Genomic DNA, 72089 nt, shown 5'->3' on the forward strand with positions numbered 1-72089 from the left:
TTAAAACAGGACCACAACCACTCTGGGAAAGAGATTTATTTACTCACATCCACGGGAAAACAGCTACACCGAGCCATCCATGAAAGCATACCGGTTGTGTCCTAGTTGGATAAATCCCACTCTGCCTCTTTTAAATCATGGAAACAGTGGGCAGCTATAAAACTTGGTGTAAATACAAATGTTGGTCCTCTGAGTTCTTCGTAGTTCAGCAAGCATAGAGCAGGAAAAGGAGTTCTCCTTTTTTAAGTGGTAGAACCAATACTGGATAGAGAACATCAAAACCCACTGAAGAGATTACCCGAGACCAAGATATTTTTAATCAGTGGCCTCCCTGCCTTTTTTTTTTTTTGTTTGTTTTGGATATCCAGCCTGAGACACCATAAGTGGAGTAAATTTTCAGAAAGCCTCGAGCACCTGCTCTCTGAAAAACTGGTTGCATTAAGGTATCTGAAGATGAGCACCAAGAACTGCTGCATCCAAAGTGAGTTTTGCATTGGAAATCCCAAATTCCCTCAACCTGGTACTTAGGGAGGACCCAGTGCTTTAGGCAGCTCTGAAAATCCTAGGCACCATGCACAGTGCGTGTTTTTCTCTGACACTGGCAGATTTAGGTAAACATCTTCTGCCTGGACCACTGCAGATTTAGTGAAAAGAAGTATTTCAATAGCTTTATTTCCTGTTAACTCTAAGGAGGACTAGCTAAGTAAATCAGGGCTAATGATGCTACGTTATTCCATTGGCAGTTTAAAAAACAGGTGCACTTTTTAGATACAAATAAGATGTAAGGAAATGAAGTGTTTTGTTTTTGTTTTTGTTTTCTTTTTCTCTTCTAAAACTTAATGGCTGGTTTCAGATTTTGTCTAATAGTCTTTGTTTAAGACTTCACCATTTTAAATATTTTTTTTTCTAATTTTTATTTCTTGTGATGTGTAAATAGCTAAGAAATATTAAATATTGTAATGTTCTTTAATTAAGACAATAACATTTCAAAGGCTAATGTAAAATCAAGCTGCTAAAGTTTACAATTTCTCTGTCCAGCAGTTCATTTATACAACTGCCCTGAGTAGATGCTATTATGCTGCTTAGCAAATGGCCTTTAAGAGTTTAAAAATAGCTCAGTAAAGCTACTCAAAGGTAATACAACACTTCTTAGGCATCTTTAATTGGAGATAAGAAGAAAACGAGAGTTTTCTCGTTAGTTAATTATTCACTCAATGATTTATACACAACAAAAACACAATTGAAATGTTCAGGAGAACTAACTGTGATTCTTCCTATGCATGGGACCATGAGCTTATTTTTTCAGAAAGGCAAGGTTTGAAATTGTAAAACTAGTCCTATTTTTGTGGACCGTTTAGCTGCTTTTGTTAAACTCTCTGTTGTTCCCATGTGAACCAGCGAAAACAGTTATTTGCTAACATATATTGTGAGATTTCTTTGCGAAACCTCACTGATCCCCTTTAACAAAAAAGATTGTTATATTTTAAAATTCCTGTCATAATCAATTTGCAGTGTTTCTCAATCTGGTACAAATATGTAAAATCTGTGCTTTTAAAAGCTTCTGCTTTGAGTAGCCTTACACTCCATAATTGTGCCCTAGCAATTGTCAAGCTCTATTGCATGCCCCATTCATGAAAATTATAGTTTTGGGATGACATAGCTTAAAGAATTTGAATCTAAAAGTTCCTTACCTAGAGCTCCCATTAAATTATATTAATTTAAAATATCTATGGAATGATATTTTCACAAAAAAAATAAAACAAAAAAACCAAAAACACTAAAATGAAACAAAACCAAAAATAAACCAATGGGTTATGGGGAGGGAGTGCCTATGAAAATGACTCTTTACAGTAAGTAAAAGAGGTTTATCACAGTTTTGGTAGCTTGCATGAGTTCATACCGAAAAGGAAAAAAAAAAAAAAGAAACCTTTCACACATTTTATCAAAAAAAACGAAACAAAAAACCAAAACAACTGTCATGCTCTAGGTAGGCTCTCTCAGTTGTAGGCCCTGAAGCAGTAGACACCGTACAGCTTGTGCTTCTTGTCGGGGAAGCCCACGAAGCGCACGGCAGCCTCGCTGGGGCTGCAGCGCTTCCGCGGCCGGGAGATGGGATAACGCACGCTGCCGTCCGCCAGCCAGCCTGCGTCGCAGCGGTCGTAGCCCAGCAGCTTCCAGGCCGCGAAGATCTGCCCCACCTTGGCAATCTGGGAACCGTCCTTCAGGCAGGCCTGGACGGCCTCCTCGTAGGTCAGCTTGGTGGGGTGGATCAGGTAGTAGAAGCGACCTGGGAGGAAAGGAGGGAAGGTGGAGTGGTTAGCAGTGTGGAGGTTGGAGGTCAGCGGTCCTGGAGGTCCTTCCCAACCTTAAATCCTGTGATTACGGAGTCACAGATTCACTGGGTTGGGAGAGGCCTTCAGGATCATCCATCCAACCCAGCCCTAACACCTCAGGCAGACCACGGCACCGAGTGCAACGTCCAGTCTTTTTTTAAACACATCCAGGGATGGCGACTCCGCCACCTCTCTGGGCAGACCATCCCAGTACTTTATCACCCTTCCCATAAAAAACTTCTTAAATTCCAACCTAAATTCCCCTCAGTGCAGCTTGGGATTGTGTCCTCTCATTCTGCCTGGAGAAAGAGACTGACCCCCAGCTGGCTACAACCACCTTTCAGGGGATTCTGTGAACCTGAATGGTGTTGCCTAAAGATTTTTACTTTTTGTGTGCTTTTCATAAATCCACGGCTCTCTATACCAGCTGTGTAGCTCATAGTAATTTTCCTACTCTTTCTCTCAGATTTTGGAGTAATTAGCTGACCTTCTAACATTTTTCTGAAATACTGTTTGGTCTTATTTTCAAGTAGAGGACCTACAAGAAGACGTAACAGGAATTGGGGCATGAGAGACCTTGTGCCAACCCAAGGGCAACTGAATCTCCTACTGGATGTACCTCTAAGATATCCTAATTAATTAACCCTATAAAAACTGTAGAAATTCAATTCCAGAGTACCCACAGCCCATGACTATGGATGCACCTGGAAGATTCCAATAGGGAACTGCTTTTTTATCTTTCCACTTTAATACTGTGGGAAGGGTTTTTCTCTGTTTTGATTTCAGGCAACAGTACTGTAACACTGACTTTCGAGGAGAAATGGAGGTGTTCCTTAAGGAGCATGTCAAACAGTGGTTAATTTAGGTCTGTGCTAGTTGGGGGTAGTGTTGTTAAAAAAATTGTGCTCTTTAATTTTTTTTTGTATTGTGAGTTGATAAGTATCAGGAGGAAAAAAGAACTTACCCAAAAAACAACCTAGGTACAGAAAACAGATGATTTGAACTAAAAAACCCCAAACCAACCCCACAAAAAACAAACCCAAAACAAACAAACAAAAAAACCTAAAACAAAAAGCAATGCAATATTTATTTCTCCTAATACCAAAGTATTTCATCTCCACCTGAACTTTTACTCAGTGATAGCATAACACATGCTCTTTAGCTCTCTGACAGGATGGTGACCTTGTTTCTCATCAAAAACAAGAAGAAATAATTTTTTTTCCTTTTTTTTTTTCTGTGAGAAAGCCAAGGTATCAAACAGCTTTTCAGGAGGAGAGTTTGAGCCTGTGGTAGAGCAAAATTATGTCTGCTTTAAGTCTTCACCAGCAGTTCTGCAGCTCTGTTTCTTTTTAGGCATCAAAGGGTATACCCTCACCACAACACGAGACTGAACTGATAGTGCTGCTAAGAAAAATGTTCCCTGTCTCAAGATAATGAAAATATATGCCAGAAAACAAAGCCCAAAAAGGTGAAGTCTCCCCTACTAATCCATACACAGCAATAATATTAATATTGATTCCATTTATCAAGGCAATAAACATTCACTGTAAGCATTTCATTCATTATTCTTGGGGCTATTTATCATCACTGATTTGACAGCCAAGTGGACTGCAGAGGAATTGTGTTTCTTTGAAGGCATTCAATAATTTCCAAATAAATTCACAACTTTTCAATCTGCCTATTCCTGAAGAGGAGATTTAGCTGAAAAAAAATAAAGGAATTTATTCTTGTGGGCACCTCCTAATTCCAGAGCTCACTCTTTACTGCTTAATGTACTCCAGGACAATATCCATTTTCTGCCTTGCAAAAATCAGGTGAGTACACAGAACTCTGCTTAGTATGAGATGACTTTCTTGGTGAAGAAAAAGGGGTGAGCAAGTTAAGAGTTATGTCAGCTTCAGATTCCTGTGAAAATCAAACAGGATTTTTTTTTCCAAATGAAGGAAAGCCAGGTCAGATGACAATATAAAGGTAATTGAATTAACCCTGTCTAAAGGTCAGAAATTGTATTTCAAGACAGAAACAGTTTAAAAAATGGCATTTACATTGCAGCTGTGGTGGAGAAGAAACTTTTCTAAAATTTCATTGCTGTCAGTGACAGTATCTACAGAATTTCCACAGAAAACTACTGAGAACAGGTAATCATCCCTCCGTAAAACACTTTTTAAAATTCCATTTCGGCAAGTTGAGAGCATTTACAACGTGCTGCTAAAGAGAAGGTTTACTAAATGGAATCCTGTTACTGATACACTATTAAGAGGTCTCCCCAAAGCAAACAGGATTTCTGATTTAAGGGAACAGGGGTTTAGGCTGATAGTGTGTAAACTTCATCTAGTTTATGAGTTCCTCTTCAAACCATATGTCAGTGGAATGTAATTTCCTAGGGATTTGCAGTAAGGTCAGGCTTTTGACATATGACATCAATAATAAAAGCTCCTATACTCTGCTGCCTCCTCAAACAAGAGAAATTGAATAGTAAAGCCCACAGGGATGCAGTGTGTATCCAGATTTTCTGATTGCATAAAATTCCATTAATAAGCTCTATACAGATTTGCAGTTTTTTTTTCCCCCTGATAATAGTTGGGAAGGGTTCCTAACTATTCAGCCTCAGAATTTGTTAATTGATGTGGAAAGAGAGGGAGGAATTGATTCTCTCTCCCTCATGTCTGGTGGTTGGGTCATTTCTACAGAGGATCCTGCCTGATTTGGCTCCTCACACCCAAACCATGGGGCAGAGGGTTTGTGCAAACCTGCTCAAACCCCATCTATAACAGCTATTTTAAGATTTTGTGTGCAACAGAACAGCTTAAAGAGGCAAACTCCAGCCACTGACCCAAATACCCCACACCCTTGTGACTGTGGGAGTTTGAGGGATGAATCACGCTTGGAAATTTCTTCAAGCTCAGTGCTAAATTGGGAGGTTTATAAGTGAGTTTCCCTTACGTAAAAAAAAAGGGGAAAAAAAAAAAAAGGAGAGAGATATTTAAGACCTGGTAAATATTTTGACATCCAGTGAGCCTCTCAAATAGGTGATTTTGAATTAAATATGTGAGAAAAAAAACCACTTTTAAACACACCAATATCAGTAATGGCTCTGGTGATTCAGAAGCAACCACTCCTAATAAAGGGTGTGTAATTTTAGTTTGGGTTCCATTTCTCTTTTTGGAACAGTTGCTACATGTTCCCAGTGATAAAATATTCTGAAATGGTCAAATGAACAGTCAGCATTATTGAGACAGGACTTTCCACAGCTTTCTCCCCTTTAAATGGCAGAGATGGTTGGCTTGTCACATGGACTGCTGTAAAAAACAGGTGGCTCAGAGCTGTGCTTTTAACATGCTCTCTGAGATTTATTATTTTTGTTCTTAACTTCGTTAAAACGAGATTTTCATTTGATTCTCCTACAGGTGATGAAAGACCAATTATGCACTATGGCTCTGTGGACAGGCTATATAACAAAATGCATGTTAATGAGGAGAAAGTGTGATTCAAGCTATACTTGTACCTTGTTTCATTTTCTCTGAAATTGCTTAATTATAGAGGACCTGATAAATAAATTTACATTTAGCTCTTTTAGCACTTTTCAGTGCGAAAGTTTCTCATGGGTTTTCCTTCAAAAAAAGAAAAAAAAGTACTGTTGTCCTTCAGAAGACCTTTGAAAATAAACAAAGAACAACCACTCAGCTCTCCCATTATACATTCCTTGGTTTATGGCTATTAGGCTCAGTGGGGAAGATTGTAACAAAATGATTCATCTGAATTTATTTCCTCAAATTGATCATCTGGAGTGATTGCATGGGAGAGGAGCATCCTCATTCCTTGGTTCAAGGCAAGGAGAGAAATTGGGGTGATTTTCAGCCCTGGAAAATGCTTTGGATCACTTCAGGTTGTGCCACCACACAGGGCAGGAGCCTTCAGCTTTTCTAAAGATGACCTGGACTAAAGAGGCTTCCTCTGGGCAGGGCAAGTGAAGGAGAAATTGGCTGTGAGAGAGCAAAGCTGAGCCCTCAGACACCAGAAAGTTCCAGTGTGGAATTCCCAAATTTAAGTCAGACACTCCCCACTCCTGTGAATTAATTTTCAATAGTCCTTATCAGCACAAGGAATGTAAAATCTGATTGGGAAACATATTGCCATCCACTGCAGGCAGAACATATTCTGTTATTTCACAATATTTTGATGGATTTCACAGATAGCATCAGGCTGGTGTTATTCTTTGCTTTGTTTTATGAAACACACCACTATATATTCTAATAAACTGGTAGCTTGCTGGTGCTATTAGATATAAAAGGTGTGAAATTATTTCATGTTCTTGGATACAAAACATGAACAAGTCTTGTATGAACCAACAGAATGGTTTGAGTATAAATCAGCTACACAGGCAGAATACAATGTTTGAGTATTGTATTTGCCTTAGTCTATGAAAAGGTATCATAGAGGGTAATTTCACAAAGTAACAAGATTATTTGATATTGCAGTTTTGCTCAAACCACTTCCCTGTGCAGGTAACAGAAAAGCATGTAGAATTTTTTTACTGATGGCATAATACCTTCATTTTTAACCATTATTTTTTGTGTATCCAGGTAATCACAGCTGAGATCCAACAATTCCACAGGGAAAACACTGAACCTGGATTTGAATTCACTGTGTTGATGATTACAGTTTCATTTTTTTACCCTAATAGCTAAATACCATGGCTTTTACCTTTCTTCTCCAGGTAAAAAACAAGCTTTACATGTATTTCAGACCAAGATTTCTTGCTTTTACAGCTGAATTATTTGAAATAGGACCTTTCTTTTTAATGATCTTGGAGATCACAATGTATTTGGGAAATGTTTTCCCTATAGAGAAACCATTTAGAAGGTATCTAAACTTAACCTCTTTTTTTATAGAAACTCCCAAGAGACACTATTTTTTTTTTTAAACTCTCCTTATCCTTCCCTGCTCCTGTGGCCCTTGTCATTTTCCCATCTCCATTATGTAAAGCTAAAGCCTCCTCTGTTTCCTATTTTCAGGAGACTCCAGAATCCACTGGGAATGCACTGTGTCTGTCCTAACCACCTCTCATTTTCCTTGGCTGTTCCTGAGCTGAGAGAATCAATATTGGGTCTTGCAGAAAGAGTGCTTTTTTGGGGTTTTTTTTTTTTTTTTTTCTTTTCCTACACATATGCCATTAAATACACTTATCCAAAATGCTGTGCTGAAAACAGGGAGCTGGCAGAGTGTCTGGGTTAATTGTGGGTGTGAAGGTGAGCTTGGGACGAGGAATAGTGGGAAAAACAGCAGGGATGTGTGAGGGAAAGGTGATTTGGTGAGTTAAGGGAATGGAAGCTGAGAGAAGGAGAAATCTAGATTTTCAGATGATGCCATGAGAGACATTGACATTGAGTTGTGGGGATTATCTATCTATCTATCTATCTATCTATCTATCTATCTATCTATCTATCTATCTATCTATCTATCTATCTATCATCTATCTATCTATTATCTATCTATCTATCTATCTATCTATCTATCTATCTATCTATCTATCTATCTATTATCTATCTATCTATCTATCTATCTATCTATCTATCTATCTATCTGTCATCTATCTCTATATATGCATATAATCTATATATCTATATATCTGTCTAAATATCTATATCTACAAATCTATATATAGACACACTTCTCTCTCTTTCTCTCCCTCTCTCTTTTTCTCTCTCTCTCTTTCTCTCCCTCCATCTCTCTCTCTCCCCACATTGCTGTGTAATGTTCTGTCTCCAGGTCAGTTTCAAGACTCCTCAAGGCTGAGATTTGTGTCTGTGTCTTGTCTTTGCTCTCCTACCTTATCCTCACCTTACCTTTCTCCTTCCCCCTCTTTCTTTCTCCTTGTATCAATGCACAGACAATATTTATCTTAGTCAGTACTTATTATTCTTTCTTTTCCCCAGAAATTTTGCTTCTCCTTCCTTAAGGGATGCTGCTCAGCTCCTGGGTGGTAGACACAAGGTTTTACTCTGAAAACATTAGAAAAAAAAATTAAAAAGTGCAGCTATCCCATTTTAATTATTTTTGTTTGATTATTTAATACCTTGATGATATTTCTATAGCACAGGGTTAAATCTGTATTGAAGAGATGAGTCCTTGCAGGATTCCACCTTGGATAAATGAAGCAAGAAAAACTGAGCCAGCACTTAATGGGATGAAGCAGTATGATAAAAAAGAAATCAGCCAAACTTTTGTTTCAGATCACTTTGAACCTAATGCAAAACTGTTGGCTTCAGGATTTGTTTGGGTTTTTCTGCTGAGGTTTTTTTTATAGGGGTTTTATTCTTGTGTGTATTTTTTTTATTTCGTGGTGGGATTTTTCTGGGTTTTTTGGTGGTTTTTTGGGAGTTTTTTTTTTTGCTTGGTTTGCTTCATTTTTTTTTGCTTGGATGGGCCTTTTTCTGAGGAGGATGTTGCAGACTTAGGGCTGGAGCACATCTTCTGAAATCAAGGCTTATGTTTATTTTTTGCTGCGCTGTAGGATGGAGCTGCTTCACTGTGGATAAGCAATCTGTGCATAAATAAAAAAAGGCCATGCTCCATGGTCTGAGTGGGCTGCAAGCCAAACATGTGCAAAGTTGTGCAGGAATTATCCATAAGTAGGATGCTGTAGAGAGGATGGGACATTCACAGCAATGCTCTCTTAAATTTATTTTAAATGTTTTTTTTCTGACACTAGGTAAACCCTGAAATGACAGCAAGCTGAGATTGGGTCATTTAATTTTGTTTCCTACCTAAAAAAACAATCAAGTAATAGCAAAAAACAGGTTTACAGCAGTCCAACCTCAGAGCAAAAGTGGTCAGAGGCTTGGCAGTGTACTAAGATTAGAAATCTGAATTATTAAGAAATAAAGCTAGAAATAGGTCTGTTGATAAGGAACTATTAGTTATATTCGACCTGCTACATGAGCAGGAACTGCTTGACACTGCAGAGTAGGTGATGATCAGAGTTTTGTTTTGGTGGCATATTTAAGCAATATGGACAGGATTATTATTGACTTCAACAGGAAACCTCAGTCAATGAACTGCAGGTTCCTTTAACTGAATTAAACTGGTTACACACCGGCATTAAAAGGGTATGTGTAAATTTCAGTGGGATGAAAGGGGAAATATTAGAAAATCCTGCCATTACAAGCCCTGAGTTGTAAAAACTACCTGCGTGACCACGTGGCAAAGACAACTTTACTCTCTGCATGCACCCTTGCAAATTCCACAACATTTTTAACCCATTGGTTATTTCATCCCTAGCATTCCCCAGGTTTTACATGAGCTTTGACAAACCACACGCCCCTTCCTGCCCTGGCTGCCTAAGCCCGGCCGTTTTGCCAGGGAAGGGCGAAGGAGACGCTCTCACCGTTGAAGTTGGACGTGAAGCAGAAGACGTCGTAGCGGCTCTTCTCCTTGTCCCAGAACCCGTAATTCCTGACTCCAGGCACGGTGTTCCTGCCCCCGCAGGGCTCCCTGGGCTTGGTGATGGGGTACTGCACGGAGCCGTCGCTGAGCCAGCCGGCGTTGCACCAGTCCAGCCCCGACCTCCAGGCGTCGTAGAGCTGGTCAAACGAGGCCATCACCGAGTCCTGCTCCGCGCACGCCCGCTGCGCCTCGTGGAAGTTCAGGTTGTACCGCCCCAGCCGCGGGGAGTAGGGGAACACCACACCTGGAGCGGGGGAAGAGGAGGGTTACCAGGTGCTGAAAGAGCAGAGAAAAGTGAAACAGCTTTGGCAGCCACCAGGAGGAGGAATAAAGGGGAAGGTTGGCTCCATGGCGTGTGGCTTACTTCTGGGGAAGAACGCCCACGGCAGAACTGGTTTTGGGGCTTCTTGGTTTTGGGTTAGGGCTGCTAGCCTCTTCCCAAAAGCAAAAAAAAAAAAAAATTAGGTTAGATGTTAGAGAAAAATTCATCACTGAAAGAGGGATTGGACACTGGCATGGGCTGCCCAGGGAGGTGGTGGAATCACCATCCCTGGAGGGGTTTAGAAAAAGGCTGGATGTGGCACTGAGCACCATGGTCTGGTTAATGAGGGGGTTTTGGGTTGTAGGTTGGGCTTGATGATCTCAAAGGTCTTTTCCAGCCTGGAAACCTCATTCTGTCAGCCTGTGATTCTGTGCTGCCTTAGCTAGCTGGCTCATCTCCCCGTGGCCTCATCCCCTTCCCAATGGGAATCCTGATAGGTCTGCAGGTCCCACCTACACCTTGCTGTCACCATGGTGGTCTCACTCCCCTGCTCCCATGGGGCTTAAAGAGGAGCAGAGCTAGATGGAATTTTGCAACTACACGTTTTTCGTAGAAAATTTCCATTTATCCATTGTAAGGTCAATTCCTCACTTTAAAAAGGGTCGATTAAACCCTAGCTCCACTTTTTGTCTTTGTTTATTTTTTTACTTATTTTAATTTTGTTTTTTTGGGTGACTTTTCTTTTGTGTGTGTGTTTTTGTTTGTTGGTTGGTTTGGTGGGGTTTTTGATGCATGGAAAGGGAGTAGGTGAGCTCCTGGCAGTTATTTAGAAAGAAGAAATTGTTCAGTTAATCACTACATTTCTATGGATTTCTTCTTTTTACAGATAGACCTTAAGACAAAATGTTCAGATCGACATAAAAGAGCTTTGTGTTCTTTGCATGAGCACTTACCAAGATTTCTTGAGAGGTTCAAGACGGTTGCTTTTTATTTGCTTTTTGGGGATTTTTGTGGGTTTTTTTTGTTCATTTGTTTTTTGGTTTTGTTTTTTGTTTGTTCTTGGTTTTGTTTTGGGTGTTCTTGTTTTTGGTTTGGGTTTTTTTTTTTCCATTTTTTTTTTTAATTTAGTATTATTCCAGGAATGGGAATGTCTGCCTTAACAACAGCGTTTCAATCTGGTAGGAAGCACAATTTCAGGTTTTAAAGCAGGAAGAGCTATGGGGAAATTAAATCAGTGGAGCTGTGTGGGAGACTTTCCTGCTGCTTTCCACCTGGTTTTGGGCCACTTGCCACCTCTCAGGGCAGGTGAGCCCCTCACAGAGGGCAGATGGTGGCACAGCCCTGGTCTCAAGCCATGTGTGACACCAGCATCCCTCTCTGCCCCTGCAGCACTGAGGGCTCAGCCTGAGGGAGGGTGGCTGTGCAAGGAGCATGGCCCTGCCAAATGCTGTCTTCCACCCCAGGGGACAAGGACACAGCCTGAACCCAAGCCCTGTCTGGTGCTCCTGGCTGCCCAGCCCTTGCAGACAGCTACAGCAGACAGAGGACATCCAAGAGGGGCTGGGAAACTTGGGGACAGCTCCAGAGTGGTTTAAAAAGTGACATCTAATCACAGTCACTGCCTTTACCCCACAGCTTTTGGTTTTTTTTTTCCTTCTTCTGCTTGTTTTATGAAAAAGAAGTTAAGCATTGTTCCTTGGAACATGAAAGACGTCTCAGAAAGCACTGAAGGACCACCTCCCCATGTGGGTTTGATAAAAGGGAAAAGAGAGACTTGAAACAAAATTTGGATCAGACCACCCTAATCTTTGGCAGGGCTTAGAAACTTAACCCAGACCTAAATTTTACAGCTGGCTTTAGCCCAGCCTCATAATAAGATGAAATAAAATGGTATTAGAGAAGATCCAGCTCAGAATGTTTATCCTTAGACATCTCTGTAGATCTAAGTGCTGTAGGACTCAGAGGGACTGAAGACAAGATAACACATCAGCCAAAAATTTAGCACTGGCATAAATATCCACCTTTCTTTTTACTTTTTTCCTGCTATTGGATCCTTTTGACTATAACAATTTCATTGTCCTCAGGGCAGCACAGCACAGGATAGAGAAATTACCCAGTGGTCAAGCAAGGCAGTCACCATGTGATGAAGCCACTCTTCTTTCAGAACATTCTAACCCATTTCTGTATCTATTCCACCAGTTTCCTAAAGTCCCTTTGCTTCCTCTACTCTCCCTCACCCTTCTGTCATCCAAGTGTTATTTTTGTTAAACAAAGTCTTTGCTATTACTAAATCTCAGTGACTTGGTCCAAGAAAATAAAGCATGCAAATGTAAACTTGGCAGGGTAATAATAAACAATATTTTGCTCTCCTTCCTCAATTAGTTAAAGAGTCTGCTTCAGTTCTTCCCTTTTGTAAATCCTTTGTTAAAGGGCTTTTCTGTTTTGTGATGTTCTGAACTGCAGCGTATGAATGTAATGAAACACAACCTGTGTTAAATTTAGCTTCATAAACAAGACACTGAAGATGTTTCCTATTTTTCTGGATCTCTGTTTTTCCTTCATCATATGTTTGTTAAGAAAATATCCATTCTTCGTCAGTGCTAATGGACAGAAATATCACTGGGTATAATAAAAATTTAGCAAATGTAATAGGAATCCAAGCCTTTTTACCTTATTCGAAATCTAATACTTATTATTTTTTCAGAACTACATTTCCCCAGACAACAGACTCCTTTTCCAGTACATGTGTTTGATTTGCATATACATTAAAAAAACACCCTACAATTAGGAAAGATCAAGATATAAACTTACATACTTCTAAAAGCTGGGCAACAACTAATTGACAGCTATTTAAACAGACTTGACTCCTTAAGGTTTCCAAAATCACTTTTCAAAAGGGGCTAGCTGTGTATGTAAATGTGTTACAAATCTGAGTTTGACAGCTTGGGACATAATGTTTTTATAACATAAATGTGCACTAAACTGTAATATTAGCTTTGGGCTATATTTGAGCAGACTGCATAGAAGCTGATTTTTTGTTGGAGTTCATCTGCAGTACAAGCCTGCAACTGATTAGCATGAATTTCACCCTGCAGCTGGGGGTGGCCAGGGGAGAATTTTGCTGAGGAAAATGGACTGGGTATGTGCTTTGTGCAGCTTTGCATTACCTTGCAGTTTTGTTAATTTTTTTTTTTTTGTCCTCCTTAATTTCCCCACCAAACCTTGATAAAATTCATAGTGAGAGCTCGATTTTCATCTCCCCTTTCTTTTACACTTTAGCAGTGCTGAGCTTTAATTAATGGCAGGGCGTCTTCCTCAGCCCTGGACCTTACAAACCCGTCAAAGTGTAATCCATCCCATCTGTTCCTGAATGGACAAAAGCTGTCCTGAGGCTCCTTGCTGTTCCCAAAGCACTGAGCCTCAATTTCTGACTCCAGCCCCGTGCTCTGCTGCTAGACAAAACACCCGCTCCCAAACATTAACAAATTCAGCTTAAAAAACGCAGGGAGACAAAAACCTCCAGCCTCACAAGGTTAAAATCTGGTGACTTTGTGGGAAGGCAGAGCTGAGGAGCCTTGGCTTGACCCTGGTGATCCCATTCCCTACCCCAGGGAAGCCCTGTGTGGAGCCCGAGAGGGGATATTAATTTCCATTATAAGGAATCATGGCGTGGCTGCTCTCCCAAACCCAGGATTCTCTGGAATAGGTTCTGCCTCCAGGGAAGGACCTCCTTGCCCCTAAAGAGACAGGAAGAACCTGAGACACACCAGCTCAGCAGAGAATGGATCTGATGCTGAGAGAGGAGGGGATGCATGCACCTGTGACCAAGCAACTGCAGTTTAGGAAATGAATCCTGTAATGGAAATTGGGATTTCTACCAAATCAAGACATGAGAACTGTATTACATATCCTCCCCACAGGAACACCAGCACTTCTATGGATTTCTCATCCAAGTGAGGAAATGTACAGCTCTTCTCCACTTGCCGTGGGTTTTTTTTTTTGGGAATGTATTTATCTTATTTATATTTCAGAGTCTTATACGTAGGTAACCCTTAAAATTTAGTGCAAGTAGTCACTTCAAACACACTGTCAGCACAAGGAACTCCAGCATTTACTCAAAACAACAATGTGAGGAAAAAACCTCAGAAAGCTCAACTCCTCTATTGTTTTATGAGTGTTAATTAAGCCAGCACCACACATAATTAGCACTAGGACTATTGACACATGGAAACAGAATAACACAAATTTCTGTTGATCCATACGGGGGGAAAAAAAAATAAAAAAAATCTTTTCACAGCTGGAGTAAAGAAAGGCTTACTTGAGTTTTAGCCAAAACTGGAAAGTAAGTTTTCCTGCAGCCACTGTAAACACGGGGCAGCAGTAGGGTTTGCTATTTACTGTACTGTAGGGTACAGTTTTATCTTGGCAGGTTCATACACTTGATGGCTAAGTTTTCCACACTGGATTCCTGAAATTCCATAAAAACTGGTGACCCCCTCATTTTCACAGAGTCTCCATCATTTTCCTGCCTGTCAGAACTGTCAGATGTGTGATCATCCAGCCACTGGCTGTCAGCAGGTATCAATCTCCCTAAAAATGAAACTGAACCTTTAGACAGCGTCCCCACAACATCCCATTACTGTCAGTGGGGTTGCTTACTTCTATAAAAACATACAAACTTCACTGATCTGGCCCAGGGCAGATTATTCTCTTATATTTCTGCACCCTATATCAAAAATTTGGGGACTGTTGCCTCTCTCTGCTCTCCTAAGTACTCCTAAATTTTTTAATGCTTTCCTTTTGTGTTGTCATTTTCAGTTTCAATTCAATTTCAGGCAATTTTTTTTATGCCTTTTGTTTCACCTGCATCTTTCAAGGACCATTTTTTCAGAGCATGTGCAAACACAGCTCTGTCTGCAAAGCCCTGCCACAGAAGGAATTACCTTGGTCTGCTCTTGACAGCCCCCCTCTTTTTGTTTTTGTTCTAGGGACCCACAAAAGCTGTGTCCTATAAAATCAGTTTTTCAAAGAGCAGAATGGATTATCACACAGAGGATATCAGAAATGGTTTTGGTTTTTTTGGTGTCTGTATGGATGTAACAGCAACACACAGAGGAAACAAATATGGCATTATTAGGCTAAATCTGATTTCTCCTGCTCTTGAGAGCATGGAGTTGATTTCCTGTTGGTTTCAACTCTGAATTCCCCATTGTTTAAATCCAGCTGAAGACCAAATGAACAGAATAGAAAAATGATTGTTTTGACAATTTGAAAAAATTTGTTTATATGAAGCTTATGGATCTGTTTGAGCTATTTTGAACTATAGAGTCTGGTTTTGAAAGGGACGCCTGGTTTTTGGGTTTTTTTCTCCTTTCTTGGACCTAAAGACCCACACAGCTCAAAACAAGAACTCAGATGCTGGTGATTTTTGGTTCTTGGGGAGCTACACAAAGGGTTAGCTTCTATCTAGAGGCTGCTTTCTACAGAGGCTTTTAATGATTTTATCCAGATCTTCAAATTCCCAGAAGAGTTGGATGTGAAAGGTAATTATTTTATAGCCTGTGTTCAACTCTCACCTCCCTTTGAAGAGAGAAACTATTAATAAATAATTCTAATAGAGTAAAAACCTGCCTTTGGCTGCTTAGCATTGTCCCGCTTTCTCTGTCACCCCTCCCAAGGTTCTCCTGAAGGAAGGGCAAAACAAAAAACACACAAAACACACAAAACCTGAGCCTGAGCAGCACCTCAGGGCTGGAGCTTTCCATGCCCAGGAGGCCAAACTCACAAACCTGGCGCAGTGAGATTCATTACAGCGCCAGGTATTCACAGGGAAATAAACTAGCAAAGCACAAACATAAAGAAAATTTAGTGTGGGACTGTAAAAAGCTGCCGTAAACAAAATTTAATGTAAGCTGAGGATTCTTTTTTTTGCTTACTACTCAGGCAACAATATCTGCCTGCTGTCTGAGGCCTTTTAATATGTCAGGCTTTTGACTTTCAGGACACAAAGAGTGTAAAACTCATGATCCATATTTTATGCGCAGGAGGAGAGCAAGGCCAGCTCAGAGAGAAAATGTCTTTGGTGATGAGGTTGATTCTCCATAAAGAATGTCCTGCTTTCCTCAGCTTCTTGCAGCTGCTGTACCCAGACCAACCCCCCACGAGCCCCAAGGCCATTCCTGCTCCTTCAGGCTACAAACAGGGTGAAAATAATGACATGACTGAAGAGATCCTAAAGCTGGTTGTTGTGGAAAGCTGCAGTGAGGTCCAGTTCTGAGGTTTAGCTGGTGCTCAGCATAACCTCTCAGGTCTGGGGATAAAATGTTGTGGTCCTAAATTAAATAAAAAGAGGAAAACACAAAAATACAAGGTATGTAACAAATTCAGACTGAATCTAACTTCAGTGTTTTCAAAAGTGCCCAGTTATGATGGATGGTTTATTTCATGACAATCCCAGGAGGCCTTTAAGGCCAGTAAGAATAAAATGCTATCGGAGTGGGAGAAGAAAAAAGGTCCATTGAGGTGGAGGTCAACAATTTTGATATTGATACATGGCCATGGGTTTGTACAGGGAGCTCACCCAGGAGCCACCAGCTGCTTTGCAGTGCTCTTGGGCATTCCTGGGTGAAAATGGCTTTGTCCTGCTGTCAATCAACATCCTTGAGGCCACCACCTCAGGACATCAGGCTACTGATGCAAATCATTCCCACCGTGAGACCAACCTGATTATTTACACCAGACGGTAGAGTTTTAGAATGGGTCCATATATTTTAATTTTTTGTCCAAATATTGTGGGTTTGTTTTTGTTCCCCCCTCCCCCCCCCCCCCCCCCCGATCTGTTCTGCTTTGCTCAAATGCATGAAATGGCAATTAACGCCAGAACTACATAAAGCTGCAGGGATATTAGAAAAATAAACACAGGGCCATGCAAACAGAGGAATATATTCTATCAGCTATAAATCTCCACTGTTATATTACTGTGTTTTAATAATTATCTTTTTATTAGGAAACTCCAGTGTACCACAGACCCAGAATTACTGGATTTAGTCAACACAAGCAAGGTTGTGTTGACTCTCACCACTCTTATCTTACTTGAAAGCTTACACTTTACCATGAAGTTTTGCAAATTTCAAAAGAAATATTTCATTTTGCAAGGAAAATGTTCCTGCCAGTTTAAGAGACACCACTCCACAATGTCAGAAATGAACAGCCTTTACACCTGTCTGGTGTATGACAAAGATCACTGAGAAAACATTGCTCCTTATGTTAGCCAGACACTGGTTAAAATATATAAACTTTCATTTGAGTGCAGATTGGAACATACTTGGCTGAAGAAATATGATTCCTTCTCTGCTTATGAATTTCCTTGTTTTGGAGGGGGGACCTTGACCTTGTATCCAAGGCTGGTGCTATATTACAAAATAATGTACTGGTAAAAAAGGTAAAAAATTTCCCTTTTTCAAAACAAATCTCCCTTGTGTTATCGCATGCAGTAAAGAAATGATTTCTCTTAGCTCTGCCACTGCAGTTACCATCCAATAATGCACTTCGGGCACAGATTTCTGCATGTGCACAAGAATTTGTACCAAGCTTCAGGCAAACTTGCTCTGCTTCCCTGTCCATCAGCATCTCCCCTTCCCAGGCACAGCAGGAAGCATTCACAGCACAGTTCCCTGGCTTTTAACAGCAGAAAAATGATGAACTTTTGCTGCAGAGGAAGCAAGAGCTGGGGCAGGTGAGGAGAGCCTTGTTTCACTCAGGAAAAGCTGAGTCTGCCAAGAGGAATTGCTCTCCCTTCAGTGGCCGAGCAGCCCCTACAGAAACTGCCCCAGCAGAGGGGAGGCCGAACACACAAGAGCTTTTGGGCACCAGAGAAGAATAAAGTGTTTTCTCCTCCAGCTCATTTCTGTCTTCACTCATAGCTGCTCTAGAGAACTTAGGCTAAACATGTAAATGCCCAGTTTTCTTTAACTCATAAGTTTGAAAAGAACAGGGTATGTTCTTGTTAAAGATGAATTATGTGGGGTGGAACAACCTAAATGCAGTACCCCGCTGGCATGGAAACTGGGCAGGGATTTCCTGCAGTCCAAAGTGGGAAGTTTCTGTGGCCTCCAGCCAGGAATGCGAGAATAGATGTAAAGAAGTAAACTAAGCCCATTATGTCAATTTAGTTCCAAGAACCACTCAGACATTCTAATTGTGCAGGCTAGCTGTATTCTTCCCTTTTCCTTTTTTCTTTCCCTTTTTCCTTTTTCCTTTTTCCTTTTTCCTTTTCCTCTTCCTCTTTTCCCCTTTTCCTTTCCTCCTTTCTTTCCTTCTTTTCCATTTCTCCCTTTTCCTTGCCTCCTTTCTTCCTTCTCCTTCTCCTTCTCCTTCTCCTTCTCCTTCTCCTTCTCCTTCTCCTTCTCCTTCTCCTTCTCCTTCTCCTTCTCCTTCTCCTTCTCCTTCTCCTTCTCCTTCTCCTTCTCCTTCTCCTTCTCCTTCTCCTTCTCCTTCTCCTTCTCCTTCTCCTTCTCCTTCTCCTTCTCCTTCTCCTTCTCCTTCTCCTTCTCCTTCTCCTTCTCCTCCTTCATATTTTCCCCCTTCCCTCTTTTCCCCCTTTCCCCTTTTCCTCTTTTTTTTTTTCTTTCTCCTCTCCCTCTCTCAGGATCCCTCTGGCACACACTTGCTGCTAAGTGTCAGAGATGTGAAATGTCTTAATGAAATTTTTAGTTTACCTCTGTGTTCAGTGCAGTGCTTTGGGAAAAAAAAGAGAAAGTGCTAAACACTCTTTTACGTGCATTGAAACTCATAAAATGTATCTGAATTGCATAAGAAGTAAGGAAAGCTGAAATTTTGTCCTCTTTAAACGCGTTTCATTACTTCTTCACTCTACTGTTTTCAAGAATAATGCTGAAAAAAATGACATTACATGTAGGAGTTACCCTGACAGGTAATATAAAGATCTTATCTAACTATAAGGCTGCAAAAATGCAAACCCACTGTCTCTGGATAACTACTCCAACATTTTTCATCTTTAAAAGACAATTTGCATTTTCTTGATAATCTGAAATATCCTGAAATTTTGTAAGTTACTACTGGAGGGGAATTTGAAATAATTTCACCTAGGTAAAAAGATGCAGGGGCCTCTGCAAAATGACAGGAGAAAATTGAAAACAGATGTAACTCTCCATACTGTGTTTGCTCATCCTTTCTTGGCTCCTCTCACACCAGGTCTGGCTGGAGTCTGGACAAGCCATAGGCTAGCATGACTTATAGTAGCCCTAATGTTCTTCCAATATTTTGTCATGACATTTTTGACATGATTGTTGTCACGGGCTGCCAGGCTGAGATTCCCCAGGGCATAATGAATTCTGCTTCCTCAGCTGCTGTTATCATTGATAACAGAAAATCAGTGATAACACAAATGTCACTGATAACGTCAGTGATAAACCAATATCTGATAGAACAACATCACCAGTACCAGGAGGGGGAAAAAAACCCAAAAATAAAGCAGGAATTCCCTAACACCATGTCAATCCTTCTCGAGGTGTGACTCAGGTGTCACCTACCTTCCAGATTGAGAGTCACCACTGCCGTGTCATCCTCCAGCCCTTCGATCACCTCGCACTTGTACCTGCCGTAGTCCTCCAGCCTGATGTTGGTGATGATGAGCGAGGCGTCGTTCTCGCTGCTCTCCCGCAGGGACACCCTGCCCTGGTAGCTCCCGTAGCTCTTCCTGTGGTGCCCCATGGCCACGAACACGTCCACCTCCTTGAGGTAATCGTAGGTGAGCTTGGTCCACTTGACGCGGATTTTGTGGGTTCCTGAGCCGGCGGTGGACGTGTGCTCGTGGTAGAATTTGCATGGCAATGTCACATTGCCGCCGCGGTGAGAGAAGATCTTGGCTTGCTCTGCTACCACGAGGAGACTGGGCCCATTTTCTGTAGGATTTGAGGAGAAAAATGTCAAAAAAAACCACCCACCCCCAAGAATTTGTTTGCACTCTTCCTTTTACAAAATGGATGTGGTCGATGCCGTAACAACCAGCTGTGTCTGCAGGATCAGTGTCCTGCAATCATTCTGGACCTGTGTTTATAATAAAGTTTATAAACCTGTTATAAATAATTATTTGCTCACCTGAAAGTACCTCAGTGCCCCTCACACAGGCAGAGACCATCCTATAGTCATGAGGAGGGCACTGTGTAAATAGATAAACAGAGCTGTACTGCTGATGAATGAACGCCATCACCCATAAAAGGCTCCAAAGCAAACCCCATATTTTCCTTGCTCATGAGTTGTCTAGCAATGCTTTGGTTTTTATTTCTACAATCCAATTTTTCTGGGGGTGATTCGGCTTTGTTCAGGCAGCAGCACAAAAAGCTCCTTGCAGTCTGGGATCCAGAGGATCCCACTCACAAAAGCAGGAAAAGAGTTAATGTATCAAACAGCATTATTTACACTGACATGAAAAGTGTCAGCAAAATTCTAAAATTTTAGGCATTTGTATTTGTATTTTATTGTAACTTTTGAGTGTAAGTTCCTCTTCTGATCATAGTAAGGCAGTCCAAATGTAAAATCTCATCCTCTGCTGCCCACTCTCTCCATCATCCCAATGTTGTTTTTCCTCATCTTTTTTTCTGATTCTCCTTAAAACTTGTCACTATTTTATCTTTTATATTTTGACCTCACTTTTCATGCAAACCTGTAAGAGACCTGTCTCCTCTCCTCCCCACCCCAGGATTTCTGCTTTCCTTTCCTCTGGTAGGTCACCACAGCAGATGTTGCCCTGTGAAATAATTTTGCTTAGGACAGTCAGCTGGGACAGGTGCTCACTTCCAGCCCCGAGTCTCTGGGGCTTTTAAAGGCTGTGCTGCCTTGGGAAAACCCTGGGAAATGCAGATTTCATGTGCTGGTCAGCAGATGTACCCAAAAGTGAGAATTTCCCCCCCTTCCACTGCCTCTTGCCTTGCTCCTCATGCAAAGTTTGCAAAACTGGCTGAGCGAGCTCAGCGCTCCCCTTAGGTTTGCTGTCCTTGACCACTGAGACAGCGACCAAAACCCCCAGAAAATCACCAGCTCACTGGGAAAGCACCACCAACTTTATTCTGCATTCACAGGCTGTCAACAAAGACTTTGCAACCCCCTGGGCATGTTCTGCAGGTCGATGTGGCTGCCTAGAAACGTGATTCCCCAGGCCAAGGCTTGGCCTGGCTCTCCCTAAATCCAGCAAAAGCTGTGGGTAAGCTCCCAAAAAGCACAGGCTGCTGAGGGCCTAGCAGCAGTTTTCTGCTGGGGATGAATCTGGGTTGGTTCAGGAGAAGCTGTTGAGAAAATTTCCCAAATGGAGGGAAGGGCTGAGATGACAGGATTTGGGTGTTGAGCTCTCCATGGAGTGTCTGTCCCACCCCTCCAGGCCTCTGTCCTCAGCACTGCAGGAATCTGCGGTGTGTCCACAGCACGAGGGGTCTGCAGGGAGACTTTTGGGTCATAAATGTCCCCAGACAGTCCCAGGCTTCTGAGTCCTGGTGACAGGTCTGTGGTTAAATGAAATATCGGCCTGAACTGCAGCCTCAGCTGTATCTCCTGCTCTGTCCACTCCTGCACTGAGCTGCACCCCAGGGAACGCAGCATTTTGTGTTTGTGCAAACACGTCTGAGGGTGGTAATTGCCAGGACAAGCTTGCTGAGTGCAAATGTGCATCTGCTGGAGGAAAACAGATATCACAAAGGTGCAGCCCTTTGTCAGGAGGTGCTGTGTCCAGAGCATTGCTGTTCCCTGCACAGGCCAGGGCTTCAAGAATGAGCAGGTTTGAGTGCTGCGAGGGGTTTTGCCAGGGTGAGGGACCTTCCTGCCTGGTGAAAAGCCAAAGCTGCAGAGCAGGTCACCTTTTAAATGATGTTCTTTTCCACTGCCCGCCTTTCCAGAGGCTCAGGGATGCTCTAATTATCCATCTTCCCCCTTTCTGGGGAGAGCATCCAAGGAGAGAGGTGATCTGAGGCAAGGCACCACAGAAAGTGTTACCAGCAGTTTCCACAGGAGGAGGAGGAGGAGGAAAAGGAAGACAGCCAGCACAGCTTGTCTGCAAATTTTCCTGTTTCCTTTGGGGACAAAGACGTTCCACAGTCCTCTGTCCACCTTGGGAGGAGAAATGTTATGCTTTGAGGTGGTTATTACCAAGAAATCTGATTCAGAGCTCAGCTATGTTGGGTCTTTAATACTGAAATTGTCAAGTTAATAAATATTAGTAGAAAGGACTGTGGCAGCAGGGAGGCTCTGACTCAGGCTGTCAATGCTCACTCTTTCTAACAACTGTGCCTCTGCCAGCAAGGGCTGGAGGCCTGCCCAGAGCACTGTCACCTCTGACTCTAGCATCAGCATCCTAATTTGGGATGCTCCTCCCGAAACTGCTGGCTGCCTCCTGCCTCCTCCGGCCCTCTGCAGCAGGCATCACCTGAGTCTCAGTGGCTATAAAGAACAGAGGGGATGGTAACCCAGAAAAGGAAAGGAAAACATGGCTTTTCTCATCCTGGAATATCTCCTTTGGCCCTGGAGGTTCTAAGCGAGATGTGACACTTGAAATGTGCTTCCACCCACAAGTTTTGTAAAAGGCTGGTCTTTTTTTTTTTTTTACAGAAAATGGGATGATGTGCCCTTCTCACTGGAAAGACGGTGAGGCAGAAAATTACTTTGCTGCTGCTGCTTCTCCTGGATCTGGGAGAGGAGGAAGGATCTCTGGCTTTCGAGGAAAAGCAGATGTCAGACTGGGGAATGAGGGACTGTTTGGGCTAGAAGACATGAAGGCAGCAGGGACTCAGGATTAAAAATGAGATGACAGGGGTTTGGCAAGAGGCTTAGAGGTCTTTATTATCCAGTAGCCAGTGAAAGCCAAGGATAAATCTACCTAAACTGCACATTTTTGGGAGTGTGGTAAAATGAATGGTCTTGTTCTTCCTGGAGCTGACAAATTTAAAAAAAAAAAAGCAACAAAAAATCCAAACCCCCAAGAAACCAAACACAGAGCAAATCAGAATCCCTTAATTTAAAATATGTGGTTGTCTCTGCTTTAACTGTTGTGAAACTCAGCTCAAATGAGCAAAATGCTTTCAGACTCTTGGGTTATCTAAGTGGAAAAAGGACTGATCTGCTGTGAAGCAATGATGGGAGATCAGTGATGGGATGATGTTGTGAACAGTGATGGGAGAGGAAACACTGATTTGAAGGGCAATAGCTCCCTGGCTGCTCCTCTCATGGGCATTCTGACAAGGGTAATACTTCTAAATAAAATTGCTTTTGTCTCTAAATGGCAGGGATATCTGAAAGATGGCTTCAAGAAGGAAAAGGGTGGGACATCCAGGTGTGGTCACAGAGCCCAGGGTGTCACTTGAGGAGGATAACACTTCTTTCCCAGAGCTGCTCCCGTCAGAAATACCAGAATTACCAGAAATACCAGAGAATTCATGAGGTGAACAGCCAAACAACTGTAGGACTCTGGAACCCCTGGAATAAGGAGGGTCTAACCCTCATTGAGGAGCTGTCCTTATAAGCAGGAGAGTTTGGATCTTTGCTGGGGACAGGGCAGGTCTCAGGTGTCACTGCCGAGCCTCAGATGGTGGATGAGCAGTGCTGGGCAGCTTCCAGCTGCTCCTTCTGATGGGACAGAGGTGGCAGCACCCTGCTGACTGGCTCTGGTCTCAGCTCCAAGGGCAGCATTGGGATTAGAAAGATTTCCCAGGTGAGGCTTTCCACCCTTCCAGGCACATTTTTCACAGTCAGACAGGCAGCAGCCGAGCTGTTAGCACAGAGCCAGGCCCCACTGCTGACTAATTTTCAGTGTTTCTTTCCACTCCTGCCTCCCTGCTATTGATTCTGACAGACTGTGGCCTTTTGTTAATCCTCTTGATGCAGGTAGGTGGATGACAAAGGCAAAAAGCACAGTGCAGGAGCAGCCAAGCTGACTGGAACAGGGTTAGTGCAGGATGCAGGAGTCCAGCTCTGCAGGACAACACACATGTCCCAGGCTGTAGGGAAAGGCTGCCTGACAAAAGATGAAAACTCACTTAAAACATTGATCTCAGTACCTGTATCTCAGTACCTGGTATGAATTGCAAGGGAAAGGATATTTTGCTGCCTTAAATGATGAGGCACAGGCTGGGCACCTGTTCTGTCTGTTACCTCTCTCTCTCTCTTTTCTTTGCCTCCTTTGGGCTCAGTTCTCTGTGTCTATAACTTTTCTCTAGTCTCCCAGCCTTCTTTGGGCTGAATTCTCTGTAGATACAGCTTTTCTCTAGTTTCTCCCAGCCTTCTCTGGGCTGAATTCTTCTGGGATCCTCCCTCATGGGGAGTTCCACTTATCTCAGTCTTTATTATTCAAAGTAAACTCTCGAGCTCGTTAGAATCTTGTTTCTCGTGTTTATTGAAGGATCCTTACAAAACTTAACAGGTTTCTCTAGGCTGGTTACAAGGTTAATCTTTGCAATTTGGAACATTTCTTTCTTCTGATGGTACAAACAAGGCCTTGTGGCACACTTCATGTCTGATACACAAAATGGCCCTGAACTACGCAGTTCTTTTATCTTTATACTTATTTTTATCCAATTAACAATAGACACGTATATTATTTTTCTTAATGACCCAATGACCCATCACCTCTGTGATGCACTGCGGCATTTTCTATCCAATCACTTACTATTACTCAAAAACCTCCAGGAGAAGAACATGAAGAAGAAAGAAGAAGGGACAAGGGACAACACCCTAAATCCTCCATCTTGTCTCCTGTTCTCTAAACTACTTTTTCACCCAGTGATTTAAGAAACTTTCTAATCTACACACCTACACTTTTAGCTTTTTTCATCTAACTTTATCATTTGTTTTCATGTATCACCATGAAAACATGCTCATGAATTTCATATAATATGAAATTCAGTGTTTTCTTGGATCTCAGAACTAAATATTAAAAACAAGGGCACACAGTCTGTATTTCAGACTCCAACACTGTCCTCCTCCTCCTTATCTCTGCCTCCCCAGCAGTGTGAAAGTGGCACAATGAGCACTCCTGCTCTGGTGGTCATTGCTCTGTCCATTTCTAACCTTGGTGTTGGTCAGTGTGACGCCCATTTCAAGGACAGTAAGGTGGCCCTGCTCTTTTGGAGCTCTCACTTCAGTCCCACCTGCTGCCTTCTTGGTTTAGCTCAAAATTTTAGTATATGTTAAGGCTTGTTTGTCTTTTAATTGTAGGCTGTTTTTCGGGTTGTGTTGTGGTGTTTTTGTTTTGTTTTTGGGGTTTTTTGTGGGTTTTTTGTTTTTTTTTTCTGTTTTGTTTGTTTGGTTTTTGTTTTGTTGTTTGTTTTGTTGTTTGTTTTGTTGTTTTTTTGTTTGTTTTTTTGTTTGTTTTTTGTGTGTGTGTGTGTGTTTTAATTATACTTTTGCTGTGGGGGTTTCTTCTGGTCTCCTTTTATATTTACTTTTCTCCCTTTACTGGGTTTTTCACACCAGCATGATGGCAAGCCTGGCTTGGAGGGCCATGAACACCATGTGGGGCAGAGAGGAGGAGCCACACCACAACCCCTGGCAAACAGCTTTATCTGCTTTATCCACCAGGAGTATCCACAGTCTTATGCTGGCCACAAAAATATTTATTTCAGCATTTTCATGGAGTGCCTTACAAAGCAACAGCAGGAAAAAAAAATGTGCATTTTTACATTCAGGAAAACCAAATAATGAGCCAGGGATGACATCACAGAAGTGTTTTTTCAGAAGAATTCATGTCTCCCCTAAATGTTCCACACTATTAGCAGGCCCCTAGCTTAATAATATCCTATGCCATTCTGCTTAAAAAAAACCCAGAGTTTTTTTGTTATTGTTTTTGTATTTGTTATTTGTTAAAGTGTTCATTTAAAATTAAATTAAAAATTAAAATTTTATTAAAATAAAATTAGAGAAATGCATTACTGATGTATGGGAGTACCACTCAAAGAGTACTGAGGAAAAACATGAGGGAGAATTACACACACTTTTTTGCACATAGTGCACATTTTTTCTATATGTATTTTAACTAGTTATCTTTTTACTTCTGATTTTGGGGGGAAAAAAATTAAAAATATTTTATATATATATATATATATCAGCTGCAAGACTGGTAAAAGATGTTCTTTTTTGGCTCAAGCACTGATGCAGTTTTGCTGTGTCATGACAAAGAAAAGGCAAGGATCCAACTCCCATGTTCCTGCCTCTGAACAGACAGGATAGAACACCCCCAACACATTCCTCTTCAGTTTTGATATAAAATTGGTAAGAGAAATGCTAGATAAATCTTTGTGAGAAGCTTCAGTTTTCAAATAATAGTGCAGCTAAAAATACCTGGTTTATATATGGCAGAGAAGAAATCTGTCTTTGTAAAAAAGACATTACAAGACTGGGATAAAACATTTTTCAGCTGATTCCATCTCCTCAACTTGAGTAACTCGTTGAGGGGGATTGTTAAAGAGGACATATTAACTCAGGTTTAGGTTTCTAGGAGACCTAAGAGCCCATAAAACCATCAGGGAAATAACAAACATCATCTCTTCTGAATTATTGCCTTAAATAACTTCTAAGTGTGCTTTGCTTGGGTGTAGATAAATTTCATGGAGATCAGGTGTCACAGAGCAGAACAGGAGGGAACAGGAATCAAGGCATTGTCTCTGCACTCCTCTGTCACACAAGTAAATCTTCATGGGTGGCATGAGGACTGTTTGACAAAACCAAAACACTATGCAGAAACTTCAAGGAGCCCTTCCAGTCCCTTGCTCACCCCTAAATGCTATTTATAAATGTGGAATTCCACTGACGTAACCAGAAAAAGGAAAATTAATGATTTAAACCTGTGTCCCAAGTGAATCCTTGTGTTTCTGCAGCAATATGTGTTTTTTATAACCCAGATATAAACGTATCACTTAAGGTGTGCTCCAGAGCACGAAGTCTGGGGTGCCCTCAACGAGAGCACACTGGTGGCATCCTCAAAATTGTCCTGAACAGCAAAACAAAAAGGCAAGGAGGAGAAAACAACCCAGACATAAAGCAGGAAACACAAAGGCAAGAAAGTAGAAAAAATGTCAGTGTTGTGGCAAGTGGAAATATACAGAAAGGTGGGAAGAAGGAAAGAAGTCAAATGTGGAAAAGAGTGAAGATAATCAAGATTATCTTGAGCAGATAAGAATTAGTGCAAGAGGTCAGATGAGCAGTGCATTTAATCTTTTATTATGTTTTTGTCTGGTCCAGAAACTCTTCAGATTCTTGCTCTTTCAGAGCAAGACTTGATTTCAAGAAAAAGAGGTGGACTGTAAATAAAACTCATTATACTGGAGAAAAAGTTGGTCAAACTTTTCCTCTGCTTTTGTTATTGGTCAATAGACTTATTTGTGTGTGCTTAGGATTTTTTTTTGGCTTTCTCTTGTTTTATTTTTATTTTTTTTATTTTTTTGTTTCAATTGGGCAGCATTGAAAAGTATTCTCTTAATTCCATGCTGAAATTTTTTTTTGGTATGCATAAATAAATCTGTGCAGAGATCTTGGCAGGCAAAAGGGTGCATCTCAAACATGGCAAAATGCTGCATAACATGGATTTCTTACATCCAGAGGGAAGCTGAAATGTTAAATTTGATCCTCCATGAACCAAACTTGGTGCTGCCTCTTCTTGTGTTTCTACAGCCTGAAGAAACTGGAATTGTGTTAAAGGCTGTGGCTCACCTTAGGTAATTAACTCAGGAATTAATTGGCTTGGTCAACTCTGCATCTTTTTCAGAGCAGCTACACCCAGGGGAGTGCCCTTATCTCTCAGGGGTGCTCTGTCTTTTTTTGGGTAATTGGTCAGTGAGCAGCACCAGGAGCAGATCAGAGAGAGGGACAAAGTGAGCACTGAAAGGATCCATCCTCTCTCATGGGTCACAGAGACTTTGCAGATCTTCAGGGGGGAAAAAAAAATAAATCTGAGTCTCTAATTACATTGATATTCTGGGAGCTGTGCTGTTTTCTTTCTGACCAAAAACATCAAATCCACCACAGGCTCCAGCAAAGGAAATAAAGCCACAGAAGGCATAAAATGCAGCTTTACATATTTTGTAAATTTTGTTCATCGATACAGGAATAAAACCAAAGGAGGAAAAAAAACATAAAAAAAGAAATTGGGACAGAGGAAATAAGCTGAAAACACTGTGAAAAGAAGGGAGGTAAAACTGTCTTGCAGATGAGAAATTTTGCTCAAGTCCGAATTGAACTGCATTAACCAACAAAGAGAGAACCAAGAGCTAGAACTGACACTGTCAGCAGGAACAGAGCTGTTGATGAAATCAGCAAATCATTTCTAGAGAAAAACTGAAATATTTAGAAGATAAAAAAGACATAAAGCTGTGTCTACTGCAGTGTGAGAGACTGGGGAAGTGTTTAGTAAAAATAAAATAATCACTTTTTTCCCAGAGAGTTGACATTTGAAAGGCAGAGCTCTGTGTCCATGAGAGCAAAGCACAACTGTAGAACAATAACAATTTATGAAACACTGTTCTGATTGAAAAATATTGAATTTGAGAGAGTTGTCAGGAGATTTTACACTGATGTAGGGGCAGAAAATTAGGGTACCCAGACCTACTAGCACGGGGTGTGGCAAACCTGATGGTGAAGGTGTGACCTCACCTGTCTCTTTAGGACAGTTCCAGGCATTTCTGGGCAGCAGAAAAATAACAAATACATGTAAAGAAAGTAATTCAACCATTAACCAGCTAATTAGTCTGACCTCAGCAGCAAACATGGCTTTAGATCAAATTTTGAAGTAAGGTGGTTGAGCAGCAGGAATAGAGTCAGGACTAGAAAGAGGGATAAGATGAAGCAGATATTTGCCAAAGAAACTCAGAGTAATCTGACATCAGGTATATAATAAAAACAAACGTGTAAGGCTGAGGAATGTGATGTATTATTTGCTTGGAGCTTAGGGAATTGAGTGATATGGTAAAAAAATATGAAAAAGGCCAGTGAACTGCCTACAGTACAATTTCTTTAGTATTTCCACTAATTTTGGCTTATAAAGTAATTGTGACTTTTGGATAAATAAAGTTTTCACGTGGCATGTTAAGCAGTACTGAAGGGAGGGGAGAAAGTATTTAAAATATTAGAAGAAAGAAGGGTGAAAAAGGTAGGATAACATTTTATGGTGAGTGCAAAACACAGCTTTTCGAGGTCCAGTATGAAGAGTTATTGATATAAAGCCTGTACTTGTTAATTTCAAGAGGCAGTGAGGGAGACTGACAGCTAAATACTTTCTATCACCACAGGCTATTGATCAGCACTGCAGCACAGCTGGGAAGAGCAAATTTGATCCAAGGTCTGAAGAACAAAGCATTGTTAATCAGAAAACAGAAATACTAAGGGCAAATGAGGATTTTATGGATCCTGCAATAAAGATTCTGGAATAAAGTCCTGGCTGGGTGTACTCAAGGAGCAAGAATTCAGATGAGAACCAGTGTAAAGATGAATTCCTGATATTATCAGGTGACAGCATCCAACTAATACAGTGATCAGGAGGTGATACACTTAGAGAAGAATTTAAAAAGTTCACTCAAATGATAGCTGTGGGTATATGGTGCTATCTTATTGGTGTTTTAAAGTGAATTTCAAAGAAGGAAAAAATGTTATTTGTAAGCCAAAAAGCAACAGAAGGAGAAGAACAAGACCATAAAATAAATGTGCAGAATTAGGAGGATGTTTTCCATATCAGAAAACTCTTTCACAGTAAGAAGACCTGAAACCCAGCTTTTTAACAAATTAAACTCAACCTACAGGAGATTGCATGATGTAAAGAATGGGGAATATAACAGTTTCCTTCTCTGCCTCAGGAAATCCCTTTCACCTCTGTGTAAGTACTTAAATACACAATGTTCACACACCTTTTGCAATTCCAAGGCATACCCAGGCACGCCACCCTGGCAGAGTTTAGCTATACATCTCCTGGATTTCAGCTGTGGAGAGGGGTGCTGGATTTGTTAATGTGATTTAAAAAACACACCTGAACACCTTCTACAGCGTTCCCTGATCTCCATCCCATCTCTAGGTGTAGATTTTTTAATCTCTTTTTTATTTCTTTTGCAGCACTGAGGAGGAGAGGGATTCCACAATGCAGAGAGGAATACCAAAAACCAGAAGCAAAAATGCCACATCCCAAGCAGTTTCAGTCTCTTTGATTTGTGGTCTGCCTGTGTATTTCAGAGCCTGAACCAGCTGGTGGGAGTTTAAATTTTCAAATTTAAATCTTTATCCGTCTCTTCTTCAAAAAATAAACCCTTGAGGCACAGGTGAGTTCTCATGGGAAGGGAGAAGGGTTCACCTTGAAACCTCTGTGAGCTCTGAACTACTTGGTTTAGTAACAGGGGACATGTGTGACAGGTGAATGACACTTACTGCACTAATTTAACTCTCCAGAAAGGTAAAGCTCAGAGATAAAAAGCTGCACTATACAAGGAAGGGCAAAATATATATTTATTAGACATCAGTGTTCAAAGTTTCCTGGAAATTGGTGGGCCCTGGGAGAGAAGTGTTCATCAGAGCAGCAATAGGTCTTCATTTTGACATCACACTTTCATTTGACCTTCATCCTGTGATTCTGCTCAGAGGGAGAGCAGCTCTCTGACCTTGACAATCCCTCTTTTAATAGGTGCAGGGTGCCTTTAACTTCTGTGACTTTCCTGTGATCTCCTGAACATTCAGCCCTTTCCTGGTGCCCTGCTCTATCTTGGTAATTCATATTTACACAAAACCTCAAACAGCACGATTTTCTGGCTGTTGAGAGGGGGAAATCAAACTTTAAAAAGAGAGAGAGCTAGGGAGAGAAGGGAGGGTAATTCTGTATTTCTTAATTTTGCAAAATTGATTTCAGCCAGGCTCAAGGAAGGCAGGAGTGAAAGCAGGAAAATCCCTGTTCATTCTGCTTGTTCTTACTGCATAAACCCCCTGATTCTTCCTATGCAGGATAACCCTCAACGACTGAAGCTGGGACTGAAAAAACAGCTGCATTGTGCTGCAGGCTCAAATCCTGCACAGTTCTAATCTCTGGGACTCAAACATGAACCAAACAGGATTATGCAGAAGGCCAGGATAATATTTAGTGTGAATTAAAGGTATGAGGAAAGGCACTTTTTTTTCAGGGTAAGTTACTTTTTTTATTTTTATTTTTTCCCTGGTTTACGTTGCTCAATTACGATCTCTGATGTGCTGAGCCTTTTTAAATAAACCACAGCAATAAATTTCTGTGCTGTGGAGAGCTATGTACAGCAGACCTCTTAAAATCAAATCTATTCTACAATAAACTGAAGTATCTCAACCCACTGCAGTTGTTTATTACTTTAAGATGCATGCTTTTTCTCTCTGTCTTAAATCATCCTGTACTTTACTCACTAACCTTTACAATGTTGTTACTAAGTGCTATTAAACAGTGCAACTTTTTTTTTTTTGTTTTACTTTGCATAGGAGAAGCAATAATTCAACAGAACCAGATTAGGAAACATTTGGTCACCAGTAATAAAAGCATTTAAAAAACAGTGTGACAGCATTAAAAAAAAAAAAAAGTAAATTAAGGGTCATTAAGCACATTATTCTGTTTCCCTCAGCAATATGAAGATATTGGTATTTTCTCACTTATTTCCTTACCTTGAATGTGAACAATTCTTTCATGCTCCAGACTTGAGTTGCCAGGGTGAGGTTCAGCCCAACAGACAGAGATCAGCACCAGAAAAAGTAGACTCTTCATCTTTACAGCCAAAAGAATCTTCTTCACTGTAAGGGCATCACATAGGGAGAGGATTGTGAATTTTTGGAAACATTTTACAGTGTTGCACTGCACAACTTGTTAGAGCAGTGATCTTATGGGGGATTTTTTTTAATGTATTGAACCCACTCAGCTGACAGAAGTTGCAGAAGTTAATTTTTTGGGCACGAATATTAGACCATTTTATTGTGGAGTTCAACTAAGCAAAGCTGGCAATCCAAATTTAACTCTGCCTGTGCAGAAATGCAAGAAAAAAAATTAAATAAGTGCACAGACAAATATTCCTGAGCCCAACTCCTTCCAAGACCACACGTAAGCAATACCTGTGTTTCAAAAGAGGCTCTGGTGTACTTTTGATTTTCCAGACCTACTCTAGATCTGGTCTGCAAATACAATTAAAACAATCAAAGCTCTATCACTGTATCTCTACCCACTGCATGATGCAATCTGCTGGTGACAGGTTTTCAAGATTAAAACAATCTTCTTGTAGGTTTTGGCTTTTCCATCAAGTCTGCAGCTTAACTTAGCAGTCAGGGTGGCAAATTTGCTCGAGCAGAGCAGCAAAGATGACAAAACACTTATTAGGCTGACTAGGAAGATCAGCTTTACTTCAGATCCACTTACCACTTTAAAAGATGCCTAAACGCACAATGAAATGTTTGAAACCATGCACAAAGTGGGTTAGAGTTGAATATGCTACCACTGCAGTTGCCCTGATTGATTTTTCATTCATTTCCACCTAGAATGCTGACGCACTAACGGAGTGTGCCAGGTAGGGTCTCTGCAGTCAGCAGAGCTCAGCGCTGCAGGGAAAATCTCTGCCAGCCTCTGAGAAGTAATTAGGCAAATGAGGACCTGAAATAGAAAAGGAGGCATAAAATACAAGAGGTTTTGTGTGGAGGCTTTGGGCTGCTGTTGTGTTTTATGGCTGTAATTTTTATGAATCTGATTCCTTGAAATAAAAGGGAGTTGTTTCCCAACTTTGCCTTTCAAGAGAGTAGGATTTCCCCCACCCCCCCATCATCAAATAGTGGTGGCATTGTTAATAGGATTTTTTTCTCAAATCAGAGAGATAATTCTTTCCTCCTTTTTTATTTTCTCTATCAGAGCAAGAAACACATAAAATTTGCAGAGTACTCAGTCAAAACCAGGGTCTAGGTGTAAGTTATGAAAGCAGTCCCCTACCCCCAAACAGACACAAAACCTGAAGTGCTTCAAGTCCACATCTAAATGCTGTAACCTGAAGCAACCTCTGCTGCAGACTGAAATGCAAAAAAAATGCTATTGCCAGTTTTCCATATCAGAACATGCACGTTTACTTGCCTGCCCTTCCATTTCTTCACAGCCAGCTTGGGTGGGAGCTCAAAACCAGCTCAGCATCCCTGAATCCTTCCTGTGGAGTGCCTAGAGGTAGGACAAGTGCTGGCTGCACTCTCTTTCCCAGGTGGTCCAGGCTCAGTAACTCAAGCCTCTGCGGCCACTCCCTCTTTCCTGGAAAGCTTGGGAGGCTGGTGACCTCCATCTGGGAGAGCAAGGACAGATGTGGCTCCCTCTAGAGCACATCAGCCCGAGCCTGGGCTCAGGGAGGGTCAGCTGAGTGCTCCTTCTGATGCCCCAGGATTTTAGTTTTTTTATGTTTCAGCTCCTGCAGTGCGTTGGTGCCCAGCTCTGAGCTGCATGCAGAGTGTCAGCCACTGTCCTCACACTTTGCTCACACACAACAATCCCTCTGGGCCCGGAGCTCAAGGACACCCCACAGCCTCAGGCCCCAAAAGCACAAACAAAAGTGACTTGGGGGGAGCAAACTGGGGCTAAATGACTTCATTAGCTGAAGCTGTAATTGCAGGATTAACCCTGGTATGTGAATGGACCCAAGTTAGAATTGTCTGAAACACTCTCATCCATTTTGGGTGTAGCCCCTGGGAGGCTTCTGCCAGCCCAAGGTGCATCTGTTGAAGGCCTTTAATCAATATCCACTTTTATTCTGCCCATCTTGCCCAGCTGCTGCTCCAGGTGGCCGCCCCAAAGATCCTGCAGGGTGGCACTGCTGGCCTGGGACACATCCCTGTGACACTGCCCCTCACCAACCCCACACCCTGTGTTTCCTCTCAGAGTGCAAAATGCTGCGGCTTTGGGCTCAGGGATGGGCTTTTCATTTTACTTTTTTTGGCTGCTGGCTTACATCTGACAGTTCTTTTTTATTAATGATTTTTATTGATTTAGATGTAGCCTGTTTAACAAAGGAGCTGTGTTTGGAAGGCAAGGTCTGTGGGAGTATTCCCAGCTCCACCTGCAGCTTGGAGGCAAAACCTCCGGGCTCTGTGAGTGGGGAAAAGCCCACAGGGGCTCTGCAGATCAGCCTTGACAGCTCACTGACACTTTGACTTCACTTCTTGCCACGAATCTGCCCTTTTCTGTGGCACTGGTGGCAGGAAACAGTCTCAGGGACCTTTCTTGGGGGCATCCAGACCAAGCACAGGCAGTGAGGAAGATTCACCTGCTGGTAGCAGGGATGAAGAGCTCCATACATGCCTCACCTCCCTTTCCTGTCTCCCTAAACTGATGGGGGAAACTCCTCTGTGCAGCACCATGCCGTGGAGATTTCCAGAATAAACAGTTTCGGGATGGAGGATACACCTTTTAGGGATATTTTCCTCCAGGCAGGTAAACATGGCCTTACTCCAGAGAGTTTGTGTGATAGCATCACACAAGCAGGGTGAGAGGCAGGCTGGTTCTGACCTGGAATTCTGTTTTTCCTTTTCCTCAGCGTCCAGCTGGACCATGCCCACATGTCACAGACATGGCAGATCTTGTGGCTAAAGATCATCACGGGCTTTTGGTTTGGATTCTGGGGTGGGGATTCAGCTGAGCTGGTGGCATTTTGGATCTGTAAAAAGGCAGAGACTGTGCCACGTGTAGCAGCAGCTGGGGAAATGTGTGTGCCTGAAGTGAGGAACGAGCTGGTGCCACTCTCCTCCTGGGATTCCCCACGACGGGAACGGGGGCACTGAGCCAAGGATACATTACCAGCCCAAGAATCTGACCCCTGGTGCTTTGTAGGTTATCCAAAAAGCAATTAGCCAGAGGAATTGACATCCTCAGCCTCTAGCCAAAGCAATAGAAGTCAGACTCCATTTCTGCAGCAGCCTGGGACGACCTCAGGGGAGACGTGATAGGTGTGGATGTTTTCATATTAAAATTAATAAAATCTTGGCTGGGGACAGATGCTATTTTATTTTATTTTATTTTTTATTTATTTTTTTAGGGAAATGGTAAAGATTAGTCATAGTCAGGAAACTCACAGTGGTTTCAGTTACTGCAGTTTATGATTCTGCTATCTCCATGGACAGGCATGCAGAGAAGCTGGGAAGCAGTTTTAAAGGGAAAGAAATTTTAAAGGGAAAACCTCAAGGCACAGAGAGGTGTTCAAGGCCACTGTACATTCAGTGTTTCAATTCTCAGGAACTGCTCATTCCCAGATACATTTTGAGGCTCTGACATTAATCACCATTTTTTAATACTTACATAGCCTTAATTCATCTACTACTGTCATATCTAAAAGGTTTTAAAGCACCAATTTTTCTATTTTAACATCATATTACAAGAATTTACAGAATGCTTTCAAGCAATTCTGCTGCATAAGTGACAAGCATCTCTCTGAAGGGCAGAGCACTGAAAAACAGCATCACCTACCAATGTCTGTTTTGAATGGAATAACATATTTCTTGTTTACTTTTGCAGCTGCTCTCTAGCTGCAGAACACGCAAACATCCACTGTGTGAGGACAAGGGCCACCTACCTCAATATTCTCTCTCTGGCAGGAGTTAAAAGCCTCTAAAGTGGAAAGCTTTGTGTTCACAGGAGTTACTTTTCGTCTTATGTGAAGAGGTGATGATGTCTCATATCAAATGTTTGTTTCCCTGAGTTGGAAGACCTGTGGAAGCCTGAACTGAAAATGGCACAAGAGAAACCCAGACTCCTTGGGCAGAAACAGGGAGCCTCCTAATAAAACTTGTTACTTTTCTGTGGAGCATTATAAACCCAGTACACTGAGGCTCAGCAAGTAAAAGAATCAGTGGCACATAAAGCAGGCAGCAGAATTAATAAAATCAGTCTTGATAATTTGGGGTTGAAATAACCCCCAAATCCATGGATTATTCACACCCATGCACCAGCTTACTGTATAATACAAGCCTTTACAGCCCCTCTCTGTGGAGCTCAGATCTGTCTGGGAGCTGGTGTTAAGCAGAGAGAAATATCCATTAGCAGAACAAAATATGTGTATTTTCAGGGAGATGGTGCCAGCAGCAGTAAAGAAGGGTGTCTCATCTTCAGACCTGTCTGGTGGGTAATAAAATAAGAAGAAGACCAGTCCAGGCAGTACTCACACACTCCCTTCAGCAGCTTTTCTTAAATCTGGCAGCTTGGGGCAGAACACTTCGATCCAGCTGATTAAACTGATTTCTGCTCAGTCCCAAGGCTCCTAAAGATCAAATCTTATCTGTACGTGTGGACCCCTGGGTTTTGGCAGCTGAGCCAAACCATGAGAATGGAATTCAGCTCCAGACTGTGAGCACCTCAGCTATTTTGTCTGTGTGCAAAATGTTCACATCCCACTCAGAAGCCCGGACTATTGTCACAGTCACTTTGTACCTGGTCAAGGTGGTCAGTGGAAGGGAGGGGTGCGTTTCACCAACCTAGGATGCCTTTTCCCCATTCATTTTTGTTTTTTAATAAGCTTCACCTCCTCCAAAACCTTTCATTCTCCAAACACAACCAAAAATTCTTTTCCAGCTAAGGACTTGAGACCTTAGCTCACCAAATCTGATGAAAATCCACTTCTTGCCATGACTACCCTTACAATGCCTCCTCTGGATTCTGCTTTTTCACTTCTTTTGCTAAGACAACTTTTTCTCCTTGACAAAGTCCCCCAGGATGATGGAACAAAGGCAGGACAGATTCAGCAGACTGGTCCCCAAGCTAAATTGCTCTTGAAAAATAAAATTTGCTGGTGCCGTGGTGAAAAACAAAGAGCAATTGCTGGCATAGGAATGACAATTATTACATTCTCAATTAGGATGACTTAAAGGTCGCATTCCAAGGCCTTCCTACTCCTTGGTACTTCAATATTTAAAGCAATGTGTGAGGCTGTGTGAGATTTGGGGCCATCTCAGGTGGCAGACAGTCTGTCTGGAGAACAGGTTGTCATCGTGGCTCTCCAGCCATGGGCAGAACAGCTCAGTGCAAGAGCAGCATGACACCCCAAACACATCTGCAATCCTCTGGTGCCCAGTAATTTCCCGGGAGGAATGCTGATAAATTGCTTGCAGAGAGAAATAAAATGTCTTTAGGGTCTTTGATGTGCCTGGCTTGCACCAGATATGGAATTTATGCCAGAATTTATTTCAGAAACTCAGGGTAACAGCGCTCCTGTCATGATTTGTAGAGTCAAGGTCATGTGTCCTAGAAAATCTGGTATTCCAAGTTTTAAATACGATCAGGGATAAAGCAAATTTTACCCTGGAAGGAATGTTGTTCACTCAGTGCCTCCATTAGTTTTATTTCTTGAGTTTTCTTGGAGTTTTTTATGGATATTTTGTTTGTTTGTTTTTCTGTTTGTTCGTTTGGTTTGGTTTTGTTCGGTTCTGTTTTTTTTAAATTTTATTTTAATAATGCTCTGAGTAAACATGTTTTTAGTCCAGGAATTTGGATGCTTTTCCTTGAAGTATGGCAGTGGGATGCCCTTTGATAACAAAGAAAGACAAATTTGCTTTCTGTGTTATGAACTGGATCTATTTTTTGGCAGCCTCTTCCTCTAAACAAAGTTTTAAACTCAATCTCCACTCAGCAGTAGCCTTCAAAAAAATGAGAGCTGTCTTTCCAGACAGATTGGGTTTGTATTCTGATGTTTTCTTCAGCAAAAAGCTCTTCTTGAGCATGCAAGCATGGAGGTCACTGGGAATCTGTAGAAAACTTGATCTCCCCCTCACTTTCTTTCTCTTTTAGCTGTATTTACAAAACTGGCTTTTCATCAGGGCCTTTCTGCTCCCCAGGTCCTCTACAATTACCCTCATCTTTTCTTCAAGGTGATTTCTTGGTGGCAGGAATATTTCTCACTGCCCCAGAAAACTTTTGCAAACTCTCCTTGGGAATTTCTGCCAGGGTTTTGGTGTTTCTGGTTCTACCTCTTCTCTCCTGCATGCTTGGGTTTCTACAGGGTCATAAATGTCTTAAATTTCCAGTGCTCTGTCCCCTTGCCAAGGTTGGATGAAAGCTGGGTGCCTGTCCTCTTTAGATAGTTAAAAAGGAATAAATCTAATCTATCAAATAAGATTAGGCAGTTTCTTACAAACTATTCTTTTAACTTCTTTACAATATGATTTTATTATTATCTATTATCTATTATATTTATTATTATCTATATATTATCTATTATTATTTATTATTAACTATTCTTATTATTAATTGCTGTCTTTGGGAGCTTGAGCTGCCTTTCTGTACCCACACTAGTTGTGCCAGATTTCATGCTTTAAACTGAATGGTTAGTCCAGACCACCCACCTTTTCTAATTGGGCAGACAGAATTTTTGAGGTTTTTCTGTGCAATGAAAAGGCAAATAATTTACTGAAAGCCCATTCAGGTTAGAAATTTAATTAATTGGGATGAAACTAGGGATATTTGAGTAGGGAGGCTCTAGGATTGATTGTTCCCACTGTCAATTTTCAGGCAACTTAACACCAAAGCAGCACCACTCTCTAAATTCTGCCAGGCACAGCACCCAGGACGACAAAAAATGGTTTTTTTTCCAAATTGTAGTCCCATTTCACAGCTTTCTGTGGTGAGTGGTTGCTCATCCCTCCCACAGCCCATGCCACCTTTCCCCCTAGAGACCTCCCATACCCTCCCAGCCACTGAAGTTGGGGCTTTGAAGCACACCTGGAAGATGAATCTACACAATCTAAACCTTCTCCAGCTCCCACCTAGTCCGTGCATATCCTTGGTGGGGAAAAAACCTGTTATTGCACGTGGAAAAGAAAATGAGCCTCACCTGGAAGATGAATCTACACAATCTAAACCTTCTCCAGCTCCCACCTAGTCCGTGCATATCCTTGGTGGGGAAAAAACCTGTTATCGCACGTGGAAAAGAAAATGAGCCTCAAACACCAACCCCCGCTAAAAAGGACAGGGAAAAGTTTCTTTTCTGGAAATATGGCAAAAAATTTAATTAATTCAGAAGCAGACAGGTAAACCACCTACTGATACACCTTGCATGAATTCCGTGCCACTGAGGGCAGCTGGCTTCCAAACCCATTTGAACTTTTTTGGCCACTCGAACCAAGTGTTCTGATCATCACTTCAAATTTAGTCTTAGACTTTTTGCTTAGGAAATATTGTAAAAGTCATGGGAATATTTGGAAAGTGTCCATGTAATGGGTAATGCTCTGAGGTTTGGGAATGGGCCAGGTGCTCTCTGTTTCCTCCAGAGAAGGTGCAGCATCTCCTTTCTGACTGCCCCACATTTAATGTGGGGGAGTCCCCATTCCTTCCCCCCAGCCATGCTGACTGTTCCAGCAATATAAAGATTAAAATTAAAGGCATTAAGAGTGCTGTCACATCCTTCAAGGATACTACTCTGTGAGAGAGCAGATGCGCTGCCAGACTTCCTGAGCGGGAGCTGGTGCCAGCCTGCTGTAAGGAATTACTAGCGGTGTAACATTTTTGTCATGGGTCCTGGTGCAGAGCATAAAACAGGACTCCTTGTCCAGCCAACCATGAGAACTCAGTCCTGTCCTCCCTCTCTTCTTTTCTTTTTCTTTTTTTTTTTTTTTGTTCTTGTGGTCTGAGAATTGCACTGTCTGCACTCTCAGTGTCATTGAGAATGACTTTAAGAAGCCACTCACTTTCAAAAAGGAATAATACCAATGAAATAGTACCAATGCTACAATGATACAGTGCCCTGCACACTTTCAACCTGAAGTTCCACCTTGAGTCACTGCTTCTGAGAAGGTAAACACTTCAGTTTTACAACAGCACAGCTTTCATCAACATCTGCTCCTTACTGCAAACATACGTGAGTTTTCTTTGGCTATCTGGTGGTGAGGAATTGGCTGCGGGTGCAGCCAGATCAAAGCCATATGGGGATCATTTGTGAAAGCACAGCTCTTCCAGCAATCTTTTTTTAAAATTGAATTAATCTGCAGTCAATGGCAAAACACACTTTCTACTGAGATCAGTTGTTCTGCAGAGGGTGGAGGTCTCGGGGTCAGGCCGTGGGTTCAGGCTTTGGGGGGACATGAGTTCAGCCCTTCACGTGGCAGCTCAAGGGGGAAGGTGGAAGGGATGGGGAGGATTGGTTGTGTGTTCTGGTGACACTATGGTGATATTTCTTATTGTGGAAAGGAGTATTTTTAGATTTAGAAGGAGCTGCGGTGTCGGTGCAGCGAGACTTTACCAGGAGAGATTTGGAATTCTTCATGAGCCCACCACTGGAAGCCAGAAACATCTCCACATGCTGAGGCCCCGTGTGATAGCTGTCTCCACACAGGAGAACACTCAGATGTCCACTTGTGCCACTTCCCCCCCTTTCCCTGCTTTTCTTAGCTATCTTTTCATCATGGTATCTTAGGCCCCAGAACGCTGGAAAAACACATGAGTCATATGGTTGTTTAGTTGAAATCTTGTTAGCTGAATTCAATTGAAAACAAATAATAAACACGCTGAAGACTGTGAATGTTTGCAAGAAAATATTTCCAGATAAAGACAACCATTTCAAACTTTTAAACTAAACAGTGTCACCTCAGTATTATGCATACACTTTTTTTTTTCTTGTTGTTGTTTTTTGGGTTTTTTGTTTTGGCTTGATTTACAAAAGAATCAACAATAGCAAGAATACAACAAATTCAAACTAAGGTCTGAAAACCACTTTTTTTTTTCGGGTCCAAAAATGCATGACTCATTTATTTAAAAGGGGAAAGAAAAAAAGAGAAAAAAAAGAATTATTTGCTGGTTTACAGCAATGATAACAGAGAGTTACACAGTCATCCTTGGTCAGCCAGATGTGAGAAAGATGACAGAAATTAGTATTTCTTCAAAGGTCCAGACCCTCTATATCTGCAGTTGCAGATACTGACAGGGAAAGACTGCAGTTCAGCACTTTGAACTAAAAAAGTGAGCAGCAACACTAGAGAGAAATAGGAAAAAGATTTACTGGGCTCAAGAGGAAAGGGTAATAACTTGAAAACTGATGTGCTGCAGAAATACCTCTGTGAGGGAATGGTTGGTGGGCACACCTGAACAGTAAATGTGCCAGCAGTGGAGAAAAGCTTTAGCAGAGTTAGATCACATCAGAAAAGTTGTGATAAGGTGAAAAAGTGCCTAGAAATGTGTCTCGATAAGGACTTGAAAAGGAAAGCATCAGAACTGGGTGTGACTCAGCATTGGGAATTATCACTTAGGATGGAGGAGGAAGACACTGGGTTTAAGGAGGCAAAGAACTTTTTTTCTTTGATAAAAGGTGCTTTAGCTGTGCTAAAAGTCAGAACTTTGCCTCAGAGCATCATCAGAAGAGCCCAGGGAAGGGAACCAGCAATGTGGCCCCAGAGCTGGGTGGTTTTGGCTGCCTGGCCTCCAGAAGTGCTGAAACACAAAATTGAGCTTCTGGCAACTGGGCTGGCCTGGAGCATCAAAGAGCTGGAGTGGCCACTGGGTTTCACCATCACCTTGGCAATCTCCACTCCTCTCCCAGCCACTGGCAGCACCCTCAGGCAGCTCCTGGGTATGGGGAGGAGGTGGCTCAGAGCTGGACAAGGCAGGGGTTCATTGCTGCCATCAGGGGAAAGGAAAACCTGTTTATAAAAGGAGGCCAGAAGAACTTGTCTGGGTTAGTCTGGCAAAACACACCTCAGTAAGGTTATAATTGCTCTCTGTAAATATATCAGAGAGCAAATGCCAGAGAAGCTAAAGAATATTTCAGCTAAGGCTTGGGAACAGAAGTAGTGGGGCCATAAATAAGTTTAAGCTGGAAACTATATAATTTTAAGCTGTTGAATAAACTTCCATGAAGACATTTTAGGGTGGAGGAAAGAAACACAGCTAGTTTTAGATCAGAACTTGCTTGCTCTATGAGAAACTGTCTCGGATGAAAGGGATTGTGGATAGGAGAGTACTGGGTTATGGCACGGGGGATCCCTTTTGTTAATTCTTCTTTACCTGATTTTTGGCAAAAAACCTCAATATTAAGTGGGTCAATCGATTCCTACTTCAAGCATAATTTTTTTTTTCCTTCCCCCTCATGACAGGTCCAAGCTCTCCTGGCTGATGATTTTAATGACACAATCCAACCCATTCAGACAGATCCTCCTATTGATCCATGCAGAGCCACAAACCTGTTCCCAGTAACTCCCAGCAATTTCCTCACCACTGGGCTCCCCTCACCGGGTCTGACTCCTTGTTTTAAGCAGCAGCCCCCCAGATAAGGGTGATTAGATACCTGCAGATGAAGTGGAGGCACTTGTGGCTGGCTGCAGGGGCTGCTGAAGTGCCTGGCCACTCGGGAGGTTTTTGCCTGCCCGCTGCAAAATGTGGTTGTGTGCAAAATGTGAACACAAAAAAAACCCTATAACTTTTTAAATCTGTTGTTCTGATTCTGCTTCACTTCACACTTGGATTTCTTGGTCCCTTCTGAGCTGAGCTCCTTTGGGATCCTCCCTCACGGGGAGTCCTGTTTATCTCAGTTCTCTGGGTCAGGGAGAAAACTCCAAAGCTCATTAGGATCTTGTTTCTCACATTTATTAGGATGTTATCAAAGGACTTGGCAGGTCTCTCCAGACTTTCTGCTCAAGTTCAATTCACTGCAATCTGGCTCATTTTGGCTCTGATGGCACAAAATGACCCTGAATTGCACAGCCTTTTTATCTTTATACTTATTCTTATCCAATTAACAATAGACATGTGTTTTATTTTTCTTAATGACCCAATGACCCTTCACCTGTGTGCTGCACTGCGACATTTTCTATGCAATCACCTACTATTACCCAAAAGCCTCTAGAAGAAGAACATGAAGAAGAAAGAAGAAGGAAAAGAGACAACACCTTAAATCCTCCATCTTGTCTTCTACTCTCTAAACTAAACTGCAAACTCTAACTTTTTCACCTAATGATTAAGAAAACTCTTTAATCTACACACTCACATTTTTAGCTTTTCTATCTAATAGTTGTTTTCATGTATCACCATGAAAACCTGCCCATAAATTTCATCTTACATGAAATTCAGTGCTCTCCTGGATCTCAGGCACCAGAGACAAGGGCACACACTCTGTGTCTCAGACTCCAACATGCACCTCTCGTCCCAGAGGCGTGGCAGAAGAACAAAAATGTTCTATTCCAACTCAGGACCTCTAAGACTGACTCAGGGTATTAAGTTGTGAAAATAATGTCAGCACAGTCCTGTAAATCAAAGGTGGAAGATGGAAAAAAAAGAATTAAAAATGCAGGAGCTGCCCTGAACAAACCACCCTGGTTTGACATCCTCATTGTGGAAAACCACAGTGGTGAATGAACAAATCTGAGAAAACACAAAGCAGAGGATTGGCTGGGTGATTTGGAACTGCTTGATAAAACCATGATGCAGAGCATATCATGGCAAACAAAAACCTCTTGAGGTTTAAGCATATTTGTAAGTATAAAGGCTTACAGAGCAGGCAGTTTGGTGCACCTTGTACAATTACAAAAGTGCATCATATTTTAGGTTCAGACATAATCAGATGTAGGAAGACATGACTGAAGAGTCTATGCCTAGGAAACCCCTTCTGAAGGAGAAAAGTGACATAATATTTGAAAAAATAATGTGTGGAAATCCACAGACAGGAGAGAATTGAGTTTAGCATACACAGGGTTTGAGAGAACCAAAGTCCAAGGACAGGGTTTAATTTGTAGAGCTGTGATGTGAAACAGAAGACATTTAAAAAAAATAAACTGCAAGATTGATGTAATTGGTAAATTAACTGGCTTGGGACTTATTTTTGTCTGCCAGCAATATCTGCTGGCTCGTGGTCAGCCCTGAAGATAAAGTGAACCTGCGCAGATTTCAGAAAAACAAAACAAAACAAAGCAAGCCAAACCAAGACATTAACCCAGCAGCAGGTTTTCTTGACAATCTCTGGACTGGGAAACTCAGTTATCAAGGGAATTGTATTGATTTGGTTTAAGCCAGACAAGGCCATATGCTTGCTTAGTCAACAAGAATATCCACGTTAGTAGGCTGAAAATGAGTTGTGTTTCAAGGCTTAAATTAACAACTAATGGATAGGATTCACTTGCTTTTTTTCTGCAAGTTCCTCCAAACTTAGTTAATTACAGGGATCAGCAGTTCTACAGTCACCCAGAATAAACCTCAGGCTTTGGTCTGGCCTTTCATGTCCTCAGGACTATGCCGGCTGTTTTTCTGCTTCACAGACATTGTTCTTGGTTCTCCACAAGCACCTGGCAGGGCTTTAAAAAACCCTCCAGTCCATCTCCTCACCCCTGAGGGGGAGCTGTGCTCCTGGGGCAGGGATTGTCACGCTGTGACATCCCTAAAGCAGACAGGGATGTCACAAAGATAGACAAGACAGAAGGTCTGCACTCCTCCTGCTTATTTTTTTGGAATAGATATTCTTTCCTTAAGCAGTTACAGGTGATCACTGGACACAGGGCAAGGATGCTTTTGCCTTGACACCCTGTAGCCATTCTCTATTTTAATTTTAATTTTTTATTTTTATTTTAATTTATTTTTATTGTTATTTTTTCCTTTTATCACTATATTTATTGTTATTCCTATTTTTATTGTTATTGTTATTTTTACTGTTATTTCTATTTCTTTCTATTTCTACTTCTAATTCAATTTCTATTTCTACTTTCAGTTACCAAAGCTTCACAGAGCTTACACCAAACACCTGCCCCAGACATGAGGGGAAAATTTCCACAGTGAGCTCTACTCGCTGCAAACAGGGCTGTTAAAAATGTGGCCTGGGGTGAAAAACTGAAAAGCACTGGGAAAAAATGCATCTCCAAAACTGCCTGAAAGGAGAATCCCTGCCCAAAAGCGCTGCTTTTGTAAAAAGGATTGGTTTCCCCTTTGGTGTGCTAATGGCAGGGGTTGTAGCCACTAGCCCCCACTCCCCCAAAATAAAGAAGGGAGAAGAGGAGGATCTGCTGAAGATTTCCCCAAAAAACCTGGTATTTCTGCCCATTTCTTCCCAGTCAGCACTATGGAAAACTTGCCATTTTTCTCCACAGCCTGGGTAGCATCACCTGCCCCAGGTGTTGCTCAGACCACCAGGGATCTGTGCATCATCAAGGCTTATCATTCCCTTGCTCCTTTTTTTATTAGGGCTGTGATTTTTCTACCAGGAGCATAAATTATCAAACAGATCAGCTGAGCTACTGACTCCTGCCTGGGCCAGCTTTCATCCCAATGACACGTACAAATTTCCCCAGCTACAAAAAGTGCAGAGCACACGGGGTCCCCGCTCCTGGGTCTCTCACTTACCAGCAGCTTAAATCTTGAGGGGTCAAGCTCAGCTTCATTCCTTCCTCAGAGGCCAAAGGCACAGGCACCCTGACACCCAAATGCCAGGCTTTGCACTCTAAATCCTGTTCTCCAGGCTGTTTTGCCAGGGTTTTTAAAGAGTCAGATGGAGGGGGGTTAAAAAAAGAGCCCCAAATGCCCGAACCTGTCCCTGTGCATAAACCATCCCCAGCACCGCTCCACCGCCCAGCCTGAGGGCTGCTAACAGGCCTGGGAGCTGTGCTAATCCCTAATTAAGTTTAATCTACACTGGAGAGGGTTTGTTAATTTAGCTGGATAGGTAGGGAGATGCTGACAGGTTAGTCCTGGTGTAGGCAAAGCTGTAAGAGAGAGGGGGAAAAGCCTCCAAGAGCATAATTGGTAGCAGTTGGTGAGCAAAATGAATGCTCATCGTAGAAAGAATGTGCTTTTCTGAATATTACACATGTATGGATGACCATCCCAGCTTTGGCTGTTGATAACACCCTGAAAAAGCAAGATACGTTTTTGGCTGACGTGGCTGCACCAGTACAAGCTGGTTAGAACAACCAGGAATTTGTTCTTTCTCTCTCCGTTGATGCCTACAGGGAGGGGAAATTACCGAACATGAAACTGCGATGAAATAATTTCCCTCTGTTTTTCACTCTTGAACCATCAGTATATGTTGTTATCTTCTCTGGAGGAAGAATGGCTGCTCCTGCAGCTACTCGGGGTGCAGGGCAGAAATTGAATGCTTACTTAGGCCACTGACAACAGAGAATTAGAAAATATGATTCCATAAGCTGATACATGAGGGCGGTCACGGAAAATAGTCTTGTCTTTTTGTCAATTTAAGGAATGGATACCATCTGCAAAGCAGTTTCCTATAATTAAAACAAAATTATCTGAGAAGCACAAATGTAATTGAGGAGCTTTTTTAATAACCTTGTCTCACTGGAAAGGCTGCAGACAGTAGAAATCTCTTCACCAAAAAATCAGATCATTTCTCTAATTAGACCTGACACGGACGTAGGAATATGCATATAAACCCTGCATTCAGTGAAGATAAATTTCTCACCTCCAAAGTGCCACTAAAAGATTACACCACACAGAATTAAAGCCTTTGAGCCCTGCTGTTTTAATCCCAAATTTATGCCCACACATCTTTTGAGATGCAGCCACGGGTCTGTTTTGTATAAATGCAGAGCAAGGGCCATTTTCCTCCTGCTTCCAGACTAACTTGAGGCATGTCTTTGATCTTTGCTGGTGTCAGGATGCAACAATCCCTGCCTTCAGACACCAGAGGCATTCCAGTCCCAGGGAGTCACAGTGTCTCAGATGTGCTGCAGGGAAAATCAATTAAAGAAACGTGATACCTTCTCTGCCGTGGGATGGGGACAGCAATTGTGGCAACAAAACGAGATTTTTTTATAATTTTTACTCCAAGAGTGTGGGCGAAGAGCTGGCAGGGGGAGTGGAGAACAGTTTTTGAGCAGCTGATTGGGATCCCAGTCTAACGATGGAGTGAGAGGTGAAGGGGGAAACCCAGACCAGGTGAGGAAGCGAGGATGTGCAGTGGGTGAGCTCCTTCCCTCACTCAAAGGCTCTAAAGTCAGATGCTATTTAAAGAAATTTCCCCTCATTATTGCTATAAAAGGACTGCCACACGTATTTTATGAAGGATTTCGTGTTGGTCATAAGAAAAGACAAAAAAAAAAAAAAAAAAAAAAATGTAGCCCAACTTTTGATGCTAGTCTTCCACTCCAAGCACCTCTGTTTAAATGTCTCAAATTAGATTTTGTTGGAAAAAAGGTACTGGCACGCACATAACCTGACATACTTTCCATTATAAACTCATTTCTACTATAAACTCTGAACATAAAAGCTATAAATAGCACCTCCACTACAACTCAGATTTTCCTTATGCACTCTGGACTCAGAAACAACATTTGGGCTTCAGCTGATTTCTTTCCTTATAATTTTTTTATAAATAAATTCCAGCATTAGCCTATTATTTATTTATTTTATTTATTTTATTTATTTTATTAATTTATTTATTTAAAATAATATTTTTAGAAGAAAATATTTTCTGTCTTGCTCTTCTGGGGATGAGGGATGTGTTTGCAGCTCAGGGAGGGAAACAGAGCAGTTCCCTGCTGTCCTGTGGCAAAGGAATCAGCAAATCCCAGGAAGAAAAAATCATCTAGGACTAAGGCCCAGGACCCAACCTCTCTGCCCTCTTGAAACTTCTGCAGCTATTAAGCACCTATACTTTCTCAGTTAATTTTAAATTCTGCCAAAATTATATATATAAATATATATAATTATTTTATTTTATTTTATTTTATTTCATTTCATTTCATTTCATTTTATTTTATTTTATTTTATTTTTTAACCTTTCCTCAGGTTTCCTTGTAAATATTTCGCACTGTCCTCCCATCTGTGTGTTGCCCTCCTTTCAAAAAGACATTTGGCTGGAAAAGATTCCCAAAATTCTCCTTTCTTGCCCTTGTATGTTAAGGATATAAGAGAATAAAATATAACAACCTAGCACCCACTAGGACATCTAGACATGGTTCCTCTAGATGCCCTAAAACACCTGGGATAATGGTAAAACCTAAAAGAAACCGTGAAAACCTGAAAAAATACTCAAAAAACATCTGCATGAAAAAAAAAACAGCCAAAAAAACACAAACAAAAATAAACCCCAACAAGCCAACTCCACCAAAACCCAACAAAACCAACTAACCAAACAAAAAAACCCAAACTAATGAAAATATTTCTGAAGCGTGCAAAGGTATTTGATCTGGGTTTTAATATTTTACAAGGCTAAAGCTATGAAGGCCCAGTTTTCATTTTGCTGGCCATGAGAACAAAATGGAAAAGTGATTTAATTTTGTAGCACTGGGAAAACAGTCCAGTGGGTGCTGTCAAAGATAAATATTGTCTGGTTTTCAGCAGGCAAAAGGAGAGGTTAAGCAATGCTGCCTATGGTTCTTGGTCACTGAAGCAAAGGTATTAATTTCACAAGAGACATCTTGTGAAAGCTGCAAATCCAAGACACATTTTCAGCTGCTGCAAGGTAGCTGGGTGAATATCCTGACCTGAAAATGTTCTCTGGCCAAGGGTTCCTTGCTGGTCTGCTCCTCTCAGAGCAGTGCACAGCACAATCATGGCACAGAAAATTGGGTCTCTGGATGGATATTTAGGATTCTCTGCACCGTGGATAAGTACAGGAAAAAAAATCACAAGATTTCTCTTCCATTTGAAGCTGCTAAAGGTGGTCCAGAACACCAGTTTTAATAAAAAATAAATCTAAAGAATTTATGCAAATATATAAAATTATATATATAATGTATAATTATATAGAATGTATAAAATCTAGTATATAAAATGGCATATATAATATATTATATAATATATAGACAATATATATTATATATATTATATTATATTATATTAAAATATATCATATTATATTATATAATATATAATATATAATATATAATATATATTATATATTATATATTATATATTATATATTATATATTATATATTATATATTATATATTATATATTATATATTATATATTATATATTATATGTTATATGTTATATGTTATATGTTATATGTTATATATTATATTATATGATATATGATATATTATATATTATATTTTATATATTATATATTATATATTATATATATCAATAAAAATATATATACTATAAATTATATAGATATTATAGTTATATAAATATATATATAATATATTTAATAGATATTATTTTATTTATAAATTTATTTTATATGTATATCTTTATTTATCTATTTATCTATTTGTATATATTTATATATAAATATTTTTATATTTAATTTATATATATATTATATATATTTTTCATTTTTATTATTTATATTATGAATTTTAACTTCCCGTCCACTTAAATCACTTGCTGCTAGCTGCCATCTCTCTTTTGGCATTTAAGATGTGGGGATGGAAAAGCAAATTTGCAAGAGCTGCACATTATGTTCATGGTTTTGCAGAAATCCTTCTGAAGATGAGCTATGGCGAGGTTGCTGGAGGCAATTGCAGTATTCTGCCATCTCCCTGAGAGTCCCACAGCTCCCATTTGTTTTAAAATCTGAAATTATAATGTCAGAAGTGCAGCAATTGCTGTTTAAATGCTACACAATTAATGCCTTCATGAGGAATATCTTTTCCAAGCTGTTATGTCCAAGTTCACATCAGCTTCCCTGAAACCCCAAGGCCAGAAATGTCCTCCACCACCTTCTAAAATCTGGAAAACCCCAAATTATCTAAATTTTGTGACATCCCCTATAAATAAAGGTGATCTTTACTTTGTGACATCTTTTATCAAGCACATACCCACAGAAAAATCAGCAGAGCAAGGGGCCAGCACATGAAATAATTTTACCTGCTTTGAATAAAAGCACCTAAAATCCTCCCCCTATAAATCAGTAGTTTCAGAGGCTATCCATATTTTAACGGGAAAATGGAGTCAGAAAACCAAAAGAAATATTATTGGCCTCTGAGTCAATGAGTCAGAAGACATTAGCATACCCAATCCTCACTGTAATTACTCAAGATTTTTCAGGCTGCTGTATTAACCTTTAGAAAAGTAAATAGTGGAGAGCTGCATGACTAATTTCAACAAAGCTTGAGCCAGAACTGCTTTTCTTTGTCTTCTACAGAAAGAGCAATAACCTCATTGCTCAAGGCAATTTTGACCAGATTTTTATTTTACTTTTACTCATGTAGACATTTATGTCTTGGTAAAGTAAGTGCACAGCATCCACATACAGAATATCTCCAGCAAAGTGAGTAAGGGGGGGTTTTCTTGCATTCAAAAAACCACACTAATTTCCATATATGATCTCTATTTTTATATGTATTTTTTTAAATTTTAATTTTGATCACTGTTGTCATTTATAAGTGATAAATTGCATGAATCTTATGTAGGTTTTTCCCATTGTTTCCACATCTTCCCTGTGTAATTTGTTGTATTTTTTCCTAGAATTATTTTTTTTTTTTTCCCTCCTAGATGATTCCCAGTGCTCTCAGGCAGTCTAGATCCTTTTATTTCACCCCCCATTTATTTTCACTGTGATCTGTAACACTCAGACATCTCCTGTATTTAAAACAATGACTATTTGAAGCAGGACAGAAGGTGGCAGCCCAAATCGATGTGAGTGCTGAGAACTTCTCCGTCTTCTGAAGGGATTGTTTGCTTTGGGCTCAGTGTCTGTGATTCAACATCTCACCAAAGCTCACAGACCCTGCTGGAACCACGATTTTGCACCAAAAATACTGAGTTTGTATATATAAAAGGAAAAGTGATATGGTACCAACTGAGCAGAGATTGAGGATAGGGATGCACTTTCCGTGCAGTTCCTCTGGATTCCTTCATTTTAACCCCTCCCAAAGCCACTGGAGATGGCCAGGATCAGACTGGCTTGCAGGAAGGCCCTCCTGGGACAATGTCACAAGGAGAAATAAATACAGCCCTGAAGATGAGAATCATAATTGGTCTTTGCTTGACCGAGCTGGCTGCACAGACACATTTTATAGGTGACTCTGAGCCACCAGCAGAGAAACTGCTGAGGCTGCCTACATGAATATCTGCATCCTCACACCCTCCCTCTGTGAACAGAGGAAGTTTTATCATCTCATTTTGGTAGGTGGAGGAATGAAGGACTAAGAGCCTCCAACTTATTTAAAGCCAGGGAGGGATTTAGGTCTGGGCACGGGGCTGAAACAATGCTTCACCAGCAACAGTAAAATATCCTTGCAGGAAAACATACAGCTACTCAGCAATTCCCTCTCTCCTATTAGAAGCAACACATAATTAAAAGCCAACAATTAATATTAGTTTTCAGGTGCCTGAATCTGAAATTGATGCTGTGCTAGGTTCTCTGCTGGCACAGCAAGTTGTGTCCTCGGAACAGCGAGGAGCTGGGACGGCAATGATGACTCCCTGGAAATCCTGAGTGGGCTCTCCATCATGCACTGGGATGCTGTTGTCCTGAGTGACAATACAAAGCAAGATATGTGTGACTTACAAAGCAGCAAAAGTGCTGGGATCCAGCTTTTCAGTGAAGTTCCAATGAGGTTCAATCACCCTGGAATTTCTGCAGCGCGGGAGTGATCGACTGCATTGGAGGGATGCAGCGAGCACCTGCTGCATAAATGGCCTGCTCTGTGCACCCCTGGCTATCCTCTGCAGGGATTTCATTGCAGGAGAAATGAAGAGATTGAGAATGAATAAACAGATTTTATTTCAGCAGGGGGGAAAGCAAAGGCGGCTCTGTGGGCTCATCCCTCACTGTCCCAGCAGAGCGCTCCGTGGAATACATTGGGATGGAATACGTGGAATATTGGGATGAAACACGGCGCCCCAAAAGGCTCTCCCAGCACTGAATCAAGCACCCACAGCTTCCTCAAGTCAGCCTGGAGATGCTGATCAGCTCAGTGCAGGAGGATTGCATTAAAGGTCAAAGCCAGGAGCAATTAAGGGCTGGGTGATAGGAAACGGAAGGCTCGATCGGGAAAGTGTAAATGAGCCTCGTGCTTTCTGTGCTGTGTCCTGCCTTCCTTCCTTCTCCACATTCAGTTAAACACAGTTCTGACAAGACTTTTAAATGTTTTACAGCAGTGCCTTGCACACACAGAAGAGCTGAGCTTCCTCCTCACACCCCTCTGTCCTTGTTGGAGGAAAAAGCAACACCATTATTTTGATATATTTCGCTTTTTCCCCCACTATTTTTACCCTTCTTCCTTTTTCCTTGAGAGGCTCTAGAAAATTCTGCTAAACTGGAGGTTTGGCATTGTTTTGTCAAATATCTTCTCCTTTTTTATTCTTTATTCTCCCCAGTTTACTCCTGCAGTTGATATATTTGAGCTTTCCATTGTAAGCACAAAGAGACTTTTCCTACTGGGAGTCAAGGCTCTTATCTGATATTATGGCTTCAAAACTGATGACCTAATAAAACAAACCCACAAAATGTCCTGAGAACTTTTGTTTTGTTTTGTTTCAATGTTTTCTAGGCCATCTGCCATATTTAAGCTTCCATGACAGAGGAACATGAACCAAATTTTCCTTGAGGTGAAACCACTTGTTTTTGGGGTGTGTTTCGTTGTCCTTGCTAAAGTCTGGGAAATACCCAGCAGAGAATCAGAATTGCCTTTTCCATGAAAATATGTATCCTAAAAACCTGAGAATAAAAATTAGGGCTGTTGCCTAGAAGAGTGTTTAATTTGTCCTTTTGCTCATTTTAATTTGCATGTTTTCACTGAAATTGCAAACACATAGTTGCAAAATAAGAGGAAATAAGAGGAAATTCTTCTTCTGGTTGTCCTCCAGATAACAAATTTCCATCTCTAAATTTCCCTGATAATGGGATTGTGACTCCATGGGCAAAAGTGCCAGTCCTCACAGCTGGCACAAGCAGAAAGCCAAAATATATTGAATCAAGATCCTGCATTTCTAGTGACTTTGGATCACAGTTTGGGGAATATTCAAGATACAAAAAACCAAAACCCAACCAAAAACAACCAACCAAACAAAACAAAAAAACAAACCCCACAAAAAACCCACAACAAGCAAACAAACAAAACAAAAAAAAGGAAAAAAACCCATCAGATTTGCTGTTTGATGTCAAAGGAACTCAAAGATGGCGTGGTTCCATTTTAGACACCTCCAACTCTCTCTTCAGATATTTTTCAGGGCGAGCTCTTGCCCTCCACCATGTGGTCACCATTTTTATACCTGCAACCGCAATATTTTGTTTTATTTTAGGTGGTAAACTCAATATAAACTGGAAAGTTGCTACTAATACATATATATATAAGCATAAAACTTGTCATTTGTCATTCCATGGTGGTTTCTGAAGTTATGATAATGAAGAGTTGATGAATATCATTGTGTGTGGAAAAGGGGGGGTCATTGTCTGACATGATTTTTTTCGCACACTGCAAGTCACAGGAATAAACAGAGATTTGCTGAAAGTTGTAATCAGCTGGAAGTAAAACCACATTTCCCCAGAACAATGTCAGGAAAAGGCTGAAGTCCAAACAAACAAATTGCAATAATTCAGTAATGATGCAGAAATCAACCAGCATTCCTCAGAGAGGAAAAGAATCTCTACCAAATCATCAGATGATCAGCAAAAAAATCATCAGCAAAAAAATTAAGTCACTCTTAAAACATGGCTTGACATAATCTGTGTCTCCTGGTCTGGAAATAAATGTCTGTGCTTTCTCTTGACACTTAAAGAGTTTTCCCTAAGTGTGGCAGTTCAATTTTATATAGGCAACCATTATTCCTTGGAAAAGTCCTGTTTAAGGGACATTATATCATAATTCTCTGCATAATTTGCTGCTTGATAGGTCTTGAAAAGCAGTAAATCTGAAGTTCCTATCAACTTGATATTCAAAGTGGATCACTCAGAACGTTACTTGTCACAGTAACGTTCACAAGTGAGAATGCCTCTTCTGTCTCAGGTTTGCAGAATGTGATTGAAAATAAATAATTTTCAGGTTTTGAGCGCTCAAATGAGTTTTGAAGTCAGATTGGGGTGAACTGCTCCTTCAAAGATCTTGTATTTTAATAGCTTTGTTCAAGAGCAGAGTTATTATTTGGGCCACAAAGTGTGAACTGCCATTTGCCTCTTTAGATTTTGTTAAATATTTTCCTGCTTTTTTAGATGCTCAAGTGTCTCTGTAGGTTTTTCTATTGGTGTCTCAGTTTTCCAAAATTCTCTTTGGTGAAAACATTATTTTCCTTTTTTTTTTTTTTTTTTTTTTTAATTTTAATTTTATTTCTCCAGCAAGGCAAAACCATTTGAACTTCGAAGGAAAAACAATTCAGGTCTCTTCCTACTTTACAATTTCTCAAAAGCCTTGCATATTTTCTATTCCCTTACCCAAGCCACTAATGACAACCTTGAAGGGTTGTCCAATGCTGTCTAGCCCTGGAAAAATTCTCATTTGAAAGGTGTTTCTGCTGTCACCATGAGATATTTAATTCCCAAGCAGCTCTGAGAACATGTCACAGCAGTTTTGTCCAGGGAACACCTCCCCAGCCTGCTCATGATGATGTTTAACTTGCCACTGCTCTTCTGCCATCCTGCTGGGTTTTAAAGTATTTCCTAGGGAAAAGCTTCCTTTGATCAGAGCAGAACTCAGGGTAAAGTGGAGATGGCGCCAGCTATGAAGGTTGCTTTGGAGGGAAAAAAAAAAAAAAGATAATAAAAAATAAAATAAAAATTGAAATAAAAATAATACAAACCCCCAAAATAAATAAAAATAAAAAATAAAAATATAAATTAAAGAAATAACAATAAAAATAAAGCATAAAAAATAAAAAAATAAAGAAAAAATAAAGAAAATAATAAAAAAATAAAAATAAAAATAAAAATAATATAAAAAAATATAAAGAATAAAAAATAGAGAATCAAAATAAAAAAAGAATAAAGAATAAAAAATAATAAAAATAAGAATTAAAAAATAAGAATAATAAAAATTAAACAATTAAAAATAAAAGTAATAAAAATTAAAAAATAATAAAAAACAACAAAACTTAAATAATTAAAATTAAAAAAAATCTGCATGCTTCTCTTAGCCTGCTCATGGGGGAAAACACATGAAATGCCTGGAAACTGGGAGCAACAACCCATTCATTGGCTGCATTTGCTACATCAACAACAAGAACTGAACTACTCCTGCTTTTCCAGCTGGGCAAAATCTAGAAAAGTCTTGGGAGATCAACACCTTTGCTGTTTTTCCCTGGTTCTTGGCTCACAGAGATGGCCATGAAGTCCCCACAGCACAACAAAACGACATGGGATATAAAATAAAATTGAAAAAAATTCAATAAAATTATAAAATAAAATGAATGTGACCAGGCACGCCAGCACAGGCTCCACCAGACACAAAGGCACTGCTCTTACACAGCTCTTAAAATTATTTAGCTTGGAGAAGAACTTCAAGATCATCAAATTTATTTGCAGTGCCCCAGTGTAAATGGGTTCTGATGGAACCAATCAAAGAATAAATACAGCATCAACTGGAAAAAACCCAACACAACCCAAACCAAAAGACCTCTCTGCCTGCCTGACTTGATGATAAAAGCTGAATCATGCTTTGTGCAGACATGTAATCAGAGAAACAAATCTCAAAGACTCATCAAAACCTGACATTCTGCTTCAGAGATCTGAAAATCCAGAAACACTGTTTTTCTGGGAATAACAGTGTGGGCATAAATCCTTAAGGTTAAGTGTGAAATTAAAATCCCAGACCTTCCCTGCTGCGTGTGCAGCACCCTGGGTGCCAAACAAACTGAACAGGTCACCTCAGGCCATGAGCAGTGTGATCACAAAGTGGTGGCACCATCACTGCTGTAGCTGAACCAGGTGTGCCACACTGAAATTTCAGCTGCCACACATCCTGTCACTTTATTCTTCTCTGATATGGTCCTTATAAATCTCTTGATTTGCCCCAGAACTGCAGTGTCTTTGCATTTTTCAGCGTGCTTTCCCTATTTTGAGGCAGCATTATTTTTATGTGGCTCAGGGGTGGTTTTCTTTTTTTTTTTGCCTGAAAATATGCTTATGGAAAAGAAGGAAAAAACCCAACCAGCAGTCACATAAATATATTGGAGCGTGGCAAGTTAATGGATAGATGGGTAGTTAGCTTCAATTGGACAGTTTGGGAAGTTATTTCAGCAATGAAAAAGTTCTTTTTTTCCTACATTAGTGATGTACTTCTTCCATAGGTGCAGGACTTGATTCTGCCAGTCCTTGCAAACGTGCAGAGTTTTGCTCAGTGCTTTATTGACATCACCTTTTAGGTACTTATGTCTATAAAACTGAACAGATTTGCAGCTGGGGGCTTTATGAGCTGCTCCCTGATCAGCCATGTGTGATGCCACGCATGCAAAGAGAGGAACAGTTTTATTCACTGAGGCCTGTCTGAGTTTCTATTGACTTCAGCAGGTGAGTAATGTTGATTATCTGTGTTTTTTCTGGAGCAGAACCTCACAGAGCAGTGGATGCACACAGGCTGCCACTCCTCCCTGTGTGCAGGCAGCGCTGCAGGGAAGGAATTTGGAACATTAAAAAGTGTTAATCACAGTGGATTTAGCTATTCTTCAGCTCACTAACCTTTGTTGACACAGTTTAGGTACCAGGTAAGGCGACACAAGTGGTATAAATTAAGATATGACACACAAAAAAAACCTTAATATACCCAGAGAAAAACTGATCAACCCCAAATTTCAGCTATCCCCAAGTGACTCCATGGCAGGGGAGCTGGAAATAAGTTCCTTTTCCAGGCCAAATCATTCTGTGTTTCTGACTTCTCCTTCTGTTTACACTGGAGCAGTTAGAAACTTTTTGCTTCTTACCCCTTGAGATTTCTGTCAAACCCATTTCCATCCTAACCTGCCTCCATGGCCCACATTTTCCTCCTAGGCTGCATGTGTTTAAGGTAGAAGATATTATTAATGGAAAAAAAGAAAAATAAATACATAAATTATTATTATTATTATTATTATTATTATTATTATTATTATTATTATTATTATTATTAATAATAATAATAATAATAATAATAATAATAATAATAATAAAAAAAATAAATTTTTTTTTTCCCCTGCACTGCCAAGCCACTCATGATGCAGATTTTGCCCTGGTGGGCCCTGCTCTGTGTGACTCGGTCCCAGGAGAGGCTCAGTGGCCTTGCAAAGACTCTCATTATTAAGTTTTTTATTATTTTATCATTTTATAATTTTTTATTTTATTTTATTTATTTATTATTTTATATTATTTGTTTCTTTATTTATTTATTTTTCTTGCTTTCTTATTTATTTATTGTCTTATTTAATTTTATATTATTTGTTTATTTTTTGTTTATTTGTTCATTTATTTTTCTTTCTTTCTTTTTATTTTATTATTTTATTTTATTTTATTTTATTTTGTTATTTTTATTTATTTATTTATTTATTTTATTTATTTTACTTCTATTTATTTATTTATTTACATTTTTTTTTATTTTTATTTTAAAATTTATTTATATATTATATAATTTAACTCTATTATAACTTATCTAAATTGTAATATATAATATTATAATATTACTATATAATAATATAATATAATTATAGCATATAATTAATTAATAATTTTATTTGTTATTATATTTATTAATTAATTATTTTTATTTTTATTTTTATTTTTATTTTTATTTTTATTTTTATTTTTATTTTTATTTTTATTTTTATTTTTATTTTTATTTTTGAGATTCCCAGCACCAGGCTGGGCAGAGCTGAAAGGGAAGGAAAGTCACCTGTGACAGCCCAGGGCTGGGTCACTCAGCTCATCTGCTGTTCTGATATTTTTCCCCCCATGGTGCTTAATCCCTAAACTTTTCCTGATTAATGGAAAATCAGGCTTTAGCCATGAACTCGTGCTAACAACCTCCCGTGGCAGTATTTCATGTCAGTCTCGGGAAAAGGTTCCAGTAAACTCAATATAAACTGAGTTTATATTTACATTTATATTTATATTTATATTTATATTTATATTTATATTTATATTTATATTTATATTTATATTTATATTTATATTTATATTTATATTTATATTTATATTTATATTTATATTTATATTTATAAACTGAGTAGTGCAGGCTACTGCTGTGTGACTTCCTCATGCCTGCTTTAAATGTTGTTTTTTTTCTGAGCTACTGATCACCTTCCAGACACCCATCCTGGTGTCCTAATCTAAAGAAAAACAACAACAACCAAAAAAAAAAGGTGTTTTCAAATCTGACAGAAGGAGAAGCACAGAGGAACTGTCTGCTCTGCTGAGAGTGGCGTTGCCATTTGATTTCCTGCTCAGGGATTGAAACCAGGAGGAAGTTAAGCACCAGGAGCTTGACTTCACCACGTGCTTTAACAATTCTTCGCTGCAATGGGCACTGTGGCACTTATTTTAGAAATGTGGGATCAGAACCGTGTGTTCACCACCTCGGGGTGATGCAGTGGAAGCTGTGCTGATGGTGACATTTCAAAAACAGGCTTAGGAAGCAGAAGCTGGCCACTTTCCATCAATCCCATCACAAAGCAGGTCCAGATGCTCCTTTGCCTGCTCAAAATTTCATCATGGACGGGGTCATTTTCAGAGCCACGAGGACTGACAGCACCTGATTACCTACCACTGAATAAACAAGCCTTATAATTGTTAAATAAACAATTTTCCTTTCCCCAGTAAGAAAGGGAGTTTAAGCTATGAGTGTGTCTGACATGTGGGGAAGGTGGAGATAAATGGCAGGTGAAAAAAAGAAGAAAAAAGAGGTTTACAACCTTTTATCTGCTATTAGAAATAATAAATTTTCTTCATCTGTGCTTGACATAGACACACTATTCAGGACAAAACACGAAGGGGGTTAAGAAAAGCACATCCTGTGCGATAAAAGACTTTTGGAAGGAGCTTTGAAGTCCTTGCTGCTGGACACAGCTTCTCCTGACACAATATTTGTACACAATTTTTTTCTCTTGTACACTAACAGCTCAGCCCATCGGCCTGAGAGTTTAATAGTGGCTGTCTGTGACTGAGTGCTTTAAAAACTCTCTGCAAAGAGTGGCAAATTATAAATAAAAGCCAAAAAATTTTTCTCATTTCTGACGGGCACTCAAAACGCAGAGATAAAAAAACATCATTTAAAACGACCCCAAACAAACAACCGATTTCGCTTTTTAGCGATAAACCTGAATAAAACTAACCACTCACAGCTGAATTGCACCGGAATTAGTTACAGATGTTGCGAGTGGAAGAAAATCCTGCCAAAATTTCGGAGGGAAATCCACTAGGTGGCATCCAGTGACCGTGTTTGGGCCGCCTTATCTCCACAAAACCTCTCATTCATACGGCAGATAAAGAGCCGCATTATTAATTTATACCGCTGCATCCACTCTACACCTAATATTTGTTTAGCCAGCTGCTTCCTCTAATCCTCCTTAAACACCATTGATTGAAATCCTAAGTATGTTCGGAGATTTTTATGGGCTTCTTTATATATATATATATATATATATATATATATATATATATATATATATATATCTTTTTAATTTTTTTAAATTTTTTCTTATTTTTTTTTTTACCCCAAAGAACATTTTGTTACCTACAAGTTACAAGCTGCCTTTTCAAGCTCAGCACTGTGTGCTACAGTTCCTACCAGCGGAGACAGAATGTCTAATACTTCCTAACAAGCAACAGAAGCAGCTTGTCATACAAAAATAACTTTTTTTCCCCCCCCCCCCCCAATTTTTTTTCCATTTCCATAGAGTTTAAGCAAGGAAGTACACTGTCAGGTTTACAATGGAACAGAAATGCAAAATATTTCGACTTCCAGGAATAGCTTAAGCAATGCTTCAGTGAAAAAGCAAATGAAAAGCAGAAAACATTAATTCCAGTTTTCGCACCTTAATCCTTGCAGCGAATTGGAAAACTTTTAATGTATTTAAATGTAGGCAATTGCAAAGTCTCTCTGCACTTGGGGACCTCGAAACACCTTTTAAAGGGTGGCCCACGTTGCTTCCAGATTTTTTACCGAGGGGCAAGGAGGTTAAGCAACTTCATTAAGTATTGATAAGAGTTCTTTTGGCTCCAGGCTGTGACCAAGAGTGGGCAAAAAAAAATCCCTTTTAGTCAAATAGCAGCATAAAAAAAATCACAAATGTTGGAGACCCACAGTAGAAAACACTCTTCTCACCAATTTTACAAATTGTAATGCAGGAGAAACCCTCCATCCTTTCCTGAAACCTTTTCTCCCCCTACCCCCAAGCCTTTGTGCTTCTCTGGGGTTTTGTTAGGTTGTTTTGTCAGGGGTTTATTTTTAGTATCTCGGTTGTTTTAGCCAGGCTGAGTGGCACTGGGAGGAAACGCAGCCCTGTGGGTTTGTGATGAGAGGATGCTCTGCTGTGCATTGTGCTGGGAGCCTCTGGCAGTGGCTGTGGACAACACTTTTCTTCCTGATGGGTTTTCCTCCTCTTTCTTACTGGAATCTGCTCACACATTCAGGGATCTTACAAGGGAGACTGGCCTTTTGGCAAAACTCCAGTGAGGGCTGGCAGTGTCTTCATTATTGCATTTACTTTTTTGGGTGGTTTAACTTGAAAAAGTTAACAGTTAAAAGTTAAGCTCTCAACATCTTTCCCCCTCTACTTCACTCTAACAGCAGTGTTGAGAAACATCACAAACTGCATGTTTCTAAATTATATTTTATTTTTTTGGTCCCCCTGCGTTTTTCCTCCGTCCCTTTCCCCCTGGCACTAGCACAGGTAGGGAGGTGTGTAAGGGTTTGGGGTCCCAGGTGATGCACTCAGAACAACTTTGCTCTACAGGACTGTGCTTTTGTGGCCTCAGCAGACCCCAAACCCCGGGAAAACTCGCTCTGCCCGTGCCTGGCACCAGGACTTTGCCTCCTGCACACCACACCTTGGCCCAGGACTGCAGGTCCCCGGTCCCTCCCTTGCAGGAGGTGATTTTGGTGTGATCTGTATCCCCCCAGGTGCTGGAAACAACCTGTCCCTAGAAGCTGTGTTCATTGAGAGGGTCTGCACCCATAGCCATCCCATCTGTACCTCCAGCCACCACATCACATTTTGTATCACACATATCGTGTGTTCCCGACACAAAAGGGCTCTTTCCAGGTTCCTCCTTCCCGCTTTGAGGCATGGAAACAGTCCTGGCAGACTGTGTCAATACAAATTTGGCGCTGTGAATCACCTACAGGGTTCTCTGGAGCACTCTGCCAGGCCCCCAGAGCCCCCTGAAGGTGTGGCACCCCTTACATGACACCGAGCACCAACATCCATGGCAGCACTTTCTGCCCTGGGAGACCCCAGCAGCAATTAAACCCTCACTAATTATACACAAACAGCAATAAACCTCCTTAATTCAAAGGCACAAAAGCTTTCCAGCCCTCCTATCTAGACCTGCCACACAAGGAGAAAGGTTTTTAATGGCACCTTTCTATGGGTTTGACCCCAAATAAAACGGGCAGTAAAGCCATGCAGTTGTCAGAGCCCTGGACCAGCTCATGTGCAGCCACATTTGTAAAAGGCATCCCAAGTTCCTCGGTGCAGGAACCTGTGCCAAAGCTTATCCAGGCTTCCCCCTGACAATAAATAGCCAAATATGACATCAGCATGTAACATATCACATCTTATCAAAATCTCCCTGCGTCCAGCTGGATGGGCAGTGCTTTGTGCAGATTCTGCTCCCAGCCCTTGAAATGTTTGTTCAGCGCTCTTTTTCCCTGAAAAAGTTTTCCCTAAAAGCTTCTAAAAGCATCTGGGTGGATGGGAAACACTTTAAAAAAAAAAAAAAGAAAGAAAGACAAATCTTTGTGAGAAGAATAATCCCGTAGGAGGAAGCCACAAGAGCAGGAGTACACGACTTTTTGTCTTTCTGCAGTTGCAACATGATCCCTCCTTTGGTAACACAGAGCGCTTAAAAGTCAAAGACACTGAAGTTAACCACCGTCTTTCACCCTCGCCCCCCGCCTTAGCTGCCAAATTAGAACTCCCAAAAATCCCTCCAGCTCCGGCAGCTCTGAGGCTGATGTCCCCATCCCACTCGCAGCAGCAAAGCGGCAAAAAATAAAAACTTCCCCAAAAGTTTGACTATTCAATTTTTTTTTTTTTTTTCCTTTTCCTTTTACCTTGTGCGGGTTGAGATGCTCCCGGGACTCTCCAGCAGCTCGAAAGGGAGGGCAGCGAGGAGCAGGGAAGAAGTTTTTGGTGCTCACCTGAAGTCAGGGTGCGTGTCTGTGTCCCGAGCGTCTCTTGGCGGCTCTGGGTGGCAGAGGACCTGATCCAGGCAAGGGAGAGCCACTTTCTCACCGAGAGGAAAAGAAAAGCAACACGTCATGAGTTAAGTACGCCTCCAAGATGTCTTAATTACAGCCCGACGTGCTGCCATTCAGACCCCAGGAATGAGAGGGAAAAATAAACCCACACACGCGCGGTTTCCCCCCTCCTCCCGTGGCTCTCACACCCACACACCCACCCACCCCATCCCTCTCCCTCTCCCTCCGGATCCCCCTCCGAGCCCCTCGGGTCCATCCCGCCCAGACCCGCACCTAAAAAAGCTTCTCACAACTCTACACAAGTCCTGAGATTAAAAAAAAAAACAAACCCCCCAAAAAACCCAAAAAATCCAACCCCCCCCCCCCCCCAAAAAAAAAAAGCCTACACGGGACTTTAAAAAAAAAAATAAAAAAGGAAAGGAGGAGAAAAGGAAGAAGTTGGCACTGTTTCCTCATGAAGAGACCATTGAATTCAGGGATTTAGGGTGTGTGACACCCTGAGAAACACGACTCTTCTGACCACTTGCCTCTGCCCTCTCCCAGCCCCCCTCCTTTCCTTACCCCCCCACCACACTCCCATTAACTCTGAGGGTTTTGGACATCCCAAAAGTGATGCAGGGGTTGCAGTGGGGTGGAAGCAGCTGGATCTAACAGGTTCCCCTTCTGTTTGTTTTTTTTTTTTGTTTTATTTTTTTTTTTTCCTTTTACCCCCAACTTCCAGCAGAATTATAGACCCAGGAAATGAACCCACCTTCTCTTATTACACCCCAAAACCAGAACACGCCTCGCTCAGGGCACTGGCATCACTAAATCCCAGCAGCTGCTGATCCCAAGACTTTTTTGGGATCAAAAAGTCACCCACCACCCCAGGACAAAGTATTCCTCCAGCACCAAAAATTTCTGTGCTGCTGTCCACTTTGGATCACAAGGCACACGACACCAAGGGTTGTGCCAAAATCCATGCAGGGTGTGGCTTTAGCCCCCTAAATGCCACGGCATGAAAAACACACAGGTCAAATCTCACACCTTACAACTGGAGGCCAAAGGTGTGGACGTTGTTGCATCTCTGAAAGTGCCTAATTTAAAAATGCAAAACAAAAACACCAAATCAAACAACAGACGACAGGAACAGGGGGGGAAAAAAGGCCAAGCCTTGTTGATCTATGACTTGCCGGCAAATCTGGGCTCAAATAATGTTATTTTTGTAAAGCAGGTGTTACTTCTCACTTGAGAAATATGAGGTTCTTGGTGTCTAAATCTCCCAGCAGCAGTAGGAAATAAACGTGGAGCTCTCAACCTGTGAAATTTTCTAGATTAGGAAACACAGGTGGTCCAGCCAGCTTGGTCCTGTGGATCAATTTTGTCCTTTCCCCTTCCCCTCTCCCTCCCACCCGCTCCTTCTCCAGTGCCGAACGGAGGAATGTGGCTGTGTCACACCCACGGCAAAACCCCCGACATCATTTTCCAGCCGGGACCCCGCTAAGCTTTTATCATGGTGGGTGTCAAACCCTGAGCCCTCGCCATCAAAAGAGGCTGCAGCCCATCAATCCTGCCAGGAAATGCCGCAGCCTGACACATCCTGGTGCAGGGGCACATCTGAGGGGACATGGCTTTGGCCAGCGCCACCGAGCCGGGGTCAGCACTGCTGACTTCACAGCACAGCCCGCTGGAAGGGGAAAGAGAAGGAAAATAAAGCAAACCCCGGGCAAATAAACACGGCTCTGTCTGGGAATCACGGCAGATCCTGGGATGGAAGGCACCCAGCAAGGGACACCCAAGCCCAGCTTCACAGGGCACCCTGAGGATCCCACCCTGTGCCTGAGAGAAGGAAGTGCCAGGGTGTCAGAGTGAGCTTATTAATATAATTTTTTGGGGAAAAATAAAATAAAAATAAATTAGAAATAAAGGCGTGCAATGCCCTTCTCTGGTGCAAAGCAAGGAGGTGCAGGTGGCCTCAGGGGAGGTATTTAGGCACCAAGGATGCTCGGACACGGCCGAGTCCCCATCCCGGGGTAGCGAGGTGGCTCTGTCCGGGCTGCCCAGGGCTCCCGGGGGTTTGAGGGGCGCTGGGACCCCCGGCTGGGGCGGCACCCAACAAAGGGAGGTTTCTCTGGGGCACCGCTGAGGAAGCGGCCTCGTGTTTCAATAACAGAGGGGGCTTTGATGGGGCACGGAGAGAAAAATTCACCTCCGGCAGAGGGGCCAGAGGGGCGGCGAGAGGGAGGAGCCGCGGGGACCCCGGGTGGGCGGGATGCGGGACACGGGATGGGCAGCGGGATGCGGGATATGGGATATGGGATGGGGAACGGGATGCAGGATATGGGATGTGGGATGTGGGAACGGGATGCGGGATGCGGGATATGGGATGGACAGCGGGATATGGGGTGCGGGATGAGGGGCAGGATGCAGGGCGGTGTGTGGGACAGGATGTGGAAAGGGTTGCAGACAGGATGAGGGACAGGATGCGGGATGAGGTACAGGATGCGGGATGAAGTGCAGGATGCAGGATGAGGGGCAGGATGAGGGGCAGGATGCAGGATGAGGGACAGGATGAAGGATGAGGGACAGGATGCGGGATGAGGGACAGGATGTGGGATGCAGGCAGGATGCAGGATGAGGGGAAGGATGCAGGATGAGGAATGAGGGACAGGATGCGGGATGCAGGCAGGATGCGGGATGAGGGACAGGATGCAGGATGAGGAATGAGGGACAGGATGCAGAATGAGGGACAGGATGCAGGATGTGGGACAGGATGCAGGATGAGGGACAGGATGCAGGATGAGGGACAGGATTCAGGGCGGTTTGCAGGGCAGGATGCGGGATGAGGAATGAGGGACAGGATGCGGGATGCAGGCAGGATGCAGGATGAGGGGCAGGATGCAGGATGAGGGACAGGATGCAGGATGAGGGACAGGATGCGGGATGAGGGGCAGGATTCAGGGCGGTTTGCAGGGCAGGATGCGGGATGCAGGGAGGGATGAGGGTGGGATGCGGGCATCTCGGCACAGGGCTCCGGGGACAGCGGGGCTGGGACCGCGTTCCCCTCCCATTCCCATCCTCGGAGCTCTTCTCACCTCGCTGCCCCCGCCTTGTCCCTCCCCCCAGTGCCATGAAAGTGACCAGAAATGGGCATTTCGCCGAGTTTTCTCACCCCCATCATGCTTTATGATGCTTATTTATTTCCCCAGCACTCTTCTTGGGGTTGTTTGCTTGATTTATTTGCAGCGGGTTTGGGCTGAGAGACTCCAGCTCATCTACACCCAGTGCTGTGGGGTTTGGGTCAGCAAGGCTTTTAGGGAACATATTTTTGGTTTAGGGGCCCTCTTTTTGGTTTATTAGACAGAGTAAACCAAAAGAAACAGCAAAGTGAACCTGTGTGGTTTTTTTTCCCAGTTAAAAGTCAGGTTTCAGGTGACTGAGAGGATGAAATATCACGGAGTCTTAAAATAAAGCCTTCTTGTAAATCTTAAAATTCTTATGGTGGTTTGAAGAACAGCTAATGGAGCTGCTGGACACCAAGAGGATATAACTGTGGAAAGTTAATTTTTCCTAGCTTTTCCACAGTCATCCTTCAGGCCCCCACCACTGAACATTGCTGCGCCAGATGCTGGGTACAGGAATGCTGTTTTGGGGCAATATGGGTGTTTCCCACGTATTAAATACCAGAGAGATGTCATTATCATTTTGTTGAGCAAAGGCATGGATTCAAAATAAGCAGAATGTTAACTGCAAGCATTGTTTGATGAGGGAAACGCATTTCTGCAGGAGTTGTGGGTTAAACCCAGAAGCTCTGCTCAGCAGGACATGAGTCAGTGCACTGTCTCAAAGGAACTTGCCTGATTAGCACTCAACAGAGGTTAAAAGAAACCTCCCCCCACCCCTGATTTCATAAAGTTCTGACACTTCTGGAGGCCTGATCTGCCTATCTTGATAGTGATGTTTCTGTACCAGCCCCGTGAAGGGTTTCCTGGGGATGTGGAGCTGCAGCTGCAGGGATGCTCCACGTGCTGAGCACCGCTCCGTGCACATCCACCACCTTCGAGAAACACCGAGTAACCACCTCTGTAACAGTGATCAGGGATGTTTATTGCCTTTCTTCCAAGCACAGAACAGATTTTCTATATTTCCCCCCCCCAACTCCCAGTCCCTGAGCACGAAAGGGTGCAGAGTGAAAGCTGTTTTCTCAAACCCAGCTCAGATAAGATGAACGGATATTGGCCCCGCTTTTACCTAGGAGCGCTGTCACGACTTCACAGGCCTGCTGATTGTTATTCCTGGCACCTCAGACCACAGCAACAACTAAAAAAACCCCAAAAATACCCCAAAAAACAACCCCATGAACATTCAGTATCGCTTTATGAAAGATTTTTGAATTTTCCTTTTTAATATGGATGTAAAGATGGCGTTCTCTGCAAAAAGCGAGTATTGTCATTCATGTTGCGTTGGACTACAATGAGAAAACGTTTTGGAAACTCCCAGTGGTGCCACTTAAAATTGGCTATTTCTCAGCCTTTGAAGAGAAGGACACTGAGGAAACAGCACCTAAAGCATAATCTTTCAAATAAACATAAAGAGCAAGGGAGGAAGAGTTTCAGGGGGTTGTTTTAACAGATTTATCACTTGTTTGATTTGGCATTTCTCACTTCTTGAGGGACTTGCTTCTAAAGCTGATGAAGGTCCTGCTATCCCGAAACTCTTACAGATTTTCAAATCATGGTAGTTGGTGCCCATCAGGGTTTTTTTTGGGGGGGGGGGTGGACAAAAAAATGAGATAAAACCATAAACTTACACACCTGATCTAAAACTCAGAGTTCTTTAGTGCCACAGTGAGGTGCTTAGGATTTGTCAGAAAAATCAGGTGTCTGTCACAGTCCACTTCCTCTATTTCTCAGCATCACTTTTACTGCCAGGTGCCTCAAAACTTCACCATTATTCTTATTATAATATGTATTTCATATATGTATATATAAAAATATTATATATTTCTTATTATAGATATGTTCTATAATATCTAATAATTATATATAAATATATAGATAAATATAATATATACTATATAATAGATAATAGATAATAGATAATACATTATACAGACTACATTATATGTTATATGTTATATATTATATGTTATATGTTATATGTTATCTATTATCTATTATCTATTATCTATTATCTATTATCTATTATCTATTATCTATTATCTATTATCTATTATCTATTATCTATTATCTATTATATATATTATATAATATATTATATATTATATATTACATTATACATTATCTATTATCTATTATCTATTATCTATTATCTATTATCTATTATCTATTATCTATTATATAGTATATTGTATATTGTATATTGTATATTGTATATTGTATATTGTATATATTATATATATTTTTTGCTATTATTATTATTATTAAAAATACCAATAATACCAATAATACAAATACAAATACTACTACTACTACTACTACTACTACTACTACTACTACTACTACTACTACTAATCAGGAGTGGATATGCTGCCTGGTCCCCAAGGCACCCCAGACATCTCCTCCTTCACTCTGCCTGTGGCCACTCACCCTGAATTTCATTTTCAGGGAGGTGCTCACTCTGAATCCAGGAAAAGGGAAGGATTCAGGAGGCAGAGATGAAGCACACTTGATCCCACCGAGGAAGATGTGAGGTAAAAGCTAATAATATGATGAAAAATGTGAGTTATGCACTTCCTCTGCTTGGAAAATTCAGCAGGGTGGACGCTGTGAGTCACTGGTATAAAGCTACTGAATTCTGCAGCGGGAAAATAAAAAAGGCAGCAGAACTCTTTCTATTTATGGTTTTTCGTTTTTTTTTTTTTTGGAAACAGGCCTACACATTCATGAAAATTTTATACTGAAAAAGAATAAAAAACAGAGAAGAGAAATACAAATATGGTGACAAATAAAGTAACATACATTAAAAAAAATATTTAATCAAAAGAAAATATATTAAAACACTGGTTTGCCAAACTGACTGAAAAGAAAGGAAATTATTTTATGCCAGCTGAACAGTCAGCTTTCCATTTGAGATTATTTATAGATTCTCAGTCTACAGAGCTTTCTCTTTCTTTTACAAGTTGGGTTTTTTACACTATGAGGCTGTTTTCTTCAGACTAGTTGTCAGGTTTCAGTGAGGTATTTGTAGCTCTTTATTACTCCTGTCTACATAATCTTTTCCTTTTTCACAGTATTCTAATTTCTACTGCTTAAGAAAAGGAAAGCCCCCCCCAAAAAAAATAAAATCACAGAAAAAAACTTAGATTATCTCTCTTCTAACATCACTTTCCCTGGAGATGGATGGATGGGCTCTGTAAAAGGAATTTGCATGGTCTCCATCCTGCCTGATTGTATCAGGGGAATGATTTTCATACAAACACACTTTTGACTTAGCACTTCACCGTGCCATCTTTACACAGCCCCCTCCAGAATATTCATTGACTTTTGCCTTCAGATCTGTGTTATCTCTGCCTTGCCTTGGAATCTGATTTGATTTATTAGTAAGCTGGAAAAGCCAGGCTTTTCTGGGAATTCTTTTGCTGTTAATGCTGGATCTCACAAGGAGCTGTGCCCCTGCCAGGCTGGGAGTGCTTCCTCAGCTCCTGCAACCTTGGGATGCTTTGCTCTTAATTAAATTCCTGTTTTCCTGATAGGCCCTGGGGATGAATTGATGGGGCAGAAGTGACCAAGAAGCCAAGAAGGAAATAAAAAGGAAGATGAGGAGCAGCAAGACTTTATATTTAACAGTGCATGAGCAGAAGCAGGAAAGTTTCTGCCACCAGCTCTCAAGTTAGCAAAATACTTTTCATTTTCACCTCCTGCAGCTCTTACAGGTGTCCCTGAGTGTTTGTGCTCTGCACACCCCAGAAATGAGAGAGGTTTTTTTCCATGAGATAGAAGAAATCTGGTTTGGGAAGTGACAAAAGGAAAATATTGAAGGCAGTCTTTGAACTGAACAGGTTCAGTAGTGGATAAGGTACTTTTAAAGCATCAAACTTACCAACTTCTATTTTCTTGAACACTGATTTTTTTTCAGGTGAGTTGAAAGAAAACCACCACCTCCTGTAAATGACTCAATTTGCTTTCACAACTTTCTTTTTTTTTTAAAGTTGGGCACACATGAGACTGCTGAGTCTCAGGACAGTCAGTGTGAGTGTTGGAAAATCAGTGATTTTTCCACGTGTGTGGGGACTGTGGCATCCCACACAGGTCAGGTGGCATTTTGCAATCTGTGTGAACATGCCTGATTTTTGGTACTCAACACCACAATCCACGTCATGTTAGGCAATTGTGGCGCTCTCCAAACTGGGAAGTGATTCCAAGGAGTGGCATTTTCACATGGAAAACTGAACAAGTTTTTACTCAATTGAGCAAAAAAAACCCAAAAAACAAGCCAGCTCTCACTCATGTTGGACCATCCTCGACAAAATTCTGCTAAACCGAGCCTGCTACCACCTTTCAAGCCACCCTGACAGAAAAAGTCAATTTTTATGACTGAACTACCAGACAGCCACTAGAAATAGGTTTCTCTGGGTGAATATTTTTGGCATCCCCACTGCATCCAGAAGGCTCAGTGTTTACAAGTTGCTGTCAGGAGCTGATCCAGAGACTTCTTTAAAGAGGTGCTGGCTCACCCCACCTTATTTTACAGCTTCCATGCTCTGTAAGGAGCTTTTTGTACCACACTTAGCAGCTCACAAACCCCATTCCTTCTGCATCTGGCTGAAACAAGGGACAGGCTGGGTGTCCCGCTCATCCTGGGGAAATTATGAACACTTGCTCAGGCCCACTGGATTTCCATTGTGAGCAAAGGAGCAGGCTAGCCAGTCCCAATTATCTGCTCTTTCAGCTGAATATTCGGTGTGGGTAGATGAGGTAACATGGTGATGCTGTCAGTGTGTGACTAGTACACCTCTTACATCTCTGAGCAAGGCACTTCATTATTTTTGCTTCCCAGGGGTTGTGAGAAAAATTAAAATTTCTGTAGGAACAGATTCCCCTAAGGTCTAGGGTGACCTCTTTTCTCGTTTTGCATATTAGGGCCTTAAATCAGATGCAACAGTTTTCAGTTAATACATTTCATTTGCTGACAGCATGACATTGTTGGTATTTAGGCTTAAATTCACATTCTGTCAAATCTCATTAGTTTATTTTAATAAGGATCATCTTGATTGTAGCTCTCTGGCTTCAATTACAGCTAGGATATATTTTAATAACCATGAGAAGCTCTGATATCAGTTCCTTATTTGAGCACTGCTCTGTGGTTCCTCATGGGATGTGCCTCAAATGAGAGGTGTTAACTCTTAAAAAATATTTCATGAGAGGCACGTGGTGTCTTAGAGGTGTCTTAAAGGTTTTGCCATTTGCCTAGCCTAAAAGGGCACTTCTGATTGTTGTCTTGAATTTTCCTAAGGTTTTTGTGTCCTGGATGTCCAGGAACATTTTCTCCAAGGAATTTGATGGGTTGTCATGAACCGTCCTGGCAATTCTGTATCTCAATCTGGGATTTATTGTGCTGCTGCTTGGAAGTGATGGATGACGTGGTTCCCAGCAAAGGAAGCAGTCACTTTGTCTTTTGAGCCTGTTAACACGTTTTCTTGCAGGGAGGTTTCTGTGCTAATAGAATGCTCTCCTTCTGACAGCAGTATTTCTACTTGCAGGTGTGGTTTTTTGGGATTTGCTAGAATTAATACTCATTATTTGAGTACAGATATATATATATATAGGCCAACACAAATAATTTTGCTCGTCCTCTGGGCAGGGTTTCCATCAGAGTGGCTCAGGGAAAGCTGGATGTAGTTATTCTCATTTCCTGTTTACTTGTTCTTGGGGAAAAAAATGTCAAAAGGGATGAAAACCTTGTCTAACTTGTGACAAGATCCAGTGAATCACTTTTGATACCATCTCGTGATCCCTATCTGGTGGAGTATTTCGAAGTGGAGTCTCTGTCAGCACAAATATATTAAACATATGCACACATAAGATAGGGCTGCCAAGAACTTAATGAATTTAAATGTTTAGGAGCTCAGCGTTTGTAGACCGGGGTGTGTTCGCACTGTGATTTTGAATGCTGTAGACTCTTGGTTTTAATTTCTTGAGTGATTCAGTGTGGAAAATATTCATCAGGTTATAAAAAAAACGTGTTGACTTTGATCCCTCTTTATTTTCCTTTTAGGAAGACTGAAAATCTTTGCCGTCACAGTAAGTGGAAAATCAATATAATAAGAAAATGATGGTTTACCTTTTCATATGGAAATATGTCTTCTGTGCACAGTTAGAAAAAGAGTCTTGAAGAGACCAGATTCAGAGAAAATTTTTTTCCTTTTTTAAATGAGGATGCTTATTTAAGAAAAACAATTTAAATGGGAGAAAAAAATCTTATTCACCAGTGCTGAAATTAACTTCACCTGCATAAATTCTGAGTTATAATCTATGAAACCATTCATATGAGGAGAACCAAATGCTCTTGGAATGCTGGAGTTTTACAGTTGTGAGCCACGCCACATTGCTGAAAATCAAGTCCTACAAAGTAAAAGTCTTTCAGCCTGGCCCAGCTTTCCTCATCCTTTTTTAATAAATTCAAGAGGTATATCCTTAGCAACTTGAGAATTTACCTGTTTTAAAAGGCACATTGCTGCTCTGCAGAGAATCTAGAAGAAAGGAAGCAGAGTTAGAGACATCAGAAATGGTAAAACAAAATTTAAAAAAAGAGGTGGTGAAGCCTTGCTGGCCAAAACACAGAATGAACAGAGGGCTTCTGTCATTTGTAGAGGATGTAAATTAAAATAGCAGTTCAGGATAGCACCCTGCAGAGCTCCA

The 72089-nt window shown here is 41.2% G+C and overlaps 1 protein-coding gene across 2 annotated transcripts; it reads right to left on the reverse strand.

Moving 5' to 3' along the window:
- Positions 1-1997: 1997 nt before the first annotated feature.
- Positions 1998-31789, reverse strand: HAPLN1 (hyaluronan and proteoglycan link protein 1). 2 transcript variants are annotated; one of them, XM_058864100.1, is made up of 5 exons: positions 31690-31789; positions 30061-30063; positions 19593-19964; positions 9721-10023; positions 1998-2287 (listed from the first exon to the last, which is right to left on the reverse strand). In XM_058864100.1, the coding sequence occupies exons 1-5, from the start codon at positions 31787-31789 to the stop codon at positions 1998-2000; spliced, it is 1068 nt and encodes a 355-aa protein (XP_058720083.1). The 2 variants fall into 2 exon arrangements, with proteins under 2 accessions (XP_058720083.1, XP_058720084.1); XM_058864101.1 differs by lacking the exon at positions 30061-30063 and adding an exon at positions 30262-30264.
- Positions 31790-72089: the final 40300 nt, after the last annotated feature.

This window comes from Poecile atricapillus, chromosome Z (genome assembly GCF_030490865.1).
Source record: "Poecile atricapillus isolate bPoeAtr1 chromosome Z, bPoeAtr1.hap1, whole genome shotgun sequence".
Classification (NCBI taxonomy): domain Eukaryota; kingdom Metazoa; phylum Chordata; class Aves; order Passeriformes; family Paridae; genus Poecile; species Poecile atricapillus.

Coding starts and splice junctions, on each gene's coding strand:
- HAPLN1 (XM_058864100.1), bottom strand. CDS start 31,789: ATGAAGAGTCTACTTTTTCTGGTGCTGATCTCTGTCTGTTGGGCTGAA. Junction 10,024..19,592: donor GGTGACTCTCAATCTGGAAG/GTAGGTGACACC, acceptor CCCCCGCTCCAG/GTGTGGTGTTCCCCTACTCC. Junction 2,288..9,720: donor CTTCACGTCCAACTTCAACG/GTGAGAGCGTCT, acceptor CTTTCCTCCCAG/GTCGCTTCTACTACCTGATC.